The sequence below is a fragment of the Oncorhynchus mykiss genome, chromosome 1 (genome assembly GCF_013265735.2).
Source record: "Oncorhynchus mykiss isolate Arlee chromosome 1, USDA_OmykA_1.1, whole genome shotgun sequence".
Classification (NCBI taxonomy): domain Eukaryota; kingdom Metazoa; phylum Chordata; class Actinopteri; order Salmoniformes; family Salmonidae; genus Oncorhynchus; species Oncorhynchus mykiss.
Genome location: NC_048565.1, coordinates 33,963,992 through 34,034,490, shown reverse-complemented (window position 1 = coordinate 34,034,490; position 70,499 = coordinate 33,963,992). Strand labels below are relative to the sequence as shown.

The window sequence follows — 70,499 nt, the reverse complement described above, 5'->3', positions numbered from 1 at the left end:
TCCCTTTCTCCAGCCAAGCGATCGTTCTCTGGGTTGGAGGAGACACAGAGCCCCCTCTCTCCCAAACGCCCCAGAACAGACCAGCGCTCTACTCACCAACAGGCTACTGGCAAGTGCCCACTGTGCCAGGACACACTGGTATACACACACCTGAGACGCCACCTCATACTCACACACAGTGTGGTCCAGGACTGTGTGGACAAGCTCATGAGTGTGGTAAGTGTGTGTGTTTCTGTGTGTGTTCTAGCTACCTTTTCTTAGCAGAAGGGCAGTCAAGCTGATGGAGCTTTTAGTGTCTCCAGCAAACAAAGAGTGCTCATTTTTATCCACATCACCAACCTCCATTACTTTGCCCAGCATGATCAGTGCTCTTTGTCTCCCTCTTCCTATTCCCCCCTTCATCCCTCTCTCACCCCTCTCCTCTCATCTCTCTCACCCTCTCCCTACTCCCTTTTTCTTTACTGCCTTTTCTTATCTCTCCATCTTCTCTCACTTTCTCTATCCCTCTCTTTCCACTCTATCTCTCCTTCTTTCTTTCTGCGACCCCTTGTTCTTTCTCTATTCCCATATCTCCACCCCTTGTTCTGTCTCTGTCTCCCCCTTCCCAGCCCCCCCGTTTTCTCTGTACCCCACCCCCCATTCCCCCTCCCCCCTTTCTCTCTGATAATAGCATAGGTTCATTAATTCAGACTTGGATTATGATGGCCATTATGTTCCGGGCTTTCCAATGTCTCTGTCTAGATTAAGCCTGACCTTCACTCTCTCACTGGGGCATATATGTATTGTGTGTGTGTGTGCGTGTGTGGTTGATTTTAAAAACACTCTTGATTTGGTTTTCCTCCATCTATTATTAGTGTGTAATGGGAGAGTGAGGTGATGTAGACAATACAGGAGCATCACAATTATTATTCCATCTGCACTATCAAACAGGAAAGACACTGTTTTGACTGACTATAAAGGCAATCAGTCATTTGGATAGATTCAGACTGACGTTGTTGTTGGTTTCTTTTCCAGGTGGCAGTGGAGCTGCCAGATATTCTGCAGAAAGAGACACTGCAGATGGAGTCCCACTCAAATATAAAGGAATCTCAAACAAACGATTGCAACACAAACAGCTCTTACACGAAGGAATCCCTCACAAACGAGTCTCAAACAAACGACTACCATACAAAAAAAGAAAAAGTAATCACCGCCAAAGATGTCCCTGCTCTTCTGACTCCTCCCTGTGAGGACCAGCACCCAGCAGAGGACAACACCTCTCACCTCCTTGAGTCCCCCAGCTCTCCCCCTTCCCCACCCACTCTTTCCTCTCTCTCCCCCAGCATCCTCCCTTCATCCACCTTACCCCTGTCTCCTCCCAGTGATGCCCCTCCCCCCTCTGATTGTCATGGTTACAGGTTTCGCTGCGGCAGGTGCAGTCTAGCGGTTCGAAGGCAGAACCACGCCATGAGGGCGGCGACAGAGTGCCACCTCTGCCCCAGACGGTGCCGCAGCCAAGAGGCCCTGCAGAGACACCTGCTCAACACACACCTACAGGGTACATACCCTGACCAGAGTGGAGCACACATCCAACAACCAATCAGCCTGGAGGGGGAGGAAGAGGAGGGGGAAAGTAGGAGTGAAGAAGAGACAGGTAAGAAAGAGGAAGATGATGAGGAGGGGGAGGGAGAGCGGGGAAAGGGAGAGGATGAAAAGGATGACCCAGATGAGGAGGAGGAGAGGCCCAGTTCAGGGGTTGGTGACAGTGACCAGGGTTCAAGGCAGCAGGAGGAGGAGGAGGCAGGGTCAGAACCCAACCCCTTCAGCAAGGGCTCCAACCCCACTCTGGAGCGTTTTTTGGACCCGGCTCAGCCCTACAAGTGTTCCTTCTGCTGTGAGTCCTTCACTCAGAGATCCATCCTGCCGGTCCTCTATAACTCTCTGTCCCACCGTGCCAGAGCCAGATGGGTCCTGCAGGACTCCAGACCCAGTTCCCCTGACACCCGCTGCAGCCCGGACCCAAGTTCCTACCGCTGCAGAATGTGTCGGGTGGCTTACAGCCAGAGTTCCGCCCTGGACATTCACCTCCGCTCTGTACTGCACCAGACACGAGCCCGTGGAGCTCGGACCCAGCTATCACTGAAACCCCACACCCTCCAAACCCTAGTTCCAGCCTTGGTTCAGACCACTGCCTCCAGCCGTTCACCAGGGGGAGGAGAGGTATCTACCAGGGGCAGCCCCCCAACAGCCACCAGATCAGCCCCTTCCTCCCCAAGTCCCTGTTCCTCCCTCAGTGAAGCCCAGCTGAGTGTGGGTGTCTCTGGGAAGGTTGAGGGCCACCAGGCTAAGAGGCGGAGAGTAGAGGACCTGACAGCATCTGGAGGACAGCAGGACCTAACGTTACTCCAACAGCAGTTAGCCCAGGCCCAGATGCTACAACAGCAACATAAGTTAGCCCAGGCCCATATACAGGAACACACAGTCCTCCTCCAGCCCCAGCTTTTTAGTCCAACACTGCTCCCGCACCTCCCCTTACTGCAGCAGAACCTCTTAAAGCAGTTCCTCCCTTCAGCAGCAGAGAGTCTCCAACAGAGGAACCTCCTCTCTCCACTCCAGTTCTCCCCAGACAGCCTGTTTTCTCTACAGCAGCAGATGCTCCAGTCCTTCTACCTCTCTGGAGATCTGCAGCTCAACCCTAACATGAACATTAGTCAGATCACCTCAGCCCTCTCCCTCCAGACCATCGCTGCCCTCTCCTCTCAGACAAATGGGCTTAAACATCCCTCTCCAAAGCTGGTGACAACTAGCATCCAGTCTCCAGCCCAGCCCCCGAAATGTGAGACCCAGGCTGAGACAGCTGACAGTGACTCCCCCCTTCACCAGATGGAGAAAGAGTCAAATCCATCCTCATCTCCTGAGGGAGGTGGAGAGATGCAGGAGAGTGAGAAGAGGGATGGAGCAGAGAAGGCCCTCAGAGTTCTGCTGGAGAGATATGGCTGGGAGCTGGCCCTGCAATCCAATCAGAGCAGACAGAGACAGCAGAACAGAGAGATGGAGGGATGCCTGGAGGACGAGAAGCAGTATGGAGAATGTGGGAAGCTGTTCTCTGACTCTCTGATCCTGAAGAGCCATCAGGAGTTTGTTCACCAGCAAATGATCTCTCCGGTAGTGTTGGAGACGTTCTCCAGACAGTATGACTGCCTCTACCCCCTCACACCCTTCCCAGTGGGGGACAACGATAATACTGTTGTTGCACATCTAACCCCAGCCACAGCACTTGTACTTGCACCCTTACCCCCAGCACCAGTCTCAGATTCAATCTTTGACCAAGCCCAATCCCTCTCCCAAGCCTCCATAGTTCCAGATCAAGCTGTACCCACCATACCGGCATCTGTACCTGTAACCTTGTCCACAGACCAAGCCCCAGTTAATTCCTTCTGCCCAGCCCAAGCTTCACCAACACCCTCTCCTCCACCCTCTTCCCAAACACAACCACTTCCAGAGCAGCAGCAGGACACTACAACATCGACAACCACCCCTGCCCCCTCTCCAACTATCATACCCCAGTCCAATCTCTCCATGCATTTCCCCTTATCCCAACTCCCCCTGCCCCCTCTTCCTTTACCAAGCCTCCCCACTCTTCCCTTCCCCATAGACCTCTCTCTCCTCCCCCTTGGTCTAATGCAGCCCATAATACTCCAGTCTATGCTTCAGTACCAGTCCCTGTTATCATCTGGCCACCAACCACCCCTATCCCTATTCACCAACGCTCACTCCATCCACAAAGCATCTCTACCCTCATACACTAACACACACTGTGATCCTAGTCCATCTCTACCCTCATACACGAACACACACTGTGCTCCTAGCCCATCTCTAACCTCATACACGAACACACACTGTGCTCCTAGTCCATCTCTAACCTCATACACGAACACACACTGTGCTCCTAGTCCATCTCTAACCTCATACACGAACACACACTGTGCTCCTAGTCCATCTCTAACCTCATACACAAACACACACTGTGCTCCTAGCCCATCCCTGCCCTTTCTGAAGCGTAGGCTGGAGGAAGGGACAGCGGTAACGCCTATGAGGGATGTGATGGACGGTGAGAGAGAGGAAGAGGGTGATGAGCAGAGGAGGGCTAGGCGCCAGAGGACCACCATCAGTTCGGAGCAGCTAGAGGTTCTGTACCAGCGCTACAGTCTGAACTCCAACCCAACCCGCTCTGTACTGGAGGGCATCACCAGGGACACAGGCCTGAAGAAACGTGTAGTGCAGGTACTCTATCATTCTCATAGTAACATTTCTATAATTATGTAATGGTGATCATGTTTTGTGTAATAACATGTAATACTGCTGTGTTTGTCTGTACTTCATCAGGTATGGTTCCAGAACACCAGGGCTCGTCAGAGGAAGGGCCAGCTCCAGACCCTGGGGAGAGGAGGAGGTCTGTGTCTGGGTGAGAACAACAGGCGCTGTCCGTTCTGCAGGGCTCTCTTCAAGGCTCAGAACGCCCTGGACGCCCATGTCAGGGCCCACCACTGTTCACAGACTGACAGAGCTGCCTATGGCTCATTTAATCAGATGGGTCCTGCAGGTGACTCCAGCTTCTCTCACAACCATTGATCCTACAGAGACAGAGAGGGTCACTCTCTCTCCATCCAGCCTTTTCCCTTTCTCTCCCAGCATCCTCCTCTCTCTCCCTCCCTCCATCCCTCCCCAAGCCCATGGGGCGTCCCCACTGAGAGAAAATACATTTCTGGGAAAACCGATTTGTCCTTTGACCTGAACAAACCCCAAATTGAACTGTAGCAATCTGTTGTCTCTGGGATACAATTATGGAATGGCGAGCTTCAACGTTCAAGACTGTGACCAGAACACCAGTCCAAGTCTGTCTGAGTGTGGATAGGCATGTACCGAGACAGCAGCAGAGGCCGCGTACCCAGATGACCCACCAGCAGGTTGCCTAACTCCGTCTGCTACAGGGAGCAATCCAGCCCCCTGCGGTGTGAGGGCCTGGCATGCAGGGTAGTGCAGGTGTGGTTTCAGAATAACCGGGCCAAAGAGAAGAGGGCCATGAGCCTTAGAGTCGACCCAACCACAGGATAGAGAGAGACTGCAGAGGACAGGGGAGAGAACACACAGCCATGAACCAAGTGCACGTCAGTCACAACAATGAACCAACCACAGACACAGCCATGAACCAACCTCACAAAGAGCCATGAACCAACCACATGCCCAAGAAGCCAAAGAGCATTCTACCAGTGTACCTCATCCCCTCCTCAGCCCCAAAACATCACAGGGCATACCTCCTAGAGCTTTAAGTCACAACTCCTCTGTTCCTCCCTCTCTCCTCTCCTGTCCTTTCTTCCAACCGATACCTCAGGAGTTAACCCCTCCATGCCAACAGATGTCCCTGTCGAGACCATATCATCTGGAGAATCAGGAAATGGTATGTAATCTTCCCACTTCTGTTTAAAGACTTTACTAGTGTTGTAGTTCTGTTGCAAGTACGAACAGATTCTATCAAGATAGTCCAAGACGTTTGGTGTATAGAAAGAAAGAAACAAAAGCCGCTACGGAAAACAAAAATAAAGAATATTCTTCACAAAGAGCTTCTGCAAAGACCGGCTTGGATTCCAAAGCTTGTAACCAAAACCTTACATGTCCTTGGATTGTGTTGTCAGCATGGTGGTTTTCATTTCCTGAACTGCAGTACAGACCATACAGTGAAGGGTAGATCTGAGACCGGTGTAGTACTAGGTGTGCGGCAAAAGACTGACTGGCCTATGTGGTGCCGAAGCAGACCTCAACCTTCTCAAGCCAATGGTGACTCTATTGCACATGTACATGTTCCGTAGGTGGATAATAGGCCAAATAGCACTGAGAGAAGTCCACTTTGTCCTTTAAGAGAGACGTCATATAAGAAGCTATTTTGATCATGTCCAACCAATATATGTCACAACCACTCCAACCAAACACTACACAACATTGTTTAGTAAATGTTAATGAATATGAATATTCTGGATTGACGGTTGTTGTTATGCTTTGATAAGACAAGTGCTGTTTTGTGGTTTATGAGAACATAATGTAGGTGTTATGATGTGGAGTTTAGGGAAGATGTTACCACGCACTCTAACCATCTCTCTCTCTGTGTATGACGTCTTCTTACTCTCTCTGCATTAATATTACTGTAGTAATTATGATAATAACAACAGTAATAACTATGCTAATATATCATGCTTTAAAACACAACCCAAAGACATAATAGCACTGTAATCATTGGTGCATAAAGCCCACAAAAACAACTTGATAATGTATCATTGAATGATGGAAAGAAGAGAGACTGTATACGAACTGCTGTATCTGCCTCTTCACCAGGCCACTGGTGACTGTATACTGAAATCTCCATGCAACCTACTGCTGTACTAGGATGGAGTAGCACTTCTCAAAGCCAAACTCCCCAGGCCCTAGTGCACTGGGTAGAAGAGTACTCAGTACGGAACCAACCCCCAGCCCCTAGTGCACTGGGTAGAAGAGTACTCAGTACGGAACCAACCCCCAGCCCCTAGTGCACTGGGTAGAAGAGTACTCAGTAGGGAACCAAACCCCAGACCCTAGTGTACTTAGTAGAATAGTACTCAGTAGGGAACCAAACCCCAGCCCCTAGTGTACTTAGTAAAAGTACTCTACTCAGTAGGGAACCAAACCCCAGCCCCTAGTGTACTTAGTAAAAGTACTCTACTCAGTAGGGAACCAAACCCCAGCTCCTAGTGTACTTAGTAGAAGAGTACTCGGTAGGGAACCAAACCCCAGCCCCTAGTGTACTTAGTAGAATAGTACTCAGTAGGGAACCAAACCCAGCCCCTAGTGTACTTAGTAGAAGAGTACTCAGTAGGGAACCAAACCCCAGCCCCTAGTGTACTTAGTAGAAGAGTACTCAGTAGGGAACCAAACCCCAGTCCCTAGTGTACTTAGTAAAGGTACTCTACTCAGTAGGGAACCAAACCCCAGCTCCTAGTGTAATCAGTAGGGAACTACTTCAGAGCCATTGCAGTAGAGTGGTTGAAATTCTTTCCTCCTCGATGTAACCAACCAGATAGATTGTTTCAGCTCAGTCTTTGAGGACGTCCAGTTTGCTGCTCAGTCTTTGAGGACGTCCAGTTTGCTGCTCAGTCTTTGAGGACATCCAGTTTGCTGCTCAGTCTTTGAGGACGTCCAGTTTGCTGCTCAGTCTTCGAGGACGTCCAGTTTGCTGCTCAGTCTTCGAGGACGTCCAGTTTGCTGCTCAGTCTTTGAGGACGTCCAGTTTGCTGCTCAGTCTTCGAGGACGTCCAGTTTGCTGCTCAGTCTTTGAGGACGTCCAGTTTGCTGCTCAGTCTTCGAGGACGTCCAGTTTGCTGCTCAGTCTTTGAGGACGTCCAGTTTGCTGCTCAGTCTTCGAGGACGTCCAGTTTGCTGCTCAGTCTTCGAGGACGTCCAGTTTGCTGCTCAGTCTTCGAGGACGTCCAGTTTGCTGCTCAGTCTTTGAGGACGTCCAGTTTGCTGCTCAGTCTTCGAGGACGTCCAGTTTGCTGCTCAGTCTTCGAGGACGTCCAGTTTGCTGCTAACGTATTTTGAAATATTGCAATAACTGTTATAACATCCATGATGCAGTTTATAACCTGACCTTTAATTCTGATGTTATCAAAGAGATACTTGGGGCTCCAGTATTTACTCATTAATGAATTACTATGTGACAGTGGTTTCTAAACAAAGCTACAAAGAAAATACTTCTATACTAAAGATCCTGCATAGCTATGCTTTGCAGGTTGGATTGTATCTAGCCCTAAACCTTCCACAGGTCTGTGTACCAGTCTGTTTCTGCTCTTGTGTCACTGGCTTGTTTAGTCATGTAGCTAGCCATGTTTGTCTCTGCTTTAGGCCAGGCAACAATGTAGCCATGTAGTGACATAGACACGTATCCATGCAGCCATGTAGCTGAGTAGCCACATAGTCATGTAGCCACATAGATTGTAACAATGTAGCCATGCAGCGGAACTGGACACAGAAACCAGGCTAATCTTCCAAAGAATGCTAACTAACCCAGTTCTAGCTCTAAAACCAACCACAATACCAATGATCTTTTTCTGTACTGAAATTCCAAATAATGTACTACATGGCAGTTATGTACATATTGTTGTTTTGTTCCTTTTCCTCATTTTATCATTTAACTGTAAGATGTAAATATTGTTTTTTATTGTTCCCGGAGGCTGTTGCCATAGTGATAACCAAAATATACCTGTTTTGTGCACCTGTCCCAGTCTCTTTCACCAGTGGTTGTTTGTTCGTTCTCCCCAGTTCTCCTACAGATGTTTTCTCCCCCTCCCCACTCAATAGCCACTGAGGTAAATAAAGTCTGGTTTGGTGTACATATTTTCCTTGTGCGTGTGTGGCCGATGTGAAATGGCTAGCTCGTTAGCGGTGGGTGCGCGCTAATAGTGTTTCAGTCGGTGACGTCACTCGCTCTGAGACCTAGAAGTAGGGCCGCGGCTTTTGTGGAGCGATGGGTAACGATGCTTCGAGGGTGACTGTTGATGTGTGCAGAGGATCCCTGGTTCGAGCCCAGTTTGGGGCGAGGAGCGTGCTTGTGTTTCATTTGCCTGTCCCCACAAGGAAAAAGGCTATTTTAGGATTAGAATTAGAGTTATAAATTGGGGTTAAGGGTTATAATTAGGGGTTAGGAAAAAATAGGGCTTTGAAAGGGAATCCATTTTGTTTGGTCCCCACAATGATAGTAAAACAAACTGTGTAAGTACATCAGTGACATCCAGCCAGTTGACTTTCCTTTGTGAATAAATTATATGATGAATATTAATGACCTCGCATGAATTAAACTGCTGCTAATGCTGGGATGGGTATGGTGGAGGGGGGTTGAAGTATGGGGAGGGTATATGTGTGTGTGTAGGGTGTATATAATGTTTATTACCTACCTGTGTATGCATATTTGATGCTGTGGGGTTACAGGAAGGAGGTTTAAGGAGGGGGGATAGTAGGATGTAATGTCATGCACTGGAATATCAGCGATCCTGGGGGAGGGGTCAGGGAGAGAGAATAGAGAGGGGGGGAGAGACCAGAAGGGTTATAATGTCATTGGTATTGTTGTGTATGTAGGCTCATTTAGATTTAAATTGGTTCTGTGTGAGCAGAGGAGAAAAGCCAGTTCATGTTTATTCATGAGTCTCTTGGCTCAGCCACCAGTTAAAGACACAGGACTCTGTTTTCACTGATAACACCCCCACTCCAGCCTCAACCCCTGCACTAGCAGATTATTTTTCATGATTTATCTGTATGTGTGTGTGTTTTTGTATGTGTGTTTCACATTATCAAGGTATCAGGTTTTTATTCATCTCTAGGGATCCCAGTACAGTCACTGTCCTGATGGTGAGCTGATTGATGGAATACTACACTGCAATAGCCATTTCCCTAATGGTGTACAGTATTAATAGTACACACACACACACACACACAGTGAATGTCATTGAGGGAGAGTTTGCTCAGAACTTCAACAGGTATAGAGTGGTGTTTATTAGAAGATGTGCTCTATATCCATCTTCTGAAGGATTTCATAATGGTCGCTAGGCGAGAGAGATTGCCTGGTAACAGTCTATTTACAATGTGAATGTTCTGAAACAAAACCTCTTCTCTTCACAACATCTGAAGGCTATATATTGTAAGAGTGCCAGAAATGTCTGCTTTACAGGAGCATCTTAAAGGCGTAGTTCACATACATATGTGTAATTCTATCTACCTACCTACAGTTGAAGTCGGAAGTTTACATACACTTATGTCGAAGTCATTAAAACTTGTTTTTCAACCACTCCACAAATTTCTTGTTAACAAACTATGGTTTTGGCAAGTTGGTTAGGATATCTACTTTGTGCATGACACAAGTCATTTTTCCAACAGTTGTTTACAGACATATTATTTCACTTATATCTCACTGTATCACAATTCCAGTGGGTCAGACGTTTACATACACTAAGTTGACTGTGCCTTTAAACAGCTTGGAAAATTCCAGAAAATGATGCCATGGCTTTAGAAGCTTCTGTTGGGCTAATTGACATCATTCTAGTCAATTGGAGGTGTACCTGTGGATGTATTTCAAGGCCTACCTTCAAACTCAGTACCTCTTTGCTTGACATTATGGGAAAATCAAAAGAAATCAGCCAAGACCTCAGAATTTGTTTTTAGACAAATCCCTGAGCTGAAATCTGTAGTTCTGCCCCTGAACAAGGCAGTGAACCCACTGTTCCCCAGTAGGCCGTCATTGTAAATAAGAGTTTGTTCTTAACTTACTTGACTAGTTAAATAAAGGTAAAATAAAACACTTATGGTAACCAGATTTACAACCACTCTTCCTTCCCCACCTCTCCCTCCATTGCAGACTGTATCCAGCTCCTCTTGTCATTTCAATCCTGTCTGAAGAGTTGCATTGACTTAACGGGCTAATACTTTTCGATACCCAGGTTTGAACTGCATCGGTCTCATAAGCATGTGTAAACTCTTTCTTGTTTCATCAGCTTGTTTTGCACCGTTATGTTATATTGTGTTTGGTGCAGTGCCAACTCTCCCCTGGTTTACTGCCAACTATCTGTTTGTCTCTCCTCTGAAAGATGCCATCGCTGGAAAGCGGAGTCGCTGGCAACCGTTACCCTTGTCCAAACAATCCAAAAAAACAACAACATTGTTTAGAGAAGATTCATCACTAATTAATCTCTTAACGAAGCGTTTCTCTGCTGCTAGCTCTGTTGTTTGTGTGTGTGCCACGGCAGCTGGCTGGCATGGTGTCCACTTTCTGGCTAAGGGAGAAGGGAGAGATGGGAGCAGAGGAAGAGAGGAGGATGGAGGGAGTGGACACTTCATTGTTGGTATGATGCCTGTCTTCTGAAAGCCAGCTGCCATTGATGTACCTCTCAAACCGCCCATGCTCTTCATTGTCCTCCTTTTCATCCCTCCATCATCACCCTTATTTTTCTCCATCCTCTCCTCATCCTCATAAATCTAGTCGTCCTGTTTCGGCTCCCCTCCAGGGGTCTTAAGGGCTCTTCCTTCTCTCTTCATCTCCTCTTTTATTTATTATTTTCCCAGATAAGTCAATTGCAAAAATACATCTTATTTGCAATGACCTGGCATCTGAGTATCTAGTCTGTCTGTGGGCACTGGTGTATCAGTGTGGAAGACTCTGTTCCTGTTCCTTTCCCCCTCTCGCTCTCCACCACCCTCCCCATCCCAGTGTGTGGGAACTAGCTCTGAGTGGATGGCACCATGCCAACCTCATTCACAGCTCCTCTCTTCACTGCCTTCTTTCCTCCATCTCTTTCCCTCCCTATCTCTCCCCCTCTCCTCTCTCCCTCTCTCTCCCCCTCTCCTCTCTCCTTCCTTCTCCCTCACCCCCTCCCTCACTCCCTCCCTCCCTCTATATATCTCTCTCTGTCTGTGTCTCTTACTCTCTCTCTGTCTCCGTCTCTCTATCTCTCACTCTCTCACTCTCTGTCTCTCTCTCCAAAGCGCCCTGTGTGTTGAGTTCAGCTGAAGCCCTGAAGTTAGTTTGATTAGTTCCCTTTCTCTGGGGTATACATAACTCATATCACACAATTAACACACGCACCAGGAATCCAGGAAAGGAATCCCAGATTACACACACACATACACAGACACACACCCCTACCACTCCAGTATCCCTGCACATTGTAAATATGTTATTGGCACTGACCCTGGAACTGACCCTGTATATAGCTTACTTACTTTCTCATGTTTTTTATTTCTATTTCTTCTTTTTTTCCACCTTTTATTTAACCAGGTAGGCTAGTTGAGAACAAGTTCTCATTTGCAACTGCGACCTGGCCAAGATAAAGCATAGCAATTAGACACATACCTGTACAACAACACAAAGTTACACATGGAATAAACAAAACATACAGTCAATAATAAAAATAATTTAAAAAATAAAAAGTCTATATACAGTGAGTGCAAATGAGGTAAGATAAGGGAGTTAAGGCAATAAATAGGCCATGGTGGCGAAGTAATTACAATATAGGAATTAAACACTGAAATGGTAGATGTGCAGAAGATGAATGTGCAAGTAGAGATACTGGGGTGCAAAGGGGCAAGATAAATAAATAAATACAGTATGGGGATGAGGTAGATAGATGGGCTATGTACAGGTGCAGTGATATGTGAGCTGCTCTGACAGCGGGTGCTTAGAGCTAGTGAGGGAGATATGAGTCTCAAGCGTCAGTGATTTTTGCAATTCATTCCAGTCATTGGCAGCAGAGAATTGGAAGGAAAGGCGACCAAAGGAGGAATTGGCTTTGGGGGTGACCAGTGAGATATACCTGCTGGAGCGTGTGCTACGGGTGGGTGCTGCTATGGTGACCAGTGAGCTGAGATAAGGCGGGGCTTTACCTAGCAGAGACTTGTAGATAACCTGTAGCCAGTGGGTTTGGCGACGAGTACGAAGCGAGGGCCAACCAACGAGAGCGTACAGGTCGCAGTGGTGGGTAGTGTATGGGGCTTTGGTGACAAAACGGATGGCACTGTGATAGACTACATCCAATTTGTTAAGTAGAGTGTTGGAGGCTATTTTATAGATGACATCGCCGAAGTCGATGATCGGTAGGATGGTCAGTTTTACGAGGGTATGTTTGGCAGCATGAGTGAAGGATGCTTTGTTGCGATATAGGAAGCCGATTCTAGATTTAATTTTTGATTTGAGATGCTTAATGTGAGTCTGGAAGGAGAGTTTACAGTCTAACCAGACACCTAGGTATTTGTAGTTGTCCACGTATTCTAAGTCAGAGCCGTCCAGAGTAGTTAAGCTGGACGGGCGGGAGGGTGCGGGCAGTGATCGATTGAAGAATATGCATTTATTTTTTCTTGCATGTAAGAGCAGTTGGAGGCCACGGAAGGAGAGTTGTATTGCATTGAAGTTCGTCTGGAGGTTAGTTAACACAGTGTCCAAAGAGGGGCCAGAAGTATACAGAATGGTGTTGTCTGCGTAGAGGTGGATCAGAGAATCACCAGCAGCAAGAGTGACATCATTGATGTATACAGAGAAGAGAGTCGGCCCGAGAATTGAACCCTGTGGCACTGCCATAGAGACTGCCAGACGTCCGGACAACAAGCACTCCGATTTGACACACTGAACTCTATTAGAGAGGTTGTTGGTAAACCAGGCGAGGCAATCATTTGAGAAACCAAGGCTGTCGAGTCTGCTAGTAAGAATGTGTTGATTGACAGAGTCGAAAGCCTTGGCCAGGTCGATGAATACGGCTGCACAGTAATGTCTCTTATTGATTCCGGTTATAATATCGTTTAGGACCTTGAGCGTGGCTGAGGTGCACCCATGACCAGATCTGAAACCAGATTGCATAGCGGACAAGATATGGTGGGATTCGAAATGGTCAGTAATCTGTTTAGAAAGGCAGGGTAGGATATATATATAGGTCTGTAGAAGTTTGGGTCTAGAGTGTCACCCCCTTTGAAGAGGGGGATGACCGCAGCAGCTTTCCAGTCTTTAGGAATCTCAGACGATATGAAAGAGAGGTTAAACAGGCTAGTAATAGGGGTGGCAGCAATTTCGGCAGATAATTTTAGACAGAGAGGTTCCAGATTGTCTAGCCCGGCTGATTTGTAGGGGTCCAGATTTTGCAGCTCTTTCAGAACATCAGCTATCTGGATTTGGGTGAAGGAGAAATGGTGGGGGCTTGGGCGGGTTGCTGTGGAGGGTGCCGGGCAGTTGACCGGGGTAGGGGTAGCCAGGTGGAAAGCATGGCCAGACGTAGAGAAATGCTTATTGAAATTCTCAATTATAGTGGATTTATCGGTGGTAACAGTGTTTCCTAGCCTCAGAGCAGTGGGCAGCTGGGATTCTCCATGGACTTTACAGTGTCCCAGAACCTTATTGAGTTTGTACTACAGGATGCAAATTTCTGTTTGAAAAAGCTAGCCTTAGCTTTCCTAACTGCCTGTGTATATTTGTTCCTAACTTCCCTGAAAAGTTGCATATCACGGGGGCTATTCGATGCTAATGCATTGAGTAATGATGAGAGAGATATAGTCTCTAGAGACGTTTAAACCAGGTGATGTCATCGCATATGTAGGAGGTGGAACAACATGGTTGGTTAAGGCATATTGAGCAGGGCTAGAGGCTCTACAGTGAAATAAGACAGTAATCACTAACCAGGACAGTAATGGATGAGGCATATTGATATTAAAGAGAGGCATGCGTAGCCAAGTGATCATATTGGTCCAGTGAGTGGTTGGGCTGGCTGGGGAAATGGCGATTCAGACAGTTAGCAGGCCGGGGCTAACAAGCTAGGAGTTAGTAGGCCCGGGGATTAACAAACTAGGAGTTAGTAGGCTGGGGATTAACAAGCTAGGAGTTAGTAGGCCGGGGATTAACAAACTAGGAGTTAGTAGGCCGGGGCTAACAAGCTAGGAGTTAGCAGGCCGGGGCTAACAAGCTAGGAGTTAGTAGGCCGGGGATTAACAAGCTAGCAGTTAGCAGACCGGGGCTAGCAAGCTAGCAGGAGGGCGTTTGTGGGACATCGCGATGGAGGTAAGTCTGTTTTTGCCTCCTCGTGCGGTGACGTCGATAGACCAGTCATGGATTAGTAGGGTTCCAAGTAGCTCTAGGTAGCTAGCAGGCCTAGCAGGTTAGCAGAATGGGCCTTCAGCGGACGTCGCGCCTGAGGGGCCAGTTGGAATCCTCGGGCAGATTGTGTCGGCATTCCAGTTGTAGAGGATCGGCGGGGTTCCGTGCCCCGTACCGGCAGTAGAAGGGGTCCGGATATTGTAGCCCAGGAGTGGGCTTCGGTGGTAGCCCAGGTACCCTAGCCGGGCTAGCTTCAGGCTAATTGCTACTTGCTCCGGAATGGAAACGCTAGCCAGGAGTAGTCACCTGGGATTGCGGTTAGCTAGTTGCGAAGATCCAGATGAAAAGGTTCAGAGTTTGCGGTAGGAATCCGGGTATATGGAGACAAAAATTGGTCCGTTATGCTCTGGTTTGAGTCATGTTCTACGAACTGGCGAGAGCTTTCCGAGTTAAAGGTTAGCTGATGACCGCTAGCAGTGGTTTGCTGACTGATAGTTGGTAGCTAGTTGGCTGTCTAGCTTCAGTTGAGGCGATTCCAGATCCGAAGTAAATAGAAATACTTTAGAAAAAACAGATCCACGCCACATTGGGTGAGGCGGGTTACAGGAGAGTATTTAGAAGTTGCGGTTTAGGAAAATATTTTTAAAAGATATGCGAAGAACATAGTGCAAATTTGATATTATTGGTTCCATCCACTGTCTTTGTGAGATGCAGAGTATGTGAATGGATGATCTCCGCATGTGTGGTTCCCACCGGGAAACATGAAGGTAGTGTGATGGTGCTTTGCTGGTGATTTATTTAGAATTCAAGGCACACTTAACCAGCATGGCTACCACAGCATTCTGCAGTGATACACCATCCCACCTGGTTTGCGCTTAGTGTGATTATCATTTGTTTTTCAACAGGACATTGACCCTATTTGACCAAGAAGGTTTGTAATGGAGTGCTGCATCAGATGACCCGATCTCAACCCAATTGAGATGGTTTGGGATGAGTTGGACCGCAGAGTGAAGGAAAAGCAGACAACAAGTGCTCAGCATATGTGGGAACTCCTTCAAGACTGTTGGAAAAGCATTCCAGGTGAAGCTGGTTGAGAGAATGCCCAGTGTGCAAAGTTGTCATCAAGGCAAATATAAAATATATTTTGATTTGTTTAACACTTTTTTTGGTTACTACATGATTCCTTATGTGTTATTTCATAGTTTTGATATCTTCACTATTATTCTACAATGTAGAAAATAGTAAAAATAAAGAAAACCATTGAATGAGTAGGTGTGTCCAGTAGGTGTGTTGTTTGGTACTGTATATGAACACCTGCTCTTTCCATGACATAGACTGACCAGGTGAGAGCTATGATCCCTTATTGATGCCACTTGTTGATGTCAGTATAGATGAAGGGGAGGAGACAGGTTAAAGAATGATTTTTAAGCCTTGAGACAATCGACACATGATTGTCTATGTGTGCCATTCACAGGGTGAATGAGCAAGACAAAATATTTTGTGCCTTCGAAACAGGGTATGTAGTGGGTTCCAGGTTCACCGGTTTGTGTCATGAACTGCAATGCTGCTGGGTTTTTCACGCTCAACAGTTTCCTGTGTGTATCAAGAATGGTCCATCACCCAAAGGACACCCAGCCAACTTGACACAACTGTGGTAAGCATTGGAGTCAACATGGGCCAGCATCCCTGTGGAATGCTTTCAAAATGCTTTTTTGGTGTGTATAGGGAGTATGGACAGTATATGAATAGAATAGGTGTGGACAGCAGTAGTTGTATAGGATGAGCCAGGACTAGAATACAGTATATCCATATAAAGTGGATAAAACAGTATGTAACCATGAATAAAGGGACCAGTGTTCAATGTCTCTATGTACATAGGGCAGCAGTCACTAAGGTTCAGCCTAGAGTACCGGAAGGTGGCCAGCTAGTAACACTGACTAAGGTTCAGGGCAAGTTACTGGGAGGAGGCCAGCTAGTAACACTGACTAAGGTTCAGGGCAAGTTACTGGGAGGAGGCCAGCTAGTAACACTGACTAAGGTTAAGGGCAAGTTACTGGGAGGAGGCCAGCTAGTAACACTGACTAAGGTTCAGGGCAAGTTACTGGGAGGAGGCCAGCTAGTAACACTGATTAAGGTTCAGGGCAAGTTACTGGGAGGAGGCCAGCTAGTAACACTGACTAAGGTTCAGGGCAAGTTACTGGGAGGAGGCCAGCTAGTGGTGACAGATAAACAGTCTGATGGCCTGGAGATAAAAGCTGTTTATCAGTCATGGCTCGGGTTGCTGAGGTCCTTGATGATCTTCTTGACCTTCCTGTGACACCGGGTGCTGTAGATGTCCTGGAAGGCAGGCAGTGTGCCCTGATGATGCGTTGGGCTGACCACACCACCCTCTGGAGAGCCCTCATCTCTTCTCCTGTCACATCTTTTTCTCTCTTTGATCTCTTAGGTATACATTCAAAACAGATCTTTATTGATAGTATGTGACGGCAGACAGATGTGTTTAGGCTTATGGCAGATTGGTCCATTCATTGATCTGTCTGTTAGTGAGAGACGGAGAGAAGCCAGCTAATCTCACTGTTCTCTATTGATCACACACTTAGAGACTACATACTTTGTCTAAACACTATTGATCTCCCTCTCGTATAGCATGAGGATCAAGAGAATAAATTAAGGATAAAAGACACTTGGTGGGAGAGGGATGATGATTTTATTTGTCTTTAGTGTGGAGAGGGAAGCTGTGAGTGTTTCTCAGGAGCACCATGAGCGTAGGAAGTGAGACTAATGACTGTAATATTGTAGACTTGGGTGCCCTCTACTGGTCACAATGTTACATTGCATCACATCCGATGTAATTACAAAACAGCGTGGGATTGAGCTTGTGTAACTGGCTATCAGCTGTTGAGTAACTCATTCACGTTGCAGCATACTCGATCCTCTCTGTCCCACTATCACCACTAATTGAAAACTATCGAAAAATGCAAAAGAAATCAACAACCTTTAACATTGTCTTCTCATGGATGATTACGACCTAATCTGGATTTTTGGGGGGTATTTGGAATTTTAAGAGAGACTGTAGGGAATTCCTCTGTTTTATTGCTTTTCATCACCAGCAATAGACCATGCCTGTATCGGGTGGTGAGGACCCCATGTCCCAGGTTCGTCAGATGCTGAGAGAGTTGCTTGTGGGGAGAGAGAACGCCGAGGGCTTCTTCTGTCTGTGTGTGTCTGTACTGGGACACAACGATACACGGACACATTTCTTGCCGCTCATCCAGCTCCTAGCCACCGATCACAACAGGCTTCACACCACCCTCACCTCCATCTATTTGGAATACTTCTCCAAGGTACGACTGTTTGTGTGTGTGTGTGTGTGTATGTATGTATGTATGTATGTGTATGTATGTGTGTATATGTATGTGTGTATGTATATATGTGTATATATATATATGTATATATATGTATATATATGTGTGTGTGTGTATATATGTGTGTATATATGTGTATGTGTGTATGTATATATGTGTATGTGTGTGTGTATATATATATATATATATATATATATATATATATATATATATATATATAGTCCAGACATATTCTAAAAGTATTATAGATACTCTGTCTCAACACAATGACATTTGTTAGTTTGATAGTTGTGTGTGTTTTGTAAGTGTTGTAGGCCTAACCTACCCTACTGGAAAATCCAGTTTAGACCAGATTGGATTTTGAGCTGTTCACTGGCCTGAGCTGGTACAGCTGGATTTTCCAGCAGAGTTGTATTTGTCAAGAAGGTAATTACAATGTTAGAGGTTCACTATTTTGAACCTCTAACATTGTAAATCTGTATATATGACTAAAGCTGTTTATATGACCATAACCGTCTGTTACAGGATGAGGATGATGAGTTGGCAGTGGCTCTGGCTCTGTCCCTATTAGAGGTCAAAGGGCAACAGCAGACTAATACCAAGCCCCTCTTCCTAGACCCTAAACTCCAGGGTCAAACAGACACCCAGGCTACGGCAACCTACAGACCCCAGAATAGTTCCATTCAGAGTCAGTCAGTTTCTCCTAATGGTAGCTCCAGCCAGCCTCCGCCAGCCCCTCTGCCCACGGGTGCGAGCTACGCCCAGCTAGCAGCAGTAGGAGGAAGGAGACAGACTCAGGCTCAACACCAAGACTCCACATCACCCAGAAGATCATCTGGACATGGCAGCTCTCCTCAGACAGAGAGTCAGAGAGGCCCAACCCAGACCCAGAAACAGACAGACATAAAGTGGTCTAACGTCACTCAGGATGTGTGCGCCTCTATTGCCACTTTGACATCCAATCTCAACCAAACCAAAGATGACGTCACTGTGGTGGAGTGCAAAGTGGACCAATCTGAGAAGCCAAAGCGCTCAAAGAACCGACGTCAGCGGAGGAAGGGGTATGGCCAGCAGGTGGTAGGTGTGCCTCGATGCCCCTCGGCTCCACCCCCTGTGCTGCTGTGGTTCCGCAGGGACCTGCGTCTCCATGACAACCCAGCTGTGATTGGCTCGTTGGAGGCTGGAGGGCCGGTCATCCCCGTCTTTATCTGGTGCCCAGAGGAGGAGGAGGGTCCTGGGGTAACCGTGGCTATGGGAGGGGCCTGTAAGTATAAACATATACATATTATGTCATTATTTCTTTACCTCGGCTTCTGTGTCTCCTGATCTGTGTCTAATCATTCTGTCTCATACCAGGTAAATTCTGGCTGCACCAGGCCCTGTCCTGTCTCAGCTCTGCTCTGGAACACATCGGCAGCCATCTTGTTTTCCTTCGGCCAGATGAGGAGAGAGAGGGGATTGGTTCTTCGCTGCTTGCCCTGAGGAGTCTGGTGAGAGAGACGGGGGCTCAGACGGTGCTGGCTAGCGCCCTCTATGAGCCGTGGCTGAGAGAGCGGGACCAGGTAGTGGTGTCAGCGCTGCAGAAAGACAGGGTGGAGGTTAACATGGTCCACTCCTACTGTCTCAGAGACCCTTATACTGTTACTACTGAGGGGGTGGGACTCAGAGGTATGGTAATACTACTGTTACAACTACTACTACTGTTATTAACATTTAATATGACACAGCAGTAACTCTCTCACACACACTTTCCCTCCCTCAGGTATTGGTTCTGTATCCCACTTCATGAGTTGCTGTCAGATGAACCCTGGCCCAGGGTTAGGGGTTCCCCTGGACCCCCCCATATCGCTCCCCTCACCCTCTGTCTGGCCCAGAGGCTGCCCTCTGGAGGGGCTAGGACTGGCACGAATGCCCTGCAGGAAGGATGGAACCACGGTCAGTAACCCCTTGGACTGAAGCACATGGGAGTCTGGGTTATTGTTGGTTGTATGTTAATGTGAGTGTCTGTTCCAGATTGACTGGGCAGCTAACATCAGGAGTTCATGGGACTTTAGTGAGGAGGGGGCCCAGTCACGTCTAGAGGCCTTTCTAAATGATGGTGAGACACACACATTTCCCTTTCTCTACTTGTACTCAGAATTAAACCGCCCTACAGAATAGATATGTTATGTGTGTGTACGTATTCCAGGTGTGTACAGATATGAGAAGGAATCAGGGCGTGCGGATGCCCCGAACACCAGCTGTCTGTCTCCTTACCTGCACTTTGGCCAGCTGAGTGCTCGCTGGCTGCTGTGGGACACTAAAGGGGCGCGCTGCCGATCCCCCAAGTTCATACGAAAACTGGCCTGGAGGGACCTGGCCTACTGGCAGCTAACATTGTTCCCAGACCTGCCCTGGGAATCACTCAGACCACCATACAAGGCAAGGACAGGGTTAACACTAGCTCTAGCACTCTCTTCCTAGTTTGTATCCAATGAAAGCAGGACACTCACTCTCTTCTTGGTTTCTGTCCAATCAGGCCCTTCGGTGGAGCAATGAGAGGGGTCATCTGAAGGCGTGGCAGAAGGGCAGGACAGGTTATCCTCTAGTAGACGCTGCAATGAGACAGCTGTGGCTGACTGGATGGATGAACAACTATATGAGACACGTAGTGGCTTCTTTCCTCATAGCTTATCTCCATCTACCATGGCAGGAGGGATATCGCTGGTTCCAGGTGAGACTCACACGGTCGCACACACACACACATACACACCAGACTATAGAGCTTTGTCTGTTTAATGAAAATGTCTACTGCAGTGAGTCGGCAGCTCTGGATGTTCAGCTTACTCGGGACCAGGCCCCTAGTCCCTGGGAATCGAAAGATGAAGCGGCCCCCGAAAGGCAAGAGAGGCGGCATCCTGACAAAAATACGTCGGCCAGCAAATAGATCTACATTGCCCTCTGTTCTATTGGCGAATGTGCAGTCACTAGAGAACAAACTGGATGAGCTTCAATCGAGACTATTCTATCAACAGGAACTGAAAAACTGTAATATCCTATGTTTCTCAAAATCGTGGTTGAACGAGAACATGGATTATATACACTGAGTGTACAAAACATTAAGAACACCTGCTCTTTCCATGACATAGACTGACCAGGTGAAAGTTATGATCCCTTATTGATGTCACTTGTTAAATCCATCTTTTTTAATGCTTCGTTCAAAACAACTCGGAGCTGGGAAATTGCTGACTCCCGACTTCAGTGCGTTCAGGGCAACTGGAAAATTGAGAAAAAACTAGCTCCAACTGGGAAAATTAGTTGTGACCGGTCATCCAACTCGGAATCCCATGTGGGGAACTGGCCTCTTCCTAGAGCTCTGACTTTCTGACCTGAAGATCACTGACATGATGATCTAGTTTTTTTTTCGAGTTCCCAGTTGTCTTGAAAGCACCATAATACTGCACAAATGATCGAAATGACCGGCTACTTTGACACTGACAAACTGAGAATCTGAGATGAATCAATGAAAACGACCTGGTCTTGAATCCATCAATAGCCTAGGCCTAGTTGTGTGGAGACACATTATTATTGGCTACAAGATCAGGAAATGATAGTCCTAAAAAAGCTTTCCAGTTTCGCAGACTCACAATGATGCACAGTTCACTCACTGGTGAAGGCCTATGCGCTCGTGCCTCTCTCCTTTTACTTCGGAAAACAATATTTGGAAGTTGATCAAATGTTTTGGTAGCCTAAAGCTGACATATTAGAGTATTCTCTTTTCAGCATTAGCCATTTGCTTTCCAACCTGTGTTTTCCCACGATTGTAGGCCAGTTCTGTCTGCATGTTTGTTGACTGACATATTTGCCACTGTTCCCCACTGTAGGCTATGCCTTGTATTGGGCTACATTCCACAGCTTGGCTATTTTGAAAATAAACCATTTATCATCTGTGGCAAAGTGTAGGCTTTCTCATAGTGTAGTAGGCTATTCTGAATGATTTCATTTCTTTCTGAACAGAGCAGTAACTCTACCTTTGGTAAATGTATTTAAATTTCTCGTGTGTGCCGCAGTTCCTCTCAAACCCTTTGCGCAGCTATAATTTTATAAGGGAAAAAAGTATGAAGTGCAATGCTGGAGAGATGAGAGTTGCAGGCTCATGTCTATCAGAGCAGAGGGAGAGAGATCATAGAAACTGGGGGCAGGAGAATTAACCAAGAGGCAACTCGAATGAACTTTGAACGCATTCACTATAATTTTAACATTGCAAAAAGTGAAAATTATTTTTCACACCATGAGTGGTACCGTGGATCCGGCTCAAATTAAGCACTGCTCAGAGTACAGCTCGCTGGTTGTTCTATGCTTTGTCAAGACCGGGTGGCAGACTTGGGTAAGACGAAAGGAGGAGGGGTGTGTCTTTTTGTTAACAGCTTATTTGCGATCTCTAATGTTAAGTCTCAAGTTGTTGCTCACCCTAGTTAGAATACCTAATAATATTGACCATGATATTTATTTTTCATAGCTGTATATTTACCACCATAAACTGATGCTGGTAATAAGACCGCACTCAACAAGCTGTATAGGGTCATAAGTAAACATCCGCACTGAGCTAAAGGCTAGAGCTGCCGCTTTCAAGGAGCGGTACACCAATCCGGATGCTTATAAGAAATCCTGCTATGACCTCCAACAAGCCATCAAACAGGCAAATCATCAATACAGGACTAAGACCGATGCGTACCAGGCCAGCTCTGATGCTTGACGGATGTGGCAGGGCTTGCAAACGATCATGGATTACAATGGGAAACCCAGCAGCGGGCTGCCCAGCGACGCTAGCCTACCAGATGATCTAAGTGGCGTTTATGCTCACTTCGAGGCAAGCAACACTGAACCATGTATGAGAGCACTAGCTGTTCCGGACGACTGTGTGATCTCTCGCTCTGTAGCTGATGTAAGTGGGACCTGATGCGTACTCTTCCCCCTTTAGGAGGCTTAAAAAATTTGGCACAGGCCCTCAGATCCTCAAAAAGGTCTCCAGCTACACAATTGAGAGCATCTTGACTAGCTGCATCACTGCTTGGTACGGCAACTGCAAGGCACCTGACCGCAAGGCACTACAGATGGCGGTAAGTACAGCCCAGTACATCACTCGGGCAAAGCTCCCTGCCATCCAGGACCTCTATACCAGGCGGTGTCAGAGAAAGGCCCAAAAAATGGTCAAAGACTCCAGCCACCCAAGTCATAGACTTTTTTTTCTCTGCTAGCGGTACCAGTGCACCAAGTCTGGAACCAATAGGACCCTGAACAGTTTATAACCCCAAGCCATAAGACTGCAAAATAGCTGATAAAATGGCTACCCGGACTACCTGCATTGACCCTTTTTTCACTAACTCTATGCACACACAGTGGACTCACTCACCAGTACTTACACTGACACCCCAACACACACACACTACAAATGCCCACACATGGATACTGATGCCACGCACTCACCACACACTGCTGCTGCTGCCTATTATCTATCCTGTTGCTTTGTCACTTCACCCCTACCTATATGTACATAGTGTCTCCTGCAATAACCTCATACCCGTGGACCTCGACTCGGTTCTAGTTCTAACTGCATATAGCCATGTTATTTTGACTTGTTATTGTTATTCAGTGTCGCTATTTCTATAATTTAGTTTTTACTTTGTCTTTAACTTTGCATTGTTGGAAAAGGACCTTTAAGCAAGCATTTCATAGTTAGTCTACACCTGTTGTTTACAAAAGCATGTGACAAATAACATTTGATTTAATAATAACGTTGGACTGTGTGTGTGTAGGACACCCTTGTGGATGCTGACGTGGCCATAGATGCCATGATGTGGCAGAATGGAGGCATGTGTGGTCTGGACCACTGGAACTTTGTCATGCACCCTGTTGACGCAGCCATGACCTGTGACCCTTACGGAAGCTATGTCAGGAAGTGGTGCCCTGAGCTGGCGGTGCTGCATGATGACCACATACACAAACCCTGGAAGTGCCCAGCCTCCATGCTGCGCCGTGCCGGTGAGAGACAACAGCACCAGCCTTATCCTCCTAATCTTAACTTAAACTTCCAGAATTTACCCTAACATTATTGTAATAACTTTACCATAGCCTTACCCTTATCAAACTGTCGAGTTACGATAACCTTACCATAGCCAAACTATAGCTTTACCACTAACCCAACTCTCATGTATAGACTTGTTGGAGTTTAACTCCCCTTATCCATCTACACTTTAGCTAAACCTCAGCACTCTCCCTCTAGGTGTAGTCCTAGGCCAGTCCTACCCAGAGCGTGTGGTGACAGATCTGGAGGAGAGGAGAAGCCAGTCTTTGCAGGACGTGGCATTGGTGAGGCGGCGTTTTGGGCAGTACGTGGACCCCTGCTCGGGGTGCGACCTGGTCCCCCTGCCCCCCCGCCTGGTCTCAGAGGCCATGGGTGTACGTCAACTCACTGCTTCTATCATATTATGTCTCATGAGTGGTCCTCAGTACTGTCTTTCCTGTTTGATTTCTTTCTTTGGCCACATGGCTTTTGTATGCCTTGACATTTAAAAAAAAAAAAATTATATACAAATGTCACACTGTGAACTAAATTGAGTGAGTGACAGCTTCTCTCCCTTTCTCTGTCAGGGAGGTATGGTCAACACAGGTGGGCAGTTCCTCCTGCCTGTTATCACCCGTATGGAGTTCAAGCACCAATCAGACGATCCAGACGCTGCCTTTAACCCCTATAATGCCGTTCTGAAGGGCTACGTGAGCCGCAGGCGGAATGAGACCATCGCCTTCCTGAACCAGACAGACTTCACAGCCAGCGTGATAAACGAGGGAGCAGAGAGGAGGGAAAGACAGGAGCAAGACCAGAGGAGGATGGAGGGACTACCACGCCCCCTTGCAGTTGAACGAAGGGGAAAGAGGACCCCCGCTGCCAAGGACAGGTTCTCCACAGTGCCTGGGGGAGTGGCTACTTCTCACAAATGACCATAAGGGCAGGGGCTAAAGGTTCGATAGAGCCACTGTGGTGCCCAATGGCCTTTCCTCAATTGATTTGCTTAACTTCTGCGTCCTTCCTCACCTACTTTTGAAAATGGTCAAAGGTAAATCAAGGAGACGCGGGGAAGAGAGGGAACGTGGACAAAAATGTGCTTGTATCAATTGTCTCTCCTTCATTCATGTGTTGTCAGGCAAATTGTTTACAGTGGATCACAAAAAATAAATGTGTAAAGTGATCAAAATGAATTAAGTTAGTTGTGCAAGACATTCTCTTGATAAACAATATGCTACTTACCATTTTTAAACGTATGCATGCTTTTCTGCTCCGACAAAACAAAAGCTGATTCAACTAGGGTGTGGCAGATTTAAAAACTCCAGTAGGATACAACTATCCCCGATTTATATATTTTTATTTCACCTTTATTTAACCAGGTAGGCCGGTTGAGAACAAGTGCTCATTTATAACTGCGACCTGGCCACGATAAAGCAAAGCAGTGCGACACAAACAACACAGTTACACATGGAATAAACTAACATGCAGTCAATAATACAATAGAAACAGTCTATATATACACAGTGTGTGTAAATGAGGTAGGATAAGGGAGGTAGTAAGGCAATAAATAGGCCATAGTGGTGAAATAATTAATATAGCAATTAAACACTGGAGTAATAGATGTGCAGAAGATGAGTGTGCAAGTAGAGATACTGGGGTGCAAAAAAATAACTATGGGAATGAGGTAGTTGGGTGGGCTGTGTACAGGTGCAATGATCAGTAAGCTGCTCTGGCAGCTGATGCTTAAAGTTAGTGAGGGAGATATAAGACTGCAGTTTCAGTGATGTTTGCAATTCGTTCCAGTCATTAGCAGCAGAGAACTGGAAAGAAAGACGGCTAAAGGAGGAGTTGGCTTTGGGGGATGACCAGTGAAATATACCTGCTGGAGCGTGTGCGTGTTGCTATGGTGACCAGTGAGCCGAGATAAGGCAGGGCTTTGCCTAGCAAAGACTTATTGATTACCTGGAGCCAGTGGGATATGAAGCGAGGGCCACCCAACATACAGGTCGCAGTGGTGGGCAGTATATGGGGCTTTGGTGACAACACGGATGGCACTGTGATAGCAAATTGGATGCAGTCTGAGTAGACTGTTGAAGGCTATTTTGTAAATGACATCGCTGAACTCAAGGATCGGTAGGATTATGAGTTTTACGAGGGTGTTTGGCAGCATGAGTGAAGGAGGCTTTGTTGCGAAATAGGAAGCCAATTCAAGATTTAATTTTGGATTGGAGATGGCTAATGTGAGTCTGGAAGGAGAGTTTACAGTCTAACCAGATTTGACACACTGAACTCTGAGTAGTAGTTGGTGAACCAGGCGAGGCAGTCATTTGAGAAACCAAGGATGTTGAGTCTGCCGATAAGAATGTGGTCATTGACAGAGTCGAAAGCCTTGGCCAGGTTGACGAAGACGGCTGCACAGGATCGTCTTTTATCAATGGCAGTTATATTGTTTAGGACCGTGAGCATGGCTGAGGTGCACCCATGACCAGCACAGAAACCAAATTGCCTAGCGGAGAAGGTATGGTGGGATTCGAAATGGTCGGTGATCTGTTTGTTAACTTGGCTTTCAAAGATTTTAGAAAAGATAGGGCAGGATGGATATAGGTCTATAACAGTTTGGGTCTAGAGTGTCTCCCCATTTGCAGTGGGGGATGACTGAGGCAGCTTTCCAATCTTTAGGGATCTCAGACAATATGAAAGAGGTTTAATAATTTTAGAAAAAGGGTCCAGATTGTCCGGCCCAGCTGATTTGTAGGGGTCCAGATTTTGCAGCTCTTTCAGAACATCAGCTACCTGGATTTGGGTGAAGGAGAAATGGGGGATGCTTGGGCAAGTTGCTGTGGGGGGGGGGGGGGGGGGGGTGCAGAGCAGGTTGACCGGGGTATGGGTAGCCAGGTGGAAAGCATGGCCAGCCGTAGAAAAATGCTTATTGAAATACTCAATTATCGTAGATTCGGTGGTGACAGTGTTTCTTAGCCTCAGTGCAGTTGGCAGCTGCTCTTATTCTCCATGGACTTTAGTGTCCCAGAACTTTTTGGAGTTTGTGCTACAGGATGCACATTTCTGTTTGAAAAAGCTAGCCTTAGCTTTCCTAACTGATGGTGAAAATTTTGGTTCCTGACTTCCCTGAAAAGTTGCATTTCGCGGGTGCTATTCGATGCTAATGCAGTATGCCACAGGATGTTTTTGTGCTGGCCAAGGTCACTCAGGTCTGGAGTGAACCAAGGGCTATATCTATTTTCAGTTCTACTTTTAAAGAATCACCAGGCATCCTCTGACGGGATTATGTCAATATCCTTCCAGGATACCCGGGCCAGGTGGATTAGAAAGGCCTGGTCGCAGAAGTGTTTTACAGAGCGTTTGACAGTGATGGGTGGTCTTTTAACCGCGGACCCATTACGGACGCAGGCAATGAGGCAGTGATCGCTGAGATCCTGGTTGAAGACAGCAGAGGTGGGTTGGTCAGGATAATACCTATGAGGGTGCCCGTGTTTACAAATTTAGGGATGTACCTGGTAGGTTCCTTGATAATTTGTGTGAGATTGAGGGCATCTATCTTAGATTGTAAGACAGCCAGGTTATTAATCATATCCTAGTTTAGGTCACCTAACAGTACGAACTCTGAAGATAGATGGGGGACAATCACTTCACATATGGTGTCCAGGGCACAGCTGGGGGCTGAGGGGGGTCTGTAACAAGCAGCGACAGTGAGAGACTCATTTCTGGAAAGGTAGATTTTTAAAAGTAGAAGCTCAAACTGCTTGGGCACAGACCTGGATAGCATGATAGAACTCTGCAGTCTCGCTCTGCAGTAGATTGCAACTCCACCCCCTTTGGCAGAAAATGTTGTAGTTGGGGGTGGAAATTTCAGAATTTTTGGTGGCCTTCCTGAGCCAGGATTCAGACACGGCTAGGACATCAGGGTTGGTAGAGTTTGCGTAAGCCGTTTTATTCACTAACTTAGGGAGGATGAAATTTGACTATAGAGGAGAGGAGGACACTTCCATTCACCTACTAACAAATTGACATCTTATCAGTTTAGTGGCCTTTTCACGTTTGGGAAAAAGTCAGTTGGAAGACTGTCCTTCCCGCCTCGATAGCCGCCTGTTGGTGAGGAAGCACAAGTGTATCCTACCTCAAGAGTTTTGATATCTGCCAGTCCCCCTTTGAATCGGATATTGTATTGTCAGAGGAGGAAAGCATGCACACTACCTTGGTAGTTACAAAACTGTTTCAAAATGGGTGCATGTTCCAGGTCATGCAATTATGCTGCAACATGTCAGGAAGCACATTATGGGTTATGCTTTAACAGGAACAAACTGCTGTTTACACTAATTTATTTAAATGAGTCATTTACCAAAGCTATTTATAATAACATTCTGTAATGGAGGCTGAAGGGAAGTAAAGTTGAAAAGATACAATACGAATACATTCAAAGTAAACACACGTGTACGTTTTATTTTTAAGTCTCTCTCGATAGTGCCAGTACATGCAGAGGCGCAACATACAGTAGAAACCAGCCTGCACTGGATCCAAAGTGCTTTATTGTTAGTCCCTTCCCTCTACTCCCCTAGCACACGGACTGATCCAGCTGTAATACAGCTGTATTTGATAGTGAAATTGAGGACTATTTTTCCGAGTAGTATTCACAATCTTAAGTTCCTCATACCCTGTTCTCGGGGCAGGCCTTGAGCGCCCGAGGAGAGATTGAGGATGAATCTTAAGAGCCTTTCCCTCAATTCCTCAAAACAGAGTGAAACCCTCTGATTTGTTGTATTAAGGAGGCAGAGAGCAGACAAGGAATCAAGGAAAATACTTGAGATTCTTCCATAGGTTGCATCAGGACTAATCATCAGGAGTCGTACAGTATCACTCATCCACATACTGTACATGTCACAGGTGTAAGACACTTGTCCTCAGCATCTCCATTAAGTCAGTCATTACCAGTACAACAAAGACTTAACATTCAGAGCACAATAACACTGGCAGGTCAATACAGATGAGCTCTGCAGTCTCTCTGGCATCTCTGTTGGTTCCCCGGTGTAGTGTCATGGCACAACTGGTGCACTTCCTCTACTAGTGATTGACAGGCAGGTGAGGGGGTGATAAGGGTTGGGGCTAGGCTGTGCTAGTCCTCTATGGATCGGATGTATCTCTCATAAGCCTTCTCATCCATCAGAGCATCTAGCTCCTTAGGGTTGGCAATGGTCATCTTCATCAGCCAACCTGTCCCAGCAAGGGTTACATGTCAGAGGTTAGCCTAGACATCGGCCCTGCTTGAATATTCTTTCTTTCCTTAAAATAGTCACTGATGTGTGTGTGCACGTGTAGACTAGAGTATGCATGCATGTCTGCAGGTGTAGAGTGTGTATGTATGCTCACCGTCTTTGTAGCAGGACTTGTTGACAAGGCCGGGGTTGTCTGCAAGGAGTGTGTTGACCTCTGTGACTTCCCCGGTTAGAGGAGAGTACAACTCACTAGCTGCCTTCACACTCTCCAATGCTCCAAACTCATCTAAAAAAATGACAGTGATGGGTCAGGTCATGAACAGGTCTTGGGGAAGGGTGACTAGTATAACCCTAGAAGACCAGCAGTTGCGTTACCCTCCTCACAAGTCTGTATGGTAGTAATTGCTCCTTACCAGTCTGCGCCAGCTGTGTGCCAACCTCTGGTAGTCCACAGTACACCACATCTCCTAGAGCCTCCTGCATGACAGATTTAGATAATGAGAAATGAACCAAATGTGTCACTTCATGATCCGTGTGCCACAACACACGCTAACATTGGATAGTTAAGACCACAGGTCCCAATGCGGCTCATACGAACCAGTGGGAGCATAGGCTCGTGAGAACAACTCACCTGAGCAAATTTGCTGATGCCAACCGTTCCTACCTCTCCCTCTACTCGTATCCATTCGTGTTTGTCTGTGAATTTAAGAGCTGCGGAATTCAGGAGAAAAGTAGAATTAGTTCGTAGACACAAACCGAAAAACAGTTATAGCTACACGCTTAACTAGCTACGTTACGGTCGTGCTATGCGTTCTTGCTATGAACCACCTGTGTTACGAGGTCCACAAGCCAAGTAACGTTACCTGATGAGAGTCGGGTGGTAGTGGACAAAGTCCGTAGTAAGTATGCCCTGGATACCAGCCCAGAGGGAGGTAGCTGTGCCAAACTATAGAGCAAGGCAGAGGTAAAGTTGGAAGACCAGCAACGTTGCATCACACATGTAGCCATTGTCGTCGCGTTTTGACGACTGCAGTGACTGTCGCCTTTTTTAGACGTCATCATCTCAGAAGCCACTAGGGGCGCGTTCAGCAGGCACAACGTTATGAAACGTCAGAGTTACAAATAGCCTTGTGGCATGTTTTATGTAAAACAAACATGCATTTTTGACATGTGGAATACAGATAGGCATACATCCAGAGAATAACATATTCATATATTTTTTCAAAATGGACAATGGGAATAGAAAATACAAAGTTGTTGATTCGAATAGAGAGGCTTCAGGCTACCAAATAAAATGTTATTGGTCACATACAAATATTGTAGCGTAATTAGGTGATAGTGGGGTAAGCCAAGCCAATTTTTACATTCAGCATCACTCCGTCAAGGGAAATATAGTATTCTTACTAACAAAGATATCAATATATATTTAACAATGTTGTGTATCCCTGAAAATAATCAAAATCCATGTAAACAACAGATTTGAAAACATAGCCTGTCCCAAAAAAAGTGGTCTCTTGGCACAACTTGCCCCGGGTATAGAGTAAGTTTAGCCCTTATCGTGACTGTCAGTTCCATTATACTAACTACCACAGTATGAGTCATAAAACCCATAAAACCTAGTGGTCAAACAGTAAAATGTTCCAATTGTTTTTCCCATAGGGGATTTTGGATGAAGGCCTACCCTGGTGTGACTTTTTGATAATTGTGTAAATCTCTCTAGGACAAGGTGACTTTTATCAATATATTCGCTGGTATTTAACACCCCCCCCCCCCCCCCCCCCCCCCCCCAAAATGAAAGACTAATTCGCTGCTAATGCGGCTATCACAAAGAGCTACAAATGCCATGATGATCTGGAGGAGACTGCCGAATCGAGGCAAAGGTAAGAATCTCTGTATTAACTAACTAAATGTAGTAGTGAATAAATTGGCTACATTTCTTTAAATGGACAATTGTGTAAACTTTCTTGTGCAAGTTTATATGGACACAATACCTGTTAACAAACGTGTCAGCTAGAAATGACTTGCAGGGCTTTGTAGTTTTGGATGTCTACTTTGATGCTAATTAGCATTTTCAAATCTAAGAGTGAATAGAGCCAAATATATTAGGTTATTATGTTAGGTTTAACACCTAACAAAACACCTTTAAAAAAAACAACAACACTTTTAACATAGGCCAGGCCCTGATGTTACCTCATATCCCAGCCATAATGCCTTGCTCAATTTGCTCAATTTGCCATTGGCCCAACTTACCCAAAGGTAAACACTTGGACTATATTAGCCCAAACAGTTATAAGGATGCAGTTTCATGCTAGGTTTAGGGCCTCATATTGAAGCTAATAGAGACTGAGGAAATTATGACCTCTTCCTAAATATTTGGTCAAATGATTTAATTTTGTTTATGGTTTCCTAAATTTACCCTTTTGGCTCAATTTACCCCACTCTCCCCTAAAGGGCATACAGAAAGAGAGTATACAAGAGAGAGCGAGACTGTAAGTGAGTATTGAAGAGGCTTTTTAGGTCCAATCCCTCAGTAATTGTCACAAGCAGTCATCTGCAGATGATGTTCCTGAGAGCGTCCCTAGCAACCCAGTCACCCTCCGCTCAGTCAATGGGTTCAGAGCAGCACAGAGTTTAGTTTAGCTAACCTGCCTACACAAAGCTGTCAGAGACTGGTAACACACACTCCCCTCACCATGGCGATACTGGGAAGGGAAAGTGTGTCATCTCGCCACCCCCAACCGTTCCCTCCGCCCCCTCTATCACTCCACTCTCACTCCCTCTCTCCTCCCTCCACTCCACCTAGTTGCCCCCTCCTGCTTTAATTCCTCCAATCCTCTTTGTAGGACTGACGTCTGCTACAGTCACAAACAGAGCTAAGACAAGAGAGGAGAGTGGAGGAAAAAGAGTCTGGTAGTCTCAGAAACAAACTGCTCTCTGTCTCTCACACTTCCGCTAGCTCAGCTCCCAGGGCTCTCCAGGACTCTCCAGGACTCAGGGGGGGGTGCTCTACCCTCACAGTATCCTCTCCTCGCTCCTTGTTGGGGCTCACCTCACTGCCTGAGGCCGGGGAACATCCAGGGGACATCTAGGTGACACTCACTCAGCCTCACCCAGGACCTGGGACTTCAGCTCCAGCTCGGCTCTCTAAAACCGGCTCCTCCTCAAAGGCCTTCTGAGCCTGCAACGTGACCCACCCTTCTTCTGTCTGACTAAGAGAGAGAGGGAACTGTCATTCTATCTCAGGCCTCAACTCCCATGCACTGTATCTGCAGAGAAGCTAGAAGATAGGAGAATACCCTAAAGACAGAGACCGGATGATTTCAATTTGTCCTACTGATATCGTCATAAGAGATAAGACACAGCAGTGAGAGTGTGTGTCTGTGTATTTCTTATAACGAGTGTGACACAGACCACTCTGTGTCAGCTGTGTGTTAGAGAAAGAACACACACTGGGGAAGACTTTTCTTGTGGCATTTGATGTGCAGATGTGTGTGTGACATGCCAGGTGTGTGACTCATTGTAGTTGTCAGGCATTGAATGTGCATTTGAGACGTGAGTGTGGCCTTAAGTGTGCGAGAGGCTTTGGTTTCCTCTGGATTTCTCTGGGATGGAGGGTCAAGGCTACGACCGGTTTGGTGAAGGTGAGCGTGACACCTACCAGATCGACTACCGCTGTATCGTTGGTGATACTGAGCCCGCTAGGCCGCGTCTCTTGCCCCTCGAAGGAGAACACACACACCCCAACGCCAACACCCATGGAGCCTACACACACACCAACCCTCACGGCCACGAGACGGCCGCGCAGAGATACAGCGCCACACGCATCCAAGCCGGATATGAACCTGAGAGGTGAGTCAGACACACACACCCAGATGAGAAACAAAACCGCTATACTGTGCCAGTCATAATCAGCTAACCTCCAATTGCCCTAACAATCAGGAACGAAGCCCTTACAGGGTCCCAGAAGCCACTAGTCTAGTGAATTAATGGCTTTCATCCACATGAACTACAGTAACTGCCAAAATATTAATCTGCCAGTCAAGGTTTTTTCATTGAGGTGGTCAGTGAGCTTTATAAATCCCAGTTAGCTGCTACCCAGGAGACAGTGATGTAACTAAAGCTTCTTACCTACTGCATGACCATCACACAGACTGAGTTTCCATTGACAGGGTTATAGAGTCTGTAGGTTGGCCAACACATCCAGTCTACAGAGCCAACATATTTATGTAATCAAGAGGTAAACAACCACACTGAAGGTAAACTTGTGATCCATAATCATAAGGTGCTGAAGAAAGACCACTACATTCAGTGTATTCCCTTGTATCACGTAAAAACAAGAAACGGTAGGTTACAGCCAGCTCTCCACATCAGTGATGTGGTTAAAAGAAAAATAGGTGGGTAAACTCTGACCGCTTGTCGCAGTGAAAAAAGTAACGCTCCCTATACTTTCAATGCATTTTTACGCAAAGGTGGATAAACTGTTGAGCAACAACAACAACAAAAATGTAGTTTACTTAAGATCATGTATTCTACCCAGGCGCTCTTTGAATTTTCACAAACAGTCATGAAGATGAAACATGGAGATACGGTATTATGGGGGATTACATCATTAAATATGTCCATGTTTAATCTGCAGGGTGAAAACTACAAATCCTGCATTAGAGTCTAGATTCTAGAAGCTCTTCGCCTCCATTATGGTCAACAGGGTTATGCCTATGGACAGTTATTGGGAGAGAGGAAAGAATATAAGTGTGTGTGTGTGTTTCAGCATGGCTGACTATCTGATCAGTGGAGGGACAGGGTACGTGCCTGAAGATGGACTCACGGCTCAGCAGCTCTTCTCTATCGGGGACGGACTCACATACAAGTAATATTTTGTATACATTCTACCAGAATTAGAGAGCAGCATTTCCAATGATATTGATTGACATTGCTATAATTGTGCAATTTAAAGTTATGAAAGAGGGAGTCAATGAAGAGGCCTTCAGCCTGTACCCACACCCTCGACAGGTGCGTGGCGCTATCTATGACAGCGGTGCTGAAACCGCGTTGCTGGTGAGTGCTGCTCGCTATGCTGTCCATGTTGCTGATTGCTGAATTGTTTACTTATGTGGCAACTACAGAAGTATAACAGATGTGCTCACAGTTCCCGATAACTCAGAGAGCTCTGAAACACATGTATAAGACCCTGCCGCCAGGTTGACTGTTGTGGTCATATAATTTGGCAAACTTCAGAGCCAGACATCATGTTGCTGCCCCGAGAGTAAAAACAAACACTCACTGACTGCTGAGATGATATGGTGAGACCAGACCAGTAGAATAAGGATCATTATGCATCCTTACTTTAAAATTAGACTGAGCACAATAGTGTTATCAGCCCTAATGGAGGTTTACACAGAGAGACAATCAAATTGTCACATCCAGTACAGTGGGAGTATTATAAAGAGGCTTTATCTCCAATACACACTGTGTGAGGGTGTTTGTGTGATATGCAGAGTGGTTAAGGGTGTAGGGATGTGATGCTGTGCTGGCCAGGGGTTAGGGTTCAGACAGAGGACTGGTGATGGGAGGCAAGGAGTGGGGAGATTTCACCAATCAGTTTTCTCACTGTTTGGCAAAAGGACTTGTGTCTGACCGTACAATGTTTTCTCTCTCTCCCCTCCCTCTCTTTCTACAGTGATTTCCTGATTCTTCCTGGTTTCATAGACTTTAACTCGGATGACGTGGTGAGTTTGTTTGACCTTTTCATTGCTAATAACAACAAAGTTACATATACAATATTATAGCCGTGCTACAGCTTTAGTCAACTCCATTGCTGTTGTCTGGAACATACAAATACATATGATATAATAACCTGACGTACATAGAAGTTGTGTGCGTGCAGCAACTTCTCTCATGTGGTCTTCTGTCTCTCTGAGGACTGGAGGTTGCTGAGTGTTTCTCTCAGTTGAATAACGTGTACACACACACACACACATACACACACACACTTGAGACCTCAAAGGGATTCTCCGGTTCTGTGCCTGTGCAAACATGCCCAGGGCAAAACACACACACACACACACACCGTGGATAGATGGCAGCATCCGTGCAAAACTGAAAGAGCGAACCAACACATTTTACCACGTTAAGGTAACTGGGAACATGGACGAGTACAAACATCCCAGCTATTCCCTCAGTAAGGAAATCAAACAAACAAAACGTCAGTACAGAGGTAAAGTAGAGTTGCAATTCTATTTTGTAGAGACTCCAGACAATCACGGATTATAAAGGGAAAACAAGCCACGCCGCGGACCCCGACGCCTTGCTCCCGGACAGGTTAAACACAATCAAGGATAACACAGTGCCGTCGCTCACGAGGACTGTAAGCTCTCGTTCTCCGTGGCCGACGTGATTTAGACATTTAAGTGTGTTAACCCTCACAAGGCTGCCTGCCCAGACAGCATCACTAGCCGTGACCTTAGAGCATGTGCAGATCAGCTGGCTGGAGTGTTTACGGACCTGTTCAATCTCTCCCTATCCCAGTCTGTTGTCCCCCACTTGCTTCAAGATGTCCAAATTGTTTCTGCATACTGCATCAACAGATCCACTGATGACGCAATCCCCATCGCACTTCACACTGCCCTTCCCAATCAGGACAAGAGGAATACCTATGTAAGAATGCTTCTCATTGACTACAGCTCAGCCTTCAACACCATAGGGCCCTTTTAGCTCATCATTAAGCTCGGGGCCCTGGGTCAGAAACCCCACCCTGTGCAACTGGGTCCTGGACTTCCTGACAGGCCGACCCCGAGTGGTGATGGTAGGCAACAACACGTCCGCTACACAGATCCTCAACACGAGGGCCCCAAAAGAGTGGGTGCTCAGCCCCCTCCTGTACTCCCTGTCTACCCATGACCGCGTGGCCACGGCCATCTCCAACTCAGTCATCAAGTTTGCAGACAACACAACAGTAGTAGCCTGATTACAGCCTACAGGGAGGAGGTGAGGACCCTGGTGGAGTGGTGCCAGGAAATAACCTCTCCCTCAACTTCAACAAAATGAACGAACTGATCTTGGATTTCAGGAGACCACAGAGGGAGCACGCTCCCATCCACATCGACAGGGCCGCAGTGGAAAGGGTGAAAAGATTGAAGTTCCTTGGCGTGCACACAACTGACAACCTGAAATGATCCATCCACACTAACAGTGTGGTGAAAAAGGTACAACAGTGCCTTTTCAACCTCAGGAAGCTGAAGAAATTAGTCTTGGCCTCTAAGACCCTCACAAACTTCTAGATGCATCACTGAGAGCATCCTGTCAGACTGTATCACCGTGTGGTACGGCAACTCCATCGTCCGCAACCGCATGGCTCTCCAGACAGTGATGCGGTCAGTCCAACGGTACACCGGGGGTACACTGCCTGCCCTCTAGGACAGGTATTCCCCAGAGGTATGCACAATGCTGTCGGGGTGATTCAAAGTTTTTAAAGTTGGGTTTTTTTCTCACCTGAGTAGCCTCGTTTCACTGCCAAAAATAAAATGAAACCATCTAGTGTTCAGCGAAATAACAAAGACAATGCCAAATACAGGTAGCCTAGTCAAATAATTAACATCCAATCACATTAACCGTTACTCTCTCATGGGGATTCCACTAACGGTTCATATGTAGCCAAACGTAGCTGCTGCTCATTCCGTTTGCTCAAAAATGTATCAATGGTTAAAAAAAGTAAGCCCGCGTCCATAGAGACACATACCAGCTCTACTGGTAGTACTGCTAGGTAGTACTGCTGGTAGTACTACTGTACTACTGCTGGTAGTACTGCTTGTTCTGCTTCCACGAGCACATCCAATGCTAGCATCAGTAATTCTACATTTGTTGTTAGCCCAGCTAGCATGGACACTGGCTGCATCAGATTCACAACTGTCAAAGAGCTACTGCCCCCTTACCCGGGAAAGCACTGAACAACAGACAGAGACGTTGGACCATCGAAGAGGTGAGAATATGATGAGAACTACATTGATTTGGGGTTCACTTATATTGGGAGTAGTGCCTTTCCTCAGCCACAGTGTGTTATGTGCAAAAGTATCTCATAACTCGATGAAACCTTCACTCTTGCACAGACTTTTAGAAACAAAACATGCCAATTTCAAAAACAAGCCGTGGGAGATTTTGAGTGAGAATTAAGAATTTGAGTAGTAAGACATGAATAAAAGCAACAGATACCATTAATAAGAAAGGGCTAGAAGCATTTTATATGGTGAGATACCGAGTGGCTAGGACAGGCAAGCCCCATACTACTGTGGAGGACTTAATTCTTCCTGCTGCCGCGGATATGGCTGGGACAATGCTGGGGGAAAGGCCAAAAAAACTATACAGACAATTCCTTCATCAAACAACACTGTTTCATAACGCATCAGTGGCATGGCAGGAGATGTTTTGAAAAACAATTACTGCTTTGCATACAAGCCAGTGAAATCTATGCATTACAGCTGGATGAGTCAACAGACGTGGCGGGCCTGGCACAGCTCCTGGTATATGTTCGTTACATTTATGGGGGGGTCAATTAAGGAAGACATTTATGGGGGGTCAATTAAGAGGATTTTTTTTAAAGTACTGGACAGCTTTGTGACATTAATTGTACTTTGGTAGTCAAGATGTGTTGGTATCTGTACTGATGGCGCAAAAGCCATGACAGGGAGACATAGTGGAGTGGTAACGAGCATGCAAGCAGTTGCTCTCGACGCCACTGCAGCATCCACCGAGAGGCTCTTGCTGCCAAAGGAATGCCTGACAGCTTGAAATATGTTTTGGACACTACAGTGAAAATGGTTAACTTTGTTAATTAAAGCAAGGCCCCTGAACTCTCATATATTTTCTGCACTATGCAATGATATGGGCAGCGATCATGTAACGCTTTTACAACATACAGAAGTGTGCTGGTTATCAAGGGGCAAAGTATTGACACGTTTTTTTTTTTTATTGAGAAATGAGCTTCAAGTTCTTTACTGACCATAATTTTCACTCGTCTGACCCCATGCATGATAACAAGTTTCTCACACAACTGGCCATTTGGGTGACGTTTTTTCTCAAATGAATGATCTGCATCTAGGATTCCAGGGACTCTCCGCAACTATATTCAATATGCTACTCAATGTGCAATGATTAAGAAGTTGGAGCTGTTCTCTGTCTGTATTAACAAGAACAACACACAGTTCTTTCCATCATTTTATGATTTTTTTTGTGTGCAAATGAACTCAAGCTTACGGACAATGTCATGTGATATAGCGAAGCACCTGAGTGAGTTTGGTGCGCAATTACGCAGGTAATTTCCCTAAATGGATGACACAAACAACTGGATTTATTATACCTTTCATGCCCTGCCTCCAGTCCACTTACCGATATCTGAATGCGAGCCTCATTGAAATTGCAACAAGCGGTTCTGTGAAAATTTAATTTAGTCAGAAGCCACTGCCAGATTTCTGGATTGGGCTGCGCTCAGAGTATCCTGCCTTGGCAAATCGCGCTGTTAAGATACTGATGCCCTTTGCAACCACATACCTATGTGAGAGTGGATTCTCGGCCCTCACTAGTATAAAAAACTAAATACAGGCACAGACTGTGTGTGGAAAATGATATAAGACAGAGACGCTTTCCAATGCAACCCAACATTGCAGAGTTATGTGCATCTTTTCAAGTACACCCTTCTCATTAACCTGTGATGAGTTATTCACAATTTTCGATGAACAAATAAAGTTTTATATGTAAGATGGCTAAATAAAGAGCAAAATTATTGATTATTATTATATTATTATTTGTGCCATGGTCCTATAAGAGCTCTTTGTCACTTCCCACGAGCCGGTTTGTGACAAACTCATTCTCATATTTAATAAATGTGTAGTGTGTGTGTGGCAGGCTTACAATGATGGCAAAAAAACAACATTTGAGAGTGCACTGGTCCTGGTGCTAGAGGGGGTACGCAGCTGGAGGTTGAATGTTTGAAGGGGTACGGGACTATAAAAAGTTTGGGAACCACTGCTTTAGGACATCTACAGCACCTGGTGTCACAGGAAGGCCAAGAAGATCATCAAGTACCTCAGCCACCAGAGCCACGACATGTTGACCCCTCTACCATCTAGAAGGCAGAGACGGTACATGTGCATCAAAGCTGGGACAGAAAGACTAAAAACAGTTTCTATCTCCAGGACACTGTTAAGTAGTCACCACTAGCTGGCCTCTGCCCAGTCACTTTTTAACAAGATTTACATACTGTTTTACCCACTTCATATGTATATACTGTATTCTAATGAAGGCTTGATCTATATAACTACTGCTGTACACACCTTTTCTGTTCATATACTGTCCATACTGTTTTTACACACCATCATATGCGTATATACTTACATTCCGGACTCTGACATTGCTCGTTCTAATATTTCTATATTTCTTAAATCCTTTATTTATTTTGGGGGGGATTTGCGTGTATTGTTTTGTACTGCTCTGTTGGAGCTAGGAACATAAGAATTTTCTCTACACTTGCAATAACATAACATCTGCAAAATGTGTGTTCTCGACCAATATAATTTGTTTTGAACAACACTGATGAGAACCACAACACCAGTCCCTCATGGCTGCGAGTCAGATTCATGTCCTGTGTAATTGCTTTAGTAGGCTACAGGTGCTGGTGTTTTTAGCTTGTTTGTTCTTTACTGCCAGAAGGGTATATCCCCTGTGGTATTTGACTGTATAATCAGGATTTAACAGGGACAGCTCATGTCCATGGTGCCACCTAATGGCAATGAGGTATTGCATGTTCTGATTGGTCTTGCCTCAGTCACAGATATTTGGTTGACAGGGTGCTATTATTTTTGTAGTTACGTTTTTATCCATCCCTGTAATGTGATATTAGTGTGACGTTGTCTACTTCCTGTTCCCAGGACCTGACTTCAGCTCTGACCAGGAAGATCACCCTGAAGACTCCTCTAATCTCGTCTCCTATGGATACAGTCACTGAGTCCTCCATGGCCATCGCTATGGCTGTGAGTATAGAGCTACTCCTCACCTTCTCACCCAGCCAACACCAATAAGACAAGGCCACAAATCTGTCACAACACTTCATATACTAGTGGTATTTTTGTTTGTGGGTTTTTATGTATTGCGCCCCCCAAAAATGTGTGATAATACCTGGACTCTGGTATATTGAAGTCTCATTGGGCAAACATCTTGTTTGGCTAACCCTGATTGGTCAGTTCACTGTGTGTCGTAGCTCATGGGCGGGATCGGGATCATGCACCATAACTGTACTCCAGAGTTCCAAGCCAACGAGGTCCGCTTGGTCAAGGTAAGATGGAGGCTAGCGGTTGTACAACCTACAGATATATATTGATTTCCAAATATATTGATATACCACTACATCAACAGTATAAAGTCTCATGTCAAATTACATTGTGACAATGTAACAGTATGTGAATACACTCAAACCTCCTGGTACATTTGCTGAATAATGTTTCTTACATTATTTATTTGTGGTCAGAAATTTGAGCAGGGTTTCATCACAGACCCGGTGGTAATGAGCCCTCACCACACGGTGGGAGACGTGTTCGAAGCCAAGGTCCGCCACGGCTTCTCTGGCATCCCCGTCACAGAGACAGGAAAGATGGGAAGCAAGCTGGTGGGTATCGTCACCTCCCGAGACATCGACTTCCTTTCCGAGAAAGACCATGACAAACCCCTGGAAGAGGTGTGTGTTTGAATGACATGTTTGTTTGGACATACAGTCATTACAATTGTCAACACATATATTGTTAACTGGGTGACTTGTCGTATTGAATACTATTCCTGTGAGGTTTAAATGTATGATTGATTCTTGCAGGCCATGACAAAGAGGGAAGATTTAGTGGTTGCACCAGCTGGTGTAACACTGAAAGAAGCCAACGATATCCTGCAGCGCAGCAAGAAAGGTACCATATGGTAGTAACACAATGTTCTGTAGAGACTCTTTACTCAGACAGGACATGATCAAATATCTATCTCTGTTTGGTAAATGAAATAATTTTTAGAGAAGTTCTCCTTTTGTGTCCTCTGTCTCTCTTAGGTAAGCTGCCCATAGTGAATGACAGTGATGAGCTGGTGGCCATCATAGCGAGGACAGACCTGAAGAAGAACAGAGACTACCCTCTGGCCTCTAAAGACTCCAGGAAGCAGCTGTTGTGTGGAGCTGCCATTGGAACCAGAGAGGAGGACAAGTACAGACTGGACCTGCTGATGCAGGCTGGTGTCGACATGGTGGTGCTGGTGTGTCTGGGGAAGGAGTTGGGTTATTATATTGTATTTTTGCGTTCCACTCCTCTCTAACCCATGTCTGTTTACCATGTAGGACTCCTCCCAGGGGAACTCTGTCTATCAGATCAACATGATCAACTACATCAAACAGAAATACCCTGAACTACAGGTGGTGGGAGGAAACGGTGAGTCTCCTCTACCTTCTCTAGCAATGTTACGGTGCGTGAATGAGGACCCAAAAGCGAATCAACTTAAACAGAGCTTCTTTAATTACCAAACATAGGTAGGCTCAGATGGACCGGCAGATTCCGACAGGACAGGACAAGGTTACAGCAAACATGACGACAGTCTGGTTCAGGCATGAATGACACAAACAAACAAGAATCCGACAAGGACAGGAGCAGAAACAGAGAGAGATATTGGGACCTAATCAGAGGGAAAAAAGGGAACAGGTGGGGAACGGGGTGAATGGGTAGTTAGAGGAGACAAGGGACAGCTGGGGGAAAGCGGGGGAGAAAAGGTAACCTAACACGACCAGCAGAGGGAGACAGGGTGAAGGGAAAGGACAGAGACAAGACAACATGACAGTACATGACAGTACCCCCCCACTCACCGAGCGCCTCCTGGCGCACTCGAGGAGGAAACCTGGCGGCAACGGAGGAAATCATCAATCAGCGCACGGTCCAGCACGTCCCGAGAGGGAACCCAACTCCTCTCCTCAGGACCGTACCCCTCCCAGTCAACTAGGTACTGATGACCACGGCCCCGAGGACGCATGTCCAAGATTTTACGGACCCTGTAGATAGGTGCGCCCTCGACAAGGATGGGGGGGGGGGGGGGGGAAGACGAGCGGGGGCGCGAAGAACGGGCTTAACACAGGAGACATGGAAGACCGGGTGGACGCGACGAAGATATCGCGGAAGAAGAAGTCGCACTGCGACAGGATTAATGACCTGAGAGATACGGAATGGACCAATGAACCGCGGGGTCAACTTGCGAGAAGCCGTCTTAAGGGGAAGGTTCTGAGTGGAGAGCCAAACTCTCTGACCGCGACAATATCTAGGGCTCTTAGTTCTACGCTTATTAGCAGCTCTCACAGTCTGCGCCCTATAACGGCAAAGTGCAGACCTGACCCTCTTCCAGGTGCGCTCGCAACGTTGGACAAAAGCCTGAGCGGAGGGGACGCTGGACTCGGCGAACTGAGATGAGAACAACGGAGGCTGGTACCCGAGGCTACTCTGAAAAGGAGATAGCCCGGTCGCAGACGAAGGAAGCGAGTTGTGGGCGTATTCTGCCCAGGGGAGCTGTTCTGACCAAGACGCAGGGTTGCGAAAAGAAAGACTGCGTAAGATGCGACCAATAGTCTGATTGGCCCGTTCTGCTTGACCGTTAGACTGGGGGTGAAAGCCGGAAGAGAGACTGACGGAAGCCCCAATCAAACGGCAAAACTCCCTCCAAAATTGAGACGTGAATTGCGGACCTCTGTCCGAAACGACGTCTGACGGAAGGCCATGAATTCTGAAAACATTCTCGATGATGATTTGTGCCGTCTCTTTAGCAGAAGGAAGCTTAGCAAGGGGAATGAAATGAGCCGCCTTAGAGAACCTATCGACAACCGTAAGAATAACAGTCTTCCCCGCTGACGAAGGCAGTCCGGTGACAAAATCTAAGGCGATGTGAGACCACGGTCGAGAGGGAATAGGAAGCGGCCTGAGACGGCCGGCAGGAGGAGAGTTACCGGACTTAGTCTGCGCGCAGACCGAACAAGCAGCCACGAAACGACGCGTGTCATGCTCCCGGGTGGGCCACCAGAAACGCTGGCGAATGGAAGCAAGCGTACCCCGAACGCCAGGGTGGCCGGCTAACTTGGCAGAGTGAGCCCACTGAAGAACGGCCAGACGAGTAGGAACGGGAACGAAAAGAAGGTTCCTAGGACAAGCGCGCGGCGACGGAGTTTGAGTGAGTGCTTGCTTTACCTGCCTCTCAATTCCCCAGACAGTCAACCCGACAACACGCCCCTCAGGGAGAATCCCCTCGGGGTCAGTGGAGGCTACTGAAGAACTGAAGAGACGAGACAAAGCATCAGGCTTGGTGTTCTTAGAGCCCGGACGATAAGAAATCACGAACTCGAAACGAGCGAAAAACAGCGCCCAACGCGCCTGACGCGCATTAAGTCGTTTGGCAGAACGGATGTACTCAAGGTTCCTATGGTCAGTCCAAACGACAAAAGGAACGGTCCCCCCCCTCCAACCACTGTCGCCATTCGCCTAGGGCTAACCGGATGGCGAGCAGTTCGCGGTTACCCACATCATAGTTACGTTCCGACGGCGACAGGCGATGAGAAAAATACGCGCATGGGTGGACCTTGTCGTCAGAGAGGGAGCGCTGAGAAAGGATGGCTCCCACTCCCACCTCTGACGCGTCAACCTCGACAACGAACTGTCTAGAGACGTCAGGTGTAACAAGGATAGGAGCGGATGTAAAACGATTCTTGAGGAGATCAAAAGCTCCCTGGGCGGAAACGGACCACTTAAAGCACGTCTTGACAGAAGTAAGGGCTGTGAGAGGAGCTGCCACCTGACCGAAATTACGGATGAAACGACGATAGAAGTTCGCGAAGCCGAGAAAGCGCTGCAGCTCGACGCGTGACTTAGGGACGGGCCAATCAATGACAGCTTGGACCTTAGCGGGATCCATCTTAATGCCTTCAGCGGAAATAACAGAACCGAGAAATGTGACGGAGGAGGCATGAAAAGTGCACTTCTCAGCCTTCACAAAAAGACAATTCTCTAAAAGGCGCTGGAGGACACGTCGAACGTGCTGAACATGAATCTGGAGTGACGGTGAAAAAATCAGGATATCGTCAAGGTAAACGAAAACAAAGATGTTCAGCATGTCTCTCAGGACATCATTGACTAATGCCTGAAAGACAGCTGGAGCGTTAGCGAGGCCGAAAGGAAGAACCCGGTATTCAAAGTGCCCTAACGGAGTGTTAAACGCCGTCTTCCACACGTCCCCCTCCCTGATGCGCACGAGATGGTAAGCGTTACGAAGGTCCAACTTAGTGAAAAACCTGGCTCCCTGCAGGATCTCGAAGGCTGAAGACATAAGAGGAAGCGGATAACGATTCTTCACTGTTATGTCATTCAGCCCTCAATAATCTATGCAGGGGCGCAGAGACCCGTCCTTCTTCTTGACAAAAAAAACCCCGCTCCGGCGGGAGAGGAGGAGGGGACTATGGTACCGGCGTCAAGAGCTACAGACAAATAATCTTTGAGAGCCTTACGTTCGGGAGCCGACAGAGAGTATAGTCTACCCCGGGGGGGGGTGGTTCCCGGAAGGAGATCAATACTACAATCATACGACCGGTGTGGAGGAAGAGAGGTGGCCCTGGACCGACTGAACACCGTGCGCAGATCGTGATATTCCTCCGGCACCCCTGTCAAATCACCAGGCTCCTCCTGTGAAGAAGAGACAGAGGAAACAGGAGGGATAGCAGACATTAAACATTTCACATGACAAGAGACGTTCCAGGAGAGGATAGAATTACTAGACCAATTAATGGAAGGATTATGACAAACTAGCCAGGGATGGCCCAAAACAACAGGTGTAAAAGGTGAACGAAAAATTAAAAAAGAAATGGTTTCACTATGATTACCAGAAACAGTGAGGGTTAAAGGTAGCGTCTCACGCTGAATCCTGGGGAGAGGACTACCATCCAGGGCGAACAAGGCCGTGGGCTCCTTTAACTGTCTGAGAGGAATGTCATGTTCCCGAGCCCAGGTCTCGTCCATAAAACAGCCCTCCGCCCCAGAGTCTATTAAGGCACTGCAGGAAGCTGACGAACCGGTCCAGCGTAGATGGACCGACAAGGTAGTGCAGGATCTTGAAGGAGAGACAGGAGTAGTAGCGCTCACCAGTAGCCCTCCGCTTACTGACGAGCTCTGGCCTTTTACTGGACATGAAGTGACAAAATGACCAGCGGAACCGCAATAGAGACAGAGGCGGTTGGTGATTCTCCGTTCCCTCTCCTCAGTCGAGATGCGGATACCTCCCAGCTGCATGGGCTCAGCACCCGAGCCGGCAGAGGAAGATGGTAGTGATGCGGAGAGGGAGGCGACGGAGAGCGCGAGCTCCTTTCCACGAGCTCGGTGACGAAGATCAACCCGTCGCTCAATGCGAATAGCGAGTTCAATCAAGGAATCCACGCTGGAAGGAACCTCCCGGGAGAGAATCTCATCCTTTACCTCTGCGCGGAAACCCTCCAGAAGACGAGCGAGCAAGGCCGGCTCGTTCCAGCCACTGGAGACAGCAAGAGTGCGAAACTCAATAGAGTAGTCTGTTATGGATCGATTGCCTTGACATAGGGAAGACAGGGCCCTGGAAGCCTCCTCCCCAAAAACAGATCGATCAAAAACCCGTATCATCTCCTCCTTAAAGTCTTGATACTGGTTAGTACACTCAGCCCTTGCCTCCCAGATTGCCGTGCCCCACTCACGAGCCCGTCCAATAAGGAGAGATATGACGTAGGCGACACGAGCAGTGCTCCTGGAGTAAGTGTTGGGCTGGAGAGAAAACACAATATCACACTGGGTGAGGAACGAGCGGCATTCAGTGGGCTCCCCAGAGTAACACGGCGGGTTATTGATTCTGGGCTCCGGAGATTCGAAAGCCCTGGAAGTGGCCGGTGGATCGAGGCGGAGATGGTGAACCTGTTCTGTGAGGTTGGAGACTTGGGTGGCCAGGGTCTCAACGGCATGTCGAGCAGCAGACAATTCCTGCTTGTGTCTGCCTAGCATCGCTCCCTGGATCTCGACGGCTGAGTGGAGAGGATCCGAAGTCGCTGGGTCCATTCTTGGTCGGATTCTTCTGTTACGGTGCGTGAATGAGGACCCAAAAGCGAATCAACTTAAACAGAGCTTCTTTAATTACCAAACATAGGTAGGCTCAGATGGACCGGCAGATTCCGACAGGACAGGACAAGGTTACAGCAAACATGACGACAGTCTGGTTCAGGCATGAATGACACAAACAAACAAGAATCCGACAAGGACAGGAGCAGAAACAGAGAGAGATATTGGGACCTAATCAGAGGGAAAAAAGGGAACAGGTGGGGAACGGGGTGAATGGGTAGTTAGAGGAGACAAGGGACAGCTGGGGGAAAGCGGGGGAGAAAAGGTAACCTAACACGACCAGCAGAGGGAGACAGGGTGAAGGGAAAGGACAGAGACAAGACAACATGACAGTACATGACAAGCAATGCCTCTCACGTTAATCTCTCTTGCATTTTCACTCTCTGTCTCTCTCTCTCTTTCTCCCCATCCTCTATTTTCATTCTCTGTAGTGGTGACTGCAGCACAGGCTAAGAATCTGATAGATGCGGGTGTGGATGCTCTGAGGGTGGGGATGGGCTGTGGCTCCATCTGCATCACCCAGGAAGGTACGGAGAGACAGAGCAGAATAGCAAATGGGGAGGGAGAAGGAGAGGGAGGGAGGAGAGAAGTTTGACTGTTTAGTTAAAAATACAAACTATTTGTGAATTGCTGACATGTTGCTTTGTGCTGTGTGCCAGTGATGGCATGTGGGCGTCCCCAGGGTACATCAGTGTACAAGGTGGCAGAGTATGCCAGGCGTTTCGGTGTGCCTGTCATCGCAGACGGAGGCATCCAGACCGTTGGACACGTGGTCAAAGCTCTCGCTCTCGGGGCATCCACAGGTGTGTGTGTGTGTGTGTTGAACCCACCCAGCATATTTAACCTTTTTCCGTAAACAGGAAAATCCACATCATAGGCTACTATTGATGGTCAGACTTTTACCTCCTTTCACTTCTGACACCTGACCTCTGTGTCCTCAGTGATGATGGGGTCATTGCTCGCGGCTACCACGGAGGCCCCGGGGGAGTATTTCTTCTCGGACGGCGTGCGACTAAAGAAGTATCGCGGGATGGGCTCCCTTGACGCCATGGAGAAGAACAGCAGCAGCCAGAAACGCTACTTCAGGTCGAGAGGGAGACAGATTGTTTAGTTTATTTTCAGTAATAGGGCTAAGGAGAGAGATGCGTGTAACTCCACAGTGAGGGGGATGTGTGTGTGTGTCTCGACAGTGAGGGGGACAAGGTGAAGGTGGCTCAGGGTGTGTCAGGGTCGGTCCAGGATAAAGGCTCCATCCATAAATTTGCCCCCTATCTCATTGCTGGCATACAACATGGCTGCCAAGACATCGGAGCCAAGAGCCTCTGCATACTGCGGTTTGTCTATGAACAGATGTTAGACTGTGTTATTGTATTCCACTTCTTTGATATGATCTGTGTGTCTCTGTTCCATTTTTTGTGATGTATTGTTGTATGTTATTCCAGGTCCATGATGTACTCTGGGGAGCTGAAGTTTGAGAAGAGGACCATGTCAGCTCAGGTTGAGGGGGGAGTACACGGGCTGCACTCGTAAGTCTGGTATCGCTTACACATCCTTTCCTCTGGAATTCCTTATAGATCTTGTGCTCCTCTCCTCTGTGATCGACTAACCTGTCCTTTTGTCTCATGTTCTGTGCCGGTGTCCGACGTGTCCTTTAACTTTGCTCTGGGTGGTAGTGTGTGTGTGTGTTTGTTCTCACCAGTGGCGTCCGTATCTCCTTGACTACATGTTGTTTAGGAGTTGCTACTTAAACCGGGGATTGGCAGTCTTACCATACGAGGTCCATTGTGGGTGCAGGCTTTCGCTCCAGCCAAAGCAGTAACAGCAGATGCAAGTAATTACGTTTTGACTATGATTGGTTAATTTATTGTGCTAGAATTGTAACCGCTTTAACTGGGGCCTAATCCTGCACCCACACTGGCCATTTGCGGATATACAGTGCATTTGGAAAGTATTCGAACCCCTTCCCGGTTTCCAAATTGTATCACATTACAGCCTTATACTAAAATGTATTAAATAAAAAATGTTCCTCATCAATCTACACAAAATACCCCATAATGACAAAGTGAAAACAGGTTTTTAGACATTTTTGCAAATGTATTAAAAATGTAAAACAGATAACTTATGTAAATAAGTATTCAGACCCTTTGCTATGAGACTTGAAATTGAGCTCAGGTGCATCCTGTTTCCATTGATCGTTGAGATGTTTCTACAACTTGATTGAAGTCCACCTGTGGTAAATTTAATTGATTGGAGATGATTTGGAAATGCAAACACCTGTCTATATAAGGTCCCACAGTTGACAGTGCATGTCAGAGCAAAAACCAAGCCATGAGGTCGAAGCAATTGTCTGTAGAGCTCTGAGACAGGATTATGTCGAGGCACAGATCTGGTGAAGGGTACCAAAAATTGTCTGCAGGATTGAAGGTCCACAAGAACACAGTCGCCTCCATCATTCTTAAATGGAAGAATTTTGGAACCACCAAGACTCTTCCTAGAGCTGTCTGCCCGGTCGAACTGAACAATTGGGGGAGAAGGGCCTTGGTCAGGGAGGTGACCAAAAACCTGATGGTCACTCTGACAGAGCTCCAGAGTTCCTCTGTGGAGATGGTTGTCCTTCTGGAAATTTCTCCATCTCTGCAGCACTCCACCACCTTTATGATAGAGTGGCCAGACAGAAGCCACACCTCAGTAAACGGCACATGACAGCCCACTTGGAGTTTGCCAAAAAGCACCTAAAGACTCTCGGACCATGATAAACAAGATTCTCTGGACTGATGAAACCAAGATTAAACTCTTTGGCCTGAATGCCAAGCGTCACGTCTGGAGGAAACCTGGCACCATCCCTACGGTGAAGCATGGTGGTGGCAGCATCATGCTGTGTTTTTTTTCTTCAGTGGCAGGGACTGGGAAACTAGTCAGGATCGAGGGAAAGATGGAACGGAGCAAATTAGAGAGATGCTTGATGAAAATCTGTTCCAGAGCGCCAGGACCTAAGACTAGGGTGAAGGTGCACCTTCCAATAGGACAACAACCCTAAGCACACAGCCAAGACAAAGCACGAGTGTCCTTGAGTGGCCCAGCCAGAGCCATCTCTGGAGAGACCTGGAAATAACTGTGCAGCGACGCTCGACATCCAACCTGATGGAGGTTGAAAGGATCTGTAGAGAAGAATGGGAGAAACTCCCCAAATACAGGTGTGCCACGCTTGTAGCGTCATTCCCAAGAAGACTCGAGGCTGTAATCGCTGCCAAAGGTGTTTCGACAAAGTACTGAGTAAAGCATCTGAATACTTATGTAAATGTGATATTTCCGGGGTTTTTTTTAAATAATTTTTTTATACATTTTAAAAATGTCTAAAAATCTGTTTTTGCTTTGTCATTATGGGTTATTGTGTGTAGATTGTAGAATTGAATCCATTTTAGAGTAAGGCTGTAATGTGGAAAAAGTCAGGGTCTGAATACTTTCCCAATGCACTGTAATTGCCTAACCCTGAGTATAACAGTAGTACTGAAGGAAGTTAAGTCAAAATGTCTTGTCTCTTTCTCTTACTCATGCTCTCATCATAGATATTCTTTTGTGCCATGTAAGTACATTCTCCCTGTGCTCACAACCTTTCCTACTGCAATTTTCTCTTTGTTATCTTTTTGTTTTCAGGAAGACTCAGAGTTAGAAGTACAGATAAGGACTTTTTAAAGCCCTAACAACTTGATAAAACCCTCAATCTAGTATATCTAGTCTAATATGAGTTCCAATGAGACTTGACTTGCATTCCTGATTGTTGTCTGTGTGTTGTCCTCCTGTAGTTATGAGAAGCGGCTATACTGAGGGAGGAGCGAGAAGAAGCACACGAGCAGCTCCCAGCGTACCCCCACCAGCAGCCACCAGGCACAACAGATACATGTGACCTACCTATGTGACCTACCTACAACCACTACTCAATTCAACCATCACATAACCTTTTGGCTATACATAAGACCGCTGACTCCTCTCTTCTCCTCCCACCCACTATCTCTCTCTTTCTCTGTGTTGTGTAAGATGCTTTTGAGGGACCATAAAGTCACCTCTGACTTGATTGATGTTATGACATAATCTACAGGGACTAGGGACTAACGTTCAATGGTCACATGTACCTGGGTGATGGCACAGAGCCATCAGGCTGTATAAGGTATGTAGCGCATGTAGTACTGTGAACTACTTTACGTACCCTGGAACTCTTTATACCAGTTTTGGTTGATCATGGTCCTTATGTCTCAGATGTATTTGAATGTACAGTAGTGTTGATGACCATATGGAATAGCCTAGAGGTCTGTTAGTGTGGCTCTACTGTAGAGAGGACCAAAGCCACGGTAGGCATTAGCCTTCAATCAGGGATAACCACAGCGCCTTAAGACTGCACATGGAGTCTATACTGTGGATAGTGCTGGAATCTGTTTTTCATTGGATTATCATCAGTTTGAAGAAAAAAAAAGAAAGAGAACCGCACTTTTTTTCGTGTGAAGTTCACTAAGATTTGGGGTGTGTTTTCATTCATGTTATGTGTGTTTTCTGATGACAGAGTGATTGTACAGTGACTTTGGCCTAGTCTGTGGTGTTAATAATATGATACGATGGATTTGAGTGCATTCGGAAAGTATTCAGACACCTTCACTTTCTCCACATTATGTTGCGTTACAGCCTTATTCTAAAATTGATTTTAAAAAAATATATCCCTCATCAATCTACATGCAATAGCCCATAATGACAAAGCAAAAACATTTTTTTTGTGCAAATGTACATACAGTTGAAGTTGGAAGTTTACATACACCTTAGCCAAATACATTTAAACTCAGTTTTTCACAATTCCTGATATTTAATCCTAGTAAAAATTCCCTGTTTTAGGTCAGTCAAGTAAGTGAAATGTCAGAATGATAGTAGAGTGATTTATTTCAGCTTTTATTTCTTTCATCACATTCCCAGTGGGTCAGAAGTTTACATAAACTCAATTAGTATTTGGTAGCATTGCCTTTAAATTGTTTAACTCAAACGTTTCGGGTAGCTTTCCACAAGCTTCCCCCAATAAGTTGGGTGAATTTTGGCCCATTCCTCCTGAAAGAGCTGGTGTAACTGAGTCAGGTTTGTAGGCCTAATTGCTCGCACACACTTTTTCAGTTCTGCCCACAAATTTTCTATAGGATTGAAGTCGGGGCTTTGTGATGGCCACTCCAATACCTTGACTTTGTTGTCCTTAAGCCATTTTGCCACAACTTTGGAAGTATGCTTGGGGTCATTGTCCATTTGTAAGACCTATTTGCGATCAAGCTTTAACTTCCTGACCGATGTCTTGAGATGATGCTTCAATATATCCACAATTTTCCTCACTCATGATGCCATCTATTTTGTGAAGTGCACCAGTCCCTCCTGCAACAAAGCACCCCACAACATGAGGCTTCCACCCCCATTCTTCATGGTTGGGAGGGTGTTCTTTGGCTTTCAAGCCTCCCCCTTTTTCCTCCAAATATAACGATGGTCATTATGGCCAAACAGTTCTATTTTTGTTTCATCAGACCAGAGGACATTTCTCCAAAAAGTGCGATCTTTGTCCCCATGTGCAGTTGCAAACTGTATTCTGGCTTTTTTATGGCGGTTTTGGAGCAGTGGCTTCTTCCTTGCTGAGCTGCCTTTCAGGGTATGTCAATATAGGACTTGTTTTACTGTGGATATATATACTTTTGTACCTGTTTCCTCCAGCATCTTCACAAGGTCCTTTGCTGTTGTTCTGGAATTGATTTGCACTTTTCGCACCAAAGTACGTTCATCTCTAGGAGACCGAACGCGTTTCTGTCCTGAATGGTATGACGGCTGCGTGGTCCTATAGTGTTTATACTTGTGTACTATTATTTGTACAGATCAACGTGGTACCTTCAGGCATTTGGGGGAAAAAATTCTGAGGTCTTGGCTGATTTCTTTTGATTTTCCCATGATGTCAAGCAAAGAGGCACTGAGTTTGAAGATATGCCTTGAAATACATCCACAGGTACACCTCCAATTGACTCAAATGATGTCAATTAGCTTATCAGAAGCTTCTAAAGCCATGACATCATTTTCTGGAATTTTCCAAGGTGTTTAAAGGCACAGTCAACTTAGTGTATGTAAACTTCTGACCCACTGGAATTGTGATACAGTGAAATAGTCTGTCTGGTAACAATCGTTGGAAAACTTGTGTCATGCACAAAGTAGACGTCCTAACTGAATTGCCAAAACTATAGTTTGTTAACAAGAAATTTTGTGGAGTGGTTGAAAAAATGAGTTTTAATGACTCCAACCTAAGTGTATGTAAACTTCCGACTTCAACTGTATATAAAAAAAATAATACCTTTACATAAGTATTCAGACCCTTTACTCAGTACTTTGTTGAAGCACCTTTGGCAGTGATTTCAGCCTCGTCTTTCGCATGACGCTACATGCTTGGCACATCTGTATTTGGGGAGTTTTTCTCATTCTTCTTTCACTCTCAAGCTCTGTCAGGTTGGATGGGGAGCGTCGCTGCACAGCTATTTTCAGATCTATCCAGAGATTTTAGATTGGGTTCAAGTCCGGGCTCTGGCTGGGCCACTTCTGCGTTGTCTTGGCTGTGTGCTTAGGGTCATTGTCCTGTTGGAAGGTGAACCTTCGCCCCAGTCTGAGGTCCTGAGTGCTCTGGAACAGGTTTTCATCAAGCATCTCTCTTTACATTGCTTGGTTCATCTTTCCCTTGATTCTGACTGGTCTCCCAGTCTCTGCCGCTGAAAAACATCCCCACAGCATGGTGCTACCACCGTAGGGATGGTGCCAGGTTTCCTCCAGACATGCTTGGCATTCAGGTCAAATAGTTCAATCTTGGTTTCATCAGACTCGAGAATCTTGTTTGTCATGATCTGAGAGTCCTTTAGGTACCTTTTTGGCAAACTCACTGAGGAGTGGCAATTTTAAAAATTGATGGAGTGCTGCAGAGATGGTTGTCCTTCTGGAAGGTTCTCCCAACTCCACAGATTAACTCTTGAGCTCGGTCAGAGTGAGTATTTGGTTTGAAATGTACTTAAGTATCAAAAGTATAAATCATTAAACATTTCTTATATTAAGCAAACCAGACTACACGATTTTCCTGTTTTTTTTTTTTTTTTTTTTAATTTACGGATTGCCAGGAGCACAGTTCAACACTCAGACATGATTACAAATAAAGGATTTGTGTTTAGTGAGCAGAGGCAGTAGGGATGACCAGGGATGGTCTCTTGATAAGTGCGTGAATTAGACACTTTTCCTGTCCTGCTAAACATTCAAAATGTATGGGGTTCTTTTGGGTGTCAGGGAAAATGTATGGAGTAAAAATTACATTTTCTTTAGGAATGTAGTGGAGTAAAAGTTGTCAAAAATATAAATAGTAAAGTACAGCTATCCAAAAAAACTACTTAAGTAGTACTTTTAAAGATTTCTACTTAAGTACTTTACACCACTGCAATCAATTGAATTTACCACAGGTGGACTCCAAGTTGTAGAAACATCTCAAGGATGATCAATAGAAACAGGATGCACCTGCGCTCAATTTGGAGTCTCATAGCAAAGGGTCTAAATACTTATAAAAATAAGGCATTTCTCTTTATTTAAAAAAAATACATTTGCAAAATTTCTAAAGACCTATTTTTACTGTCATTATGAGGTGTTTTGTGTAGATTTGAGGGGAAAAAATGAATGTAATACATTTTAGATTAAGGTTGTAACATAACAATATTTGGAAAAAGTCAAATGGTCTGAATACTTTCCGAATGGACTGTACATGTTGGCCACAATCTAATACTGTATACCTAGTCATATATGATACTGAGGTCTGGTTTCCCAGACACAGGTTAAGCCTAGTCCTGGACTAAAAAGCATGCTCAATGGAGAATCTGTGTTTGGGAAACCAACCTTTTAAATGTCTTGTTTACCAGGGGGAATGTACCCTGTGGCAGTGACTGAAGACATGTGTTTTTTACTGATGACACAGATGATTTAATTTCCTCAATTTCCTTCCTGTAGAAGACGTGCAGCTAGTTTATAACAGTATAACTGTCAGTTAAATTAGTGACCCACCCGCAATGACAGAACTTCTCCCAGTTTGTTGTTTAATATTTGTGTGAAGTGAACATTAGGTGATGAAAGTTGCACAAAAGTTGTTTTTGTTTTCTCCAGAGGATATACTACAAATCAGGATCAAAGCCAGAAATAATGGCTGAATTTCTTGTTCATTAAGAACTAAACTTTTTAGATATGTTTTTTTGTTGTTTTTGAGTCAATTATACCATGTCAATTTGTAAAACATGTAACTAAATGTTCTGAAATAACTTACTTAAGTTAGCTGGCTAACTCTTTGATCATGCTTTGTATTTTACACCTCTGTTGATTTCAACCTCAGACCTTAATTCCTTAATTAATGCTGTACCATGCTATTGCATGAACCAGAATAAAGAAGTTAACTTGAATATAATATCTACTATTCTCCTTATTTGGTGTATGTACAGTATCTGCTATGTTGTGGTTACACTCCCAAAACGGTATGTTGAGTAGGATACATGATATCATTACATCAGCTGCTGCCCATGATGTCATTCCTGACATAGTGATATTATCTTTTTTCCAGACCAGCAGAGGGCAATATGATCTTTTGTTTTTCTCACACACTCCCTTCCTACCCTTTCCTCATTATTTCACTCATTTCCTCCTCTCTCCATTTGTCTCATCCAAAGTTGTCAAAAGCTGTTTTAATAGCAACATAAACCACACTCAAGGCTTACACTACAGAGTTGTGGCTAGACGAACTGAGATTTCATTCATGTGTAAACTATTGCTGCTGACTACAGAACAAACAAGTAGTTCAACTGAAACAACTGTCTCTGTGATAGGGCCTATAGATCATGACAATGTATACAGTCAGAGTCCATAAAGGTCTAACTAGAGTGTCACCCATACTGATTTTATTGTACAGTTGCGGCCAAATATATTGGCACCTTTTGTAGCCCTTTCCTGCAGTCAATAACCAAAGCGCCCTCTGTCCTCATGGGTGGAATGTTTTTGCGATTTTTCAACAACGAAAATCTGGTGGTTCTGTGTCAAACTGTTTTGTTATATTTTAGTCTTCTGTGATGCATATAAAGTGTAGTATTGGGATGCAAACTCAAAATTGAATACATTTCAACTCTATATCTGACATGGTAAACAGTCTTCTTTTTTATTTTTTAAACCCATAACCATGTGTGTGTGGTATATACTTTTGTTTCAAAGTGGATTTGTTTAAGCCTACCAAGAATCACCATGTGTGACCCTGATTTAACCCACTGCAGTAAAATGTTAAATAATTCCTATTTCTTTTCAAATAAGTTGAAATTGAAAAAAACGTATTGGATTTTCCTCATTACAGAACCTATTTTATTTTTGTAAACATAAGTTCACAATTTAAATAGAGAAAATAAAGACAAACGTCATGAACAAAATGATTGCCATCCCCGGAGCTAGTACTTGGTTGCACAGCCTTTTGCCAAGATAACTGCAGATAAGCACTTGTAGTCATCAATGAGCTTGCTGCACCTTTTCTACTGGCAATGTGGCTCTCTTTTCAGCAGCAAATTGCTTAAATTGTTCTGTTTTAAGGGGTGCCTTCCACCAACTGCTGTTTTCAGCTCTTGCCATATGTTATGGATGGGATTCAGATCTGGACTATGCTGCAGAACAGCATCTGTTCTTGAACCTGGGTCTTTTTTTTTATGTGTGTTGGGGTCGCTGCTGGGAGACCCACAACCTTCAACGGAGACACTGGGTTGAACATTGGATCCAAAACACCTGATAATCTGATTTCGTGATGGGCCGCAGGTAGCCTAGTGGTTAGAGAGTTGGGCCAGTAACCGAAAGGTGACTAGATTGAATCCCTGAGCTAACAAGGTAAAAATCTGTTGTTTTGTACCTGAACAAGGCAGTTAACCCGCTATTCCCTGGTAGGCCGTCATTGTAAATAAGAATTTGTTCTTAACTGATTTGCCTGGTTAAATAAAAAATCGAATAAAAAAATGCTTGCACACGGAATCCAAAACCAAAAACCTGTGGCATTTGTCATTATTTTCTCCATTCAAATTGTAAACTTAAGTATACTCAAATGTGGTTCTGCAATGTTGAAAATCCAATAAAAAGGTGTGGAGACAAGTTATTCAAGTTATTCTTATTTTAGAAGAAATAGGGAAATATTTAAGAAAAGTGCAAGGGTGCCAATATATTTGTCCTCAACTGTGTGTTTGTATTACTAGAAAGAATAATTTTTTCAAACATCATAAACCCAATTTGTTTATCATACCTCGTCTACGATGCATGACATACCAGTAGAACTCTTTTCCATGTACATTGTATTTACAATAAAACATTTACTGAGTATACCAAACATTAGGAACACCTTCCTAATATTGAGTTACACCCTCCACTTTTGCCCTCAGAAATTCCTTAATTTGTCAGGGCATGGACTCTAAAAGGTGTTGAAAGCGTTCCACAGGGTGATGGAACGTTCTTGACACACACAGGAAACTGTTGAGCATGAAAAACCCAACAGGGTTAGAGTTCTTGACACAAACTGGTGCGCCTGGCACCTACTACAGTACCCAGTTCAAAGGTACTTAAATATTTTGCCATTCACCCTCTGGCACATATCCATGTCTCAATTTTCTCAAGGCTTAAAAATCCTTCTTTAACCTGTCTCCTCCCATTCATTAACACTGATTGAAGTGGATTTAACAAATGACATCAATAAGGGATCATAACTTTAACTTGGATTCACCTGGTCAGTCTGTCATGGAAAGAGCAGGTGTCCTTACGTTTAGTATACTCTGTATATTTTACACAGTCTTTAATGATATATACACCGTACGACACCGCGTTACACATTGTAGAGAAAGGGTTTGAAATATCCGAAGTTGAGCCGTTTTTCAATGAAATTAAAAACGTTGAGTGAGATCTTTGCTTTGGTATCGGGTTCCATTGCTGCATTTGACACTTGAACACTAGTATAACTCCTAGTTTATACTGCTGTTGTGACATAAACAGGTACGGTTGTATTGCTTGGTGGTAGGACACGCTTTATAAATTCTTTATAAACTGTTTATTAAAAAACAGCTATAATGTATGAGTTACACTTTATGTTCTCTCTCCCCCAGTAGATGGCACTAAAGCATAACGTGATCTTGCATATTGGCATGGTTATCATCAACACTACACTGACATTTCATATTCAAAGTTCTTCAAATCAGTTCTACTTTGGTTGTTTCAGTAAGTCCATTGTTCATTTAGCACATTTTGGAACTAACTGTACAGTTATATACAGCTTATAACTAATCAAACATAACTATCTATAAGTCTATTTTCTATGTGTAGAATCCCCATAAAACGGCAACTGATAGTTAGTTCTACCTCTGTACACTTCTGTTGTAGCAGTGAAAAAGCTGCTTGATCTGAATGCTAACATCACTCAAACACTAAGTGCAGCGTATCAGTTAAGTCCTCAGCTCTCACTAGAGGTCAATATATAATCTCTGTGCATTATACATGTCATATCCTTACGTCCTTGTGGCACATAGATGATGCATGGTTCAAACCCTGTAGCATCTGCCTACAGGTCAATAGTGTCACTGCACACGCTAAGAGCATCAATCTGTCGGCACACGTTGACGAATTCCGCTTGTACGGCCGTATCCCGTTCTAGCAACCTGCTTTCACTCAGGTCCTCTCTGCCCTCCAGCCGCCCCTCCCCCCGACTGTCCTGAGAGGCCGAGCTGAGGGTGCGGTAACGTCTGTGATAGGTAACGTGGGGGAGTGTCCTGGGCAGGCTGCTCTGGGAAGGCTGCCCTCTGGTGGTGTGGGGGTGTGACCATGCCCCTCCTGTCCCTGAGCTGGAGAACAGACCCTGGGAAGACCCACTCAGGGACTCCTGGCACAGATAGCTGGAGTTACTACCTCTCCACCAGCACTCAGGCGGACAGCAGGGATCGCTGTGGCCTGGGAGAATGCATCCCGGCTGGGGAGGCCGTGTAGGAGACATATCCACATCTCCACAGGAAGAGGTCCGGTAGAGGGGACTGTCAGCTGAGCTGTTTCCAGGCCATGAGGCACTCTGGCTGTGGTGGGAGCCAGGGGAGTTCAAGGAGAGGCTGGAAGAGGCGTGGAACAGCCTGGAGGGGCTGAAAAGGCTGTGAGGGAACAGGGTCTCGCTGTACAGGGCCTGGTCTATGCTGCGGGACAGGTCAATGGGAGAGGGGGGGTGCAGGTCCACTGTGGAGTCAGTGTCCAGACATAGACTACCCTGGGAGGAGCCCTGGGACTCAACCCCAGCTTGAAGTCTCCCTGGTGGGCTTGGAGGATCAGGGAGGTTGGGGTGTCTGGAGGTTTTGGTCTGGCCAGGGTGGGGGTTAGGGTTAGGATGCAGGTTCAGTCCATTTGAAGAGGGTTCCATTATTGTGTAGAGGGGGAGGGCTTCGGACTGGCGCTTCCTGATGACATCACACACCACCTGCTTCTCTTTCTGCCCAAGGGACCAGGGGTAGTGAGGGGGGAGGATGGGAGAGAGGGGAAGTGGGTGGCTAGGCCCTCCTGCCGGTGAGGCACAGGGCAGCCGCGCCCAGGACCCCTGACAGGTGTTGGTGTTGAGTTTAGTCCGGGAGGAGGAGTTAGAGTTGGAGCAACAGAAGAGGAGGGGCTGAGTGCCGATGATTGACAGGGACAGACACACCCCCACCTCACAGAGCCTGCAGCCCAGGTGGTATGCCCACCAAGGCCAGGGCTGGAACCCTGCCCCAGCACTCACCCCTCCGAGCCCTAATGCATGTAACATCCCATACAGCTGAAGCCCCCCACACCCTAACAGGCACAGAGCCCCTCCCACTCCAGCCCTTGCTGCCCTTCTCCACTCCTCAGCCTCAGCGAATGGGCACCGGGACAGCCGCCCCACCAGAACTGGGGAACCTGTTACCTCTCCCTCGCTGTCACTCAGCCGTTGGATGTGTTTGGCGTCTTGTCGCACATGGCAGTAGAATAGGAGGAAGGAGCAGGGGAGGAGGAGGCAGAGGAGGATGAACATTCCCTGGGGGAGCAGGAGGAGGACAGGGAGGCTGGGGAAGACATGGAATAGAGCTATGGAGCCCAGGAAGGCCCCGAAGTGCATCAGGGAGAGGAAGAACAAGAGACAAGGCCTGTGCAGGGTGGAGAGAGGGAGGGAGAGAGAGAGGGAAAAATGAAGGGAAAGGTGCATGCGAGAGCGGAGGGAGAGAAGGAGGAAGCAGACGGAGAAGGCAGAGGTGAGGCAGGGGAAGGGTAGTTCAGAGAGGAGGAGAAAGCCCAGAGCAGGCAGGTGGTCCTGATGACTATAAGCATCATACAGGAGAGAGAATGCTCTAGTGCCTCCGGTGGCCAGGAGGAACAGGTGCAGCAGGGTAAAGTAGGGGCTTCCTGGGGGGCAGCGCAGGGGCAAACCTAACAGGCAGAGAACAGATATCAGACCTAATGCAGTGAACACAGATCCCAGACCGTAGATGTGGGCCTCCCAGGCAAAGCCCCAGGTGGCCAGAGCTGAGTTCCAATCAGAATACAGAGGTACAAAGAGAGGAGGGGTTAGAGACAGAAAGGGGCGCTGGGATTGATTGGAGATGATGTCATCGGGGTAAAAGGGGCTCCAGGATTGATCAGTTGTGTTGCAGGGTGTGGTTCTGGTGTCAAGGCTGCAGTCGACGAGAGCCGACTCATTGGTGGCCGACTTTGGCCACCCCTCCTCTGGAAACACACCTGCAAAAACAGAAACAAACATTCTTGAAACTGATGCCCAAATCAACCACTTGCCCCTGGAATTTCATTGGGTGAAATATCAGGGAGAGGGAGAGAGAGAGAGCGAGAGAGCTAATCCATTATAAAAGTACATTCTTGTAACTGGGGATCTCTAACTGGGTCAGAGAGAGAGAGAGAAAGGGTGGGAGGGAGGGACAGAGAGCAAGAGAGGGAGAGAGAGACTGTGTTCAGATGAGGTAGTATTGACCCCATTGCTGTTCTCATTTGTGTAACTATTTATAATCACAAGCACACTCTTATAACTAACATTACATCAATAATAACATAATATTGTTGGTGCATGTACCTACAGTGGCAAGAAAAAGTATGTGAACCCTTTGGAGTTACCTGGATTTCTGCATAAATTGGTCATCAAATGTAATCTGATCTTCATCTAAGTCACAACAATAGACAAATATAGTGTGCTTAAACTAATAACACACAAATTATTGTATTTTTCTTGTCTATACTGAATACATAATTTACACATTCACAGTGTTGGTTGGAAAAAAGTATGTGAACCCCTAGGCTAATTGAAGTCAGGAGTCAGCTAACCTGGAGTCCAACCAATAAGACGAGATTGGAGATGTTGGTTAGAGCTGCCCTGCCCTATAAAAAACACTCACAAAATTTGAGTTTGCTATTCACAAGAAGTATTGCCTGATGTGAACCATGCCTCGAACAAAAGAGATCTCAGAAGACCTAAGATTAAGAATTGTTGACTTGCATAAAGCTCGAAAGGGTTACAAAATTATCTCTAAAAGCCTCGATGTTCATCAGTCCACGGTAAGACAAATTGTCTATAAATGAAGAAAGTTCAGCACTGTTGCTACTCTCCCTAGGAGTGGCCATCCTGCAAAGATGACTGCAAGAGCACAGCGCAGAATGCTTAATGAGGTTAAGAAGAATCCTAGACTGTCAGCTAAAGACTTACAGAAATCTCTGGAACATGCTAACATCTCTGTTGATGAGTCTAAGATATGTAAAACACTAAACAAGAATGGTGTTCATGGGAAGACACCCCGGAAGAAGCCACTGCTGTCCAAAAAAACCATTGCTGCACACCTGAAGTTTGCAAAGGTGCACCTGGATGTTCCACAGCGCTACTGGCAAAATATTCTGTGGACAGATGAAACTACAGTTGAGTTTTTTGGAAGGAACACACAACACTATGTGTAGAGAAAAAAAGGCACAGAACACCAACATCAAAACCTCATCCCAACTGTAAAGTATGGTGGCGGGAGCATCATGGTTTGGGGCAGCTTTGCTGCCTCAGAGCCTGGACAGCTTGCTATCATCGATGGAAAAAAGGATTTCCCAAGTTTATCAAGACATTTTGCAGGAGATTGTTAGGCTATCTGTCCGCCAATTGAAACTCAACAGAGGTTGGATGATGCAACAGGACAATGACCCAAAACACTGATGCAACAGAAGAAAATACACCTTCTGGAGTGGCCCAGTCAGAGTCCTGACTTCAGCCCGATTGAGATGCTGTAGCATGACCTTGAGACAGCAGTTCACACCAGACATCCCAAGAATATTGCTGAACTAAAACAGTTTTGTAAAGTGGAATGGTCCAAAATTCCTCCTGATCATTGTGCAGGTCAGATCCGCAACTACAGAAAACGTTTGGTTAAGGTTATTGCTGCCAAAGGAGGGTAAACCAATTATTAAAACCAAGGGTTCACATTCTTTTTCCAGCCTGCACTGTGAATGTTTACATGGTGTGTTCAATAAAGACATGAAAACTTATAATTGTTTGTGTGTTGTTAGTTTAAGCAGACGGTGTTTGTCTATAGTTGTGACTTAGATGAAGATCAGATCAAATTTTATGGCCAATTTATTCAGAAATCTAGGTATTTCCAAAGGGTTCACATACTTTTTCTTGCTACTTTATTCTATACTGTATGTCTGTCCCCTATGATTACATAACATCTGAATAATGTAGACAAGTTCATTCCCTATGTGCCTGCCTACTGCCTACTGAGCTCTACAACAAGACCTTCTCTGGTCTCTTCTCTTCGTGTGTGTGTGTGTGTGTGTGTGTGTGTGTGTGTGTGTGTGTGTGTGTGTGTGTGTGTGTGTGTGTGTGAGAGAGAGAGAGAGAGATGTGAGACACAGAGCTAACCCAGTTCTGTCTCCCTCCCTCTTAGACCTTTTACTACCCTCTACCTATGCTCTCTACCCCTCCCTGGCTGGAGGGGCAAGAGGCTTCTACAATGTCCTATATAAAACCACCAGTCCACTGTGTTTCTCATTCACATCTCATTTACTGTCCTCAGTAACACATTAACAGTCTCCCTCAGCGTAGCTATTTAAGAAGATAGGACAGCAAGGGAGAGAAATAAAGTGTCTGTGATAGAGTAGAAAAGAAGAGGAGAGTGAGAGGTGGTAGCGATGGATGGAAGACGGAGGGGAGAGATGAAGGGGAGATTGAGGGAGGAGAGAAGGAGGATTGATGGAGTGGGAGAGATGGAGATGAGAGAAGGAGAGGAGAGAATGAGAGGGGAGAGAGAGGGAGAGGCTTCATGATATCAGAGGTAGGATGTCATGAACAGAAAATATATACAGTGCCTTGCGAAAGTATTCGCCCCCCTTGAACTTTGCGACCTTTTGCCACATTTCAGGCTTCAAACATAAAGATATAAAACTGTATTTTTTTGTGAAGAATCAACAACAAGTGGGACACAATCATGAAGTGGAACGACATTTATTGGATATTTCAAACTTTTTTAACAAATCAAAAACTGAAAAATTGGGCGTGCAAAATTATTCAGACCCCTTAATTTAATACTTTGTAGCGCCACCTTTTGCTGCGATTACAGCTGTAAGTCGCTTGGGGTATGTCTCTATCAGTTTTGCACATCGAGAGACTGACATTTTTTCCCATTCCTCCTTGCAAAACAGCTCGAGCTCAGTGAGGTTGGATGGAGAGCATTTATGAACAGCAGTTTTCAGTTCTTTCCACAGATTCTCGATTGGATTCAGGTCTGGACTTTGACTTGGCCATTCTAACACCTGGATATGTTTATTTTTGAACCATTCCATTGTAGATTTTGCTTTATGTTTTGGATCATTGTCTTGTTGGAAGACAAATCTCCGTCCCAGTCTCAGGTCTTTTGCAGACTCCATCAGGTTTTCTTCCAGAATGGTCCTGTATTTGGCTCCATCCATCTTCCCATCAATTTTAACCATCTTCCCTGTCCCTGCTGAAGAAAAGCAGGCCCAAACCATGATGCTGCCACCACCATGTTTGACAGTGGGGATGGTGTGTTCAGCTGTGTTGCTTTTACGCCAAACATAACGTTTTGCATTGTTGCCAAAAAGTTCAATTTTGGTTTCATCTGACCAGAGCACCTTCTTCCACATGTTTGGTGTGTCTCCCAGGTGGCTTGTGGCAAACTTTAAACAACACTTTTTATGGATATCTTTAAGAAATGGCTTTCTTCTTGCCACTCTTCCATAAAGGCCAGATTTGTGCAATATACGACTGATTGTTGTCCTATGGACAGAGTCTCCCACCTCAGCTGTAGATCTCTGCAGTTCATCCAGAGTGATCATGGGCCTCTTGGCTGCATCTCTGATCAGTCTTCTCCTTGTATGAGCTGAAAGTTTAGAGGGACGGCCAGGTCTTGGTAGATTTGCAGTGGTCTGATACTCCTTCCATTTCAATATTATCGCTTGCACAGTGCTCCTTGGGATGTTTAAAGCTTGGGAAATCTTTTTGTATCCAAATCCGGCTTTAAACTTCTTTACAACAGTATCTCGGACCTGCCTGGTGTGTTCCTTGTTCTTCATGATGCTCTCTGCGCTTTTAACGGACCTCTGAGACTATCACAGTGCAAGTGCATTTATACAGAGACTTGATTACACACAGGTGGATTGTATTTATCATCATTAGTCATTTAGGTCAACATTGGATCATTCAGAGATCCTCACTGAACTTCTGGAGAGAGTTTGCTGTACTGAAAGTAAAGGGGCTGAATAATTTTGCACGCCCAATTTTTCAGTTTTTGATTTGTTAAAAAAGTTTGAAATATCCAATAAATGTCGTTCCACTTCATGATTGTGTCCCACTTGTTGTTGATTCTTCACAAAAAAATACAGTTTTATATCTTTATGTTTGAAGCCTGAAATGTGGCAAAAGGTCGCAAAGTTCAAGGGGGCCGAATACTTTCACAAGGCACTGTAAGGGGTTACTCTCATCACACTGCCACAGTAAATCAGTACATTCACCATCAGTATTTTACAAAATCGAAAATAGGTCAATTCTGCCAAATATCCTTTAAATACTAGGGGAGACTATTCTTACCAACACCCTGAGGGTGTTGTAAAAGTGGACATATCACTGTGACATGGGGGTGAAGGGATACTCTTACTTATGTCTGTTCCTGTTTCCTCTGTGAAGTCCTGTAACTCGTCTCCAATCCCTTCCACCATGATATCTCCCTCCAGTATGTCTCTCTGTTGAGTGGCTGAGAAGTCCAGAGCTAACAACTCTCTGTTTGTGGCCTGGGCTCTGGGTTGGTCCTGGTCCGAGTAAGTTGTAGACCCTAGCTGTGCATTCACTGGGGCTGGTGATGTAGGTCTAGTGAGTGGATTAAAGCCTTGGGTCTCTGTGTAGTCACTGATAGTTCCCTGAAACTCGTCTTTGTTGTCCTTTTTCTCAGTTTCCTCGGGTGCCAATGTGGAGTCTTTCAGCCCTGTTAACGAGTCCAGAGAGTCGGCCATTCTGGCTCCAGCGGTGGGGACTACAGGAGCCCAGGAGGGCCATACAGTGCTGTGTGAGGCCAGTACTGGGTCATCGATCTGTCTGTCTGTATGTGGGTGTGATGGTGCCTTTGTGGTGCCCTCTGGGGCCAAGGTAAAGGCTTGAAGATGGAGGAGAGGAGCAAGGGAGAGGAGGAGAGAGGTCCACATCACAGCAGCCATGATGGAGTCCCTGTAGTGTAATATTCTCTTTGAAGTCACATGATTCCCAACGAACACTTCTTTCACCTCAACGCCACATACTTAAGAATAGGCTCACCTGCAGAACACAGACAACACACACCTCAAAGTCAAATAAAACCACATATTTGTCACATGCTTCGTAAACAACAGGTGTAGACCAACAGTGAAATGCTTACTTATGGGCCCTTCCCAACAGTGCTGAGAGAAAGAAAATAGAGAAATAATAGAAAAGTAATAATAAATACACAATTAGTAACGATAACTTGGCTATATACATGGGGTACCAGTACTGAGTCGATGTGTAGAGGTACGAAGTAATTGAAGAAGATATGTATATATAACTAGGAATAAAGGGACTACATAACATGATAGATAATAAACAGTAGCAGCTGTGTATGTGATGAGTCAAAAAAGTTAGTGCTAAAAAGGGTCAATGCAGATAGTCCCGGTGACTATTGGTTAACTATTTAACTAACTATTTAGAAATCTTATGGCTTGTGGGTAGAAGCTGATCAGGGTCCTGTTGGTTCCAGACTTGGTGCATCGGTACCACTTGCTGTGCGGTAGTAGAGAGAACAGTCTATGACTTGGGTGCCTGGAGTCTTAAAAAATGTTTAGGGCCTTCCTCGCAGTCAGCATACAAAGAAACTATAGCAGTGTCCTCTCCTCCTCCACTAGAAAAAACAAACCCTCCCATGTATGCATGCATAGCTACTTTAGATTGTTTTCCTGCCTATCTCTGCCAATGTACTCAGAAAGTAGCACAGCACTCACCATAGATATGCACAGCAACACCAACCACTTTAAGCTATCCCTCTCCATCATTCTCTATTATTTGTCTCTTCACAATTCCCCCACCCCTGCCTCAGTCTTCTAGACCCTCTTATTGTTCAGACAGCAGACAAATACCACACATACACACACATTTGTAGTACTTACTATGCTGCATCCTTCTGCTCTCCATCAGACAGGACAGGTCCCAGCTCAGCCAAGCAACAACAATCCCCTCTGTCCCACACCACACTGCTGCTGCCTCTGCTGCTGCTACATAGATCCCTCCATCTGTCTGTGTGTGTGAGAGTGTGAGTTATAGGCTCACTCCTCTTCTCAGTATCACTCACATACTCTCCCCCTCTCTCTCCGTCCCTCCCTCGTTCAGTATCTCTCTTTTTCTGATGTGTGCCGGGGATGCATGGTTCCCGTGGATACACCTCACTGTGTAAACTATTTATCTGTGCGGTCTGGTCGTACACACACACGTCAGTGAGAATAAATCATTAATTGGAGGATGGCACTGTGCATATAGAATTAACTATCAGATCAATACAGTGTATTGGATGTAATTTGCGGCTTGAGTTTAAACCAACCCTCTCCGTGATACTTTACATAAAAGCAATAGTCAGTGTAAAAGTGACTACAAATTAAAAGCACGTCACAAATGATGGTACACACATCACAAGGAATTTGTAACTTGCTTGTGAGCCTAGCACGCACAACTGGTGTTTTATATTGTTATGGAGTGTGTGTCCTCTGCCCTCTGTCATCACACCATCTATCTATCTCTCGTTCTCGCTCATACGTATACATACCCACTTCTCTCTGTCTTTATTTCTTGTTATCTGTCTCCTTCTACTCAACATGTTGATGTCATCAGACTGATAGATATAGCACTGCATCTCCCTGGGGGGTAAAGTCCAGGCTCATGTCCTCATTTAATTCCTCTGTGAATACTTGAAAATAAACACTGATCCACATACACGTCCGTGTTAATCTGTGTACATCTTCAATCTGTACTCTGACTGACCAGAGTTGAATAGGATGATATGGGCCATTGTACTGTATCTACAGTATATTATAGATCTGCTCTGCTAGTATACGACCGACTGGGGTTTGGATTATGGGTGAGCGTCATTGATTACAGCAGTGCATTCACAGAGCATGAACCAATGCGTCTAGCCACTGTCTATGCAATATCATAGAGCAATAACAGAGCTGCATTGAGATATAGTATTCCAGGATGTTCTTTTTTTTTATACTGACCAAAAATAAATTGGATTTAGAGCAATGATGAATGGATCGTCTTCAGCCTCAATATCTCCTCCATCTCTCCTGTCTGTTGGTCAGACTATCAGGCAGGTTTGCGCTGATGGAACAGAAAGCTCTTATTTATTCCTGTAGCTACTGTAGAGCAGCTCGTCCCTGACCTATTTATATACCTGGGGAAGATCAAACAGACACACAGGCCGGCAGGAAGACAGCCATCGGTGTAGAATGAGATAGTTTGGTCTCAGGATTGAGGCATTATCTGTCCCTGGGAAACAGCAGAGTTAATGATCCATAACCAGAGAGAGGCCCAATAATTGATCAATGATGGATCAATAACAGTAAACAGGACCTGCTCACAGTGGGGTAAGCCGGTGGAGGGTCACAGAGTACAGGGTAGTCACCTGGGGTGAAAAACTTACCAGGCATTAAACCAGGGGTGTTCTGTACCACTCAAAACTGTGTTAGCCAGCTGAGCTGAAGCTCTGGGACCAAACACCGGTCTTCAGGTTTCATACAACAGTTGGCCAGCCCTGCTGTAGGGCGTTAGGAGAGCCACACCAGAGCTGACTGACACTCGTAGTGATGACTGCACAGGAGGCACCAACCAGCCGGAACTAAGGGTTTCAGGAGAGGAACAATGACTGACCAAACACATGACCTCAGCGTTGGGCATGGCCAACCCCCCAAATAATTACCTACACACACTTAAAAACAGGAGAACACACACAAGCTTGCACAGGAACACACACTACATGCACATACACACCACGCCCACACATACACACACCACGCGTACACGCACATGCACACATGCGCACAGACATCAAGCACACCACGCCAGAGCGCGCATTCACTGTCTGCCTGCATGACTGCTGAGTCAGGCCTGACAGGGGATGAGTTGTCCAAACTGGGGGCCCAATGTGTTCTATATGTGTGAGTCAGAAAGGCAGCATGATTTGCATGTCAGAGAGATACAGGCCAGCTCATATCTGGCAATGAGAATTACAGCAAAAGCTGCAGAGCATACTGAAACAGCCATATTGAATGAATGAAATACTCTTCAAACACATGGTTGTTTCAACTATGAGAAAATAACACACGTTAAAATGATCGAGGATAAAAACATAATACATAAGTACAAAAGTTATGTATTTCCATTTGGGTCTTCAACTTTCAAGTTCTTCAATTCTGAATTCACAAATGAAAAGTCACAATAATACATTCATCTACAGATTTCGCCTTGAAAAAAAGCACAGCCTTCCAATTTTCTTAAGGAATTAAAAAGATACACGCGTTTTCGCTCACTCCGAAAAATAATTCGGTTTTACAGTAAAGGGCTGGTTAAAAATACAAGGGACTATCACTAAACTGTTGACAACACTCTAAAATGAAACCGTTATAAAATCTTCAGAATTAAGTGATGAAACCTTATTCAATGAAAATAAAATAGTCTTTGTTTGGATAAGAATTAGAGTGCTCAAAAGTGTTTATTTAACTCGTTCTTTAGATGACCTAACGATCATCGCCCCCATGTGTAGGAACGATTTCACCGACTTGGGACATGAGTACAGTGTTGCCAACTAATTTTCAGGGTAAATTGCTAGAGGCAGGTTGATTTGTTAATAATTACGTTGTGATATCATTGCGTGAAAACGTAACAATGCGTCATTACGTTGAATACACAATAACGTTATTCAAATTGACTGGCCAGCTCGGCTGGCATTTGTTCAGGTACAGACTCCCTCTCTTTCCTGTACAATTTTGATTGCGACATGTTGATTGATGTTGTAAATTCTGTTCAAGATCCAACATTCGTGACCAACTATATTCATTGGGTTTGGCTCGTCGAACTCGTACTACTGCTGCTGCTGCAGTCAGCCAACAGTGAAATTGCTGCTGGCCTGCTGCTGCCTATGCACGAGCTGAGCGCATGCTGCAGACGTCACTCACAACGCACTTTTGCAGCCAGGCACGTGTGTTGTGACTGAGTGTGTGACAGAGAACATCGTTTTTGTGTCATTTAGAGGGAAATTGCGTGGATTTGAGCGTTTGAGTCACTTTTCAAAAGTTGCTAAAAGTTCCAAATAAATGTTTAAAGTAGCTACATTTGTTGCTAGGTGCTATTTGAAAAAAAAGGTTGCCAGGGTAGTCTGAAAAGTTGCTAAATCTAGAAACAAAATTGCTAAATTGGCATCACTACATGAGTACGGTCTCTAATGAGTACTTCGTGGACGTTGGGGCGGAGCGACATGGCTCACGTTGAAGAGTTATGGTTCTCCTAGCATCAGAATATCGTGCTGGCACCACGAGCGTGGATTTTTTTCTTCAAACTAAGAGTCCCCCTGCAAAGACATGCTAAACTTTGCACTCTAGTGCAGTGTTTCCCATCCCGGTCCTCGAGTACCACCAACAGCACACATTTTCATTGGAGCCCTGGACAAACACGCCTCATTCAACTCATTGAGGGCCTGATGATTAGTTGACAAGTTGAGTCAGGTGTGCTTGTCCAGGGTTACAATAAAAAAGTGAACTGTTGGGGGTACTGAAGGAACAGGGTTGGGAAACAGTTTTTCCCAACATCGCAACCACCTTTGAAAAAATAAATACATAATTTGATGTATTATTTATACCAGCATTTATTTTCTAACTTTACACAGATGTATGTTGAAAGGTATTGTGTAGGCTATATTTAAAGAAAAATGTTTAATAAAATACAAATATATGTTGTTGGAATTACTCAATAGAGTCTGGTGACTCCTTACTCCACCCACTTCATTCACTGCATTGCAATAGTATATATAGGATACTTATAGTATTGGGTGGTAGAGAAAAAAAACGTTACTACCTGTCTCATATAGACTGGGGTGGGAAATACTCAGTTGGGTCTCTACTAACCAAATATGGTTCGTTTTGGAGGGGGACTGTGTCACCCGGCCTGCTGCTGGCTTTTCATTGTTGGAGCTAGAAACACAAGCATTTCACTACACCCGCAATAACATCTGCTAAACACATGTATGTGACAAATACAATTTGAATTGCTGGCTTTTCATTCTGCCCCCTCCATAGCCCCCAATGCAATGTACTGTAATAGACTGTACATGCTAAACATTCTGGCTTGTAGAGATAACTTTTATACCTGTCTCAGCTGAGACTGAGCATTTCCCACCCCACTTTAGCTGAGACAGGTAGAAAGGTTATCTATACAAGCCCAAATGTATCCTATGTACA

The 70,499-nt window shown here is 45.6% G+C and overlaps 5 protein-coding genes across 5 annotated transcripts in view; 3 read left to right on the top strand and 2 right to left on the bottom strand.

Annotated features, from left to right (window-relative positions):
• LOC110521650 (zinc finger homeobox protein 3) overlaps window positions 1-9,306 on the top strand; it is a 15,255-nt gene extending 5,949 nt beyond the window's left edge. Inside the window, exons 3-5 of the mRNA XM_021599348.2 lie at window positions 1-216; window positions 1,015-4,263; window positions 4,366-9,306. The exon at window positions 1-216 is cut by the window's left edge and continues 35 nt beyond it. Of these exons, the coding sequence (XP_021455023.2) occupies window positions 1-216; window positions 1,015-4,263; window positions 4,366-4,611 (3,711 nt within the window). The 3' untranslated portion in view covers window positions 4,612-9,306. The remainder of the gene's footprint in view (window positions 217-1,014; window positions 4,264-4,365) is intronic.
• Window positions 9,307-16,047: 6,741 nt separating this feature from the next.
• si:ch1073-390k14.1 (deoxyribodipyrimidine photo-lyase) lies at window positions 16,048-25,211 on the top strand. The gene is made up of 10 exons (XM_036976155.1): window positions 16,048-17,967; window positions 18,514-19,252; window positions 19,345-19,656; window positions 19,751-19,923; window positions 20,002-20,086; window positions 20,177-20,409; window positions 20,507-20,701; window positions 23,784-24,009; window positions 24,251-24,426; window positions 24,619-25,211. The coding sequence occupies exons 1-10, from the start codon at window positions 17,743-17,745 to the stop codon at window positions 24,964-24,966; spliced, it is 2,712 nt and encodes a 903-aa protein (XP_036832050.1). The 5' UTR covers window positions 16,048-17,742; the 3' UTR covers window positions 24,967-25,211.
• Window positions 25,212-28,462: 3,251 nt separating this feature from the next.
• On the bottom strand, window positions 28,463-30,311 carry LOC110521627 (glycine cleavage system H protein, mitochondrial). Its single transcript, XM_021599314.2, has 5 exons — window positions 30,123-30,311; window positions 29,891-29,970; window positions 29,673-29,736; window positions 29,414-29,545; window positions 28,463-29,257 (listed from the first exon to the last, which is right to left on the bottom strand). The coding sequence occupies exons 1-5, from the start codon at window positions 30,265-30,267 to the stop codon at window positions 29,160-29,162; spliced, it is 519 nt and encodes a 172-aa protein (XP_021454989.1). The 5' UTR covers window positions 30,268-30,311; the 3' UTR covers window positions 28,463-29,159.
• Window positions 30,312-32,208: 1,897 nt separating this feature from the next.
• On the top strand, window positions 32,209-51,114 carry LOC110521614 (inosine-5'-monophosphate dehydrogenase 1b-like). Its single transcript, XM_021599303.2, has 15 exons — window positions 32,209-33,108; window positions 34,028-34,126; window positions 34,937-34,985; window positions 40,176-40,277; window positions 40,505-40,579; window positions 40,772-40,978; window positions 41,111-41,198; window positions 41,333-41,532; window positions 41,615-41,705; window positions 46,865-46,960; window positions 47,093-47,236; window positions 47,375-47,519; window positions 47,624-47,767; window positions 47,876-47,959; window positions 50,237-51,114. Exons 1-15 carry the CDS (start codon window positions 32,867-32,869, stop codon window positions 50,256-50,258), a joined length of 1,788 nt encoding a protein of 595 aa, XP_021454978.1. The 5' UTR covers window positions 32,209-32,866; the 3' UTR covers window positions 50,259-51,114.
• A 5,508-nt stretch (window positions 51,115-56,622) lies between these two features.
• LOC110521608 (proline-rich transmembrane protein 4-like) lies at window positions 56,623-66,741 on the bottom strand. Its single transcript, XM_021599287.2, has 3 exons — window positions 66,165-66,741; window positions 64,652-65,301; window positions 56,623-60,233 (listed from the first exon to the last, which is right to left on the bottom strand). The coding sequence occupies exons 2-3, from the start codon at window positions 65,202-65,204 to the stop codon at window positions 58,069-58,071; spliced, it is 2,718 nt and encodes a 905-aa protein (XP_021454962.2). The 5' UTR covers window positions 65,205-65,301; window positions 66,165-66,741; the 3' UTR covers window positions 56,623-58,068.
• Window positions 66,742-70,499: the final 3,758 nt, after the last annotated feature.

Bases quoted from the DNA above. Each gene is read 5' to 3' on its own strand.
- LOC110521614 (XM_021599303.2), top strand. From the start codon at position 32,867: ATGGAGGGTCAAGGCTACGACCGGTTTGGTGAAGGTGAGCGTGACACC. The intron at 33,109-34,027 runs GTGAGTCAGACA...TGTGTGTTTCAG, and splicing joins GCCGGATATGAACCTGAGAG to CATGGCTGACTATCTGATCA. The intron at 40,979-41,110 runs GTGTGTGTTTGA...TGATTCTTGCAG, and splicing joins ATGACAAACCCCTGGAAGAG to GCCATGACAAAGAGGGAAGA.
- LOC110521627 (XM_021599314.2), bottom strand. From the start codon at position 30,267: ATGGCTACATGTGTGATGCAACGTTGCTGGTCTTCCAACTTTACCTCT. The intron at 29,971-30,122 runs GTAACGTTACTT...TGAATTCCGCAG, and splicing joins TACCACCCGACTCTCATCAG to CTCTTAAATTCACAGACAAA. The intron at 29,737-29,890 runs GTGAGTTGTTCT...TCTGTCATGCAG, and splicing joins GCATCAGCAAATTTGCTCAG to GAGGCTCTAGGAGATGTGGT.
- LOC110521608 (XM_021599287.2), bottom strand. From the start codon at position 65,204: ATGGCTGCTGTGATGTGGACCTCTCTCCTCCTCTCCCTTGCTCCTCTC. The intron at 60,234-64,651 runs GTAAGAGTATCC...CTGTTTTTGCAG, and splicing joins GGAAACAGGAACAGACATAA to GTGTGTTTCCAGAGGAGGGG.
- si:ch1073-390k14.1 (XM_036976155.1), top strand. From the start codon at position 17,743: ATGCCTGTATCGGGTGGTGAGGACCCCATGTCCCAGGTTCGTCAGATG. The intron at 20,702-23,783 runs GTGAGACTCACA...GTGTGTGTGTAG, and splicing joins AGGGATATCGCTGGTTCCAG to GACACCCTTGTGGATGCTGA. The intron at 24,427-24,618 runs GTACGTCAACTC...TTTCTCTGTCAG, and splicing joins TGGTCTCAGAGGCCATGGGT to GGAGGTATGGTCAACACAGG.